A 62,288-nucleotide genomic window follows, 5' to 3' on the forward strand; every position below is an offset into this window, starting at 1 on the left:
ATCTTTACCGTCGGCATCATCCGAATGTTGCTTTTCCACATTTACCACATCTCTCCTTATTGTCGCAATGGCAAGCTGTACGACTCAACTGTTTGCATTTGATGCAATTCATCACCCGCGGTACAAACAGCCCAAGTAACAATCAAAATGCTTCAAGGACTTAAGCTTGGTTTATTTTTGGTTTATGTTGGCTTGCATTAATGTCTTTACTTATATGTTGGTTTCATTTGATAGCCATAAAATATGTTCCGCGAATATTCTTTACAACCATCCTATGTCAATCTTCATATGCATGAAGTTGCGTGATACTTAGTCCCTCTGATGACTAAATGAAACTAAAAACCTGCAGGCTATAATTGTGGCTAACATAAAACTTGATGTTCGTAGCTTAGGCAAACGAATACCTTAATACGCTTGTTCGGTTCATGATATGCTATGTTCTGATCAAATTTAGAAAATCAGTTACGATGAAGGATTTTGATCATTCTGTGCCGAACACGCATCAGTACTGGACGTGTTTGGTGATCGGTCCGATAGAGTATAAAACAAAAGACGTGTGAACAAGTGTTGGCATTGTTTGCCTGGTCGAGTGAAATAAATCCGGGTTCAAGGTCGTTCCTTTGTGCAACTGTTTCGCATCGTGACTGCCAGCTGGTGCGTAAGCCGATTTGGCTGCTGGCTGGATTGTGCTACAGCAGTGGACGAGACACAAACGAGGAAAAAGAAGAAGCCATCAGTGTCAGCGAGTCGTATCGCTGTGTGGAGTGATCTCACACCTGGCTCGCTGCTGGTGGCTGTTTGGTGCTGCTGTATTGGTGCTGCTGGCTGTAACGGCTGCTACTTCGAACGATCGGACAACCAACCTTACTGGAAGGGAGAAATAAAAAGGTACGTGTTCTTGTCAGCGCTAGTGCGCTAAACATAGCGCGATGGATGTAGATCCCTCGCCTCCCGCGCCACCATCCCCGAACCCCTCTGACCCTGACCCTTCTGTTACCCCCTCCCCTGTTCATTCTTCAGTCCCCCCTCGCCCCAGGCTTTACCCAGACGGAGCCCAGGGCAGCTATACTGTCTATTTTCGGCCAAAGGCGGGACCGAAATCGAAACAGTTGAACCTCTTGCAGATTTCTAAAGACCTGACGAAGGAGTACAAGGGCGTGACCGAAATTTCCAAGGTCCGGCCTAACAAGCTCCGTGTCGTGGTCGGTAACCTGAAAGAGGCCAACGATATAGCTTGCTCTGAGCTCTTCACACGCGAGTATCGCGTTTACATACCCGCACGAGACGTGGAGATCGACGGTGTCATAACCGATTCGAGTCTGTCCGTCGAGTGTATACTGCAAAGTGCCAAAGGGTGCTTTAAGAACAAAACGTGTCCCGAAGTAAAGGTGCTCGACTGCAAGCAATTGCGGTCAGCATCGATCATCGGTGGCAAAACAGTATACACTCCGTCAGACTCGTTTCGAGTTACGTTCGCCGGGTCTGCACTACCAAGCCACGTCTCGATCCACCGGGTTCGTCTCCCTGTGAGGCTCTACGTGCCCCGCGTCATGAACTGCCTGAATTGCAAGCAGTTAGGCCATACAGCCGCCTACTGCTGCAATAAGGCACGTTGTGGCAAGTGTGGGGAGTCTCATGCGGAAGATTCTTGCAGTGTTAACGCTGAAAAGTGTATTCACTGCGGAGAAAATCTGCATGAGCTCTCGACATGTGCGGTGTACATGCAGCGCAGGGATAAAATAAAACGGTCTCTCAAAGAGCGTTCAAAGCGTTCCTACGCTGACATGCTGAAGAAGACCGTTACCACTTCTCCCGTTACTTCGAACCCCTTCGATCTGTTGCCCTCTGAGGAAACCGATTCTGACGATTCACCAGCGGGAACATCCTATGCCAATCCTGGGGAGTCTAGAAAGAGGAAAAATATTTCCTCTCCTAAACTTCCCAGAAAAGGTCCTAAGATTTCTCAAAGTGAAATGAAAGTTACAAACAAACCAAACAGTGCTGCGGAAAAACCGAAGCAAACTCCTCCTGGGCTGGCAAATTTAAAGTCCCAGAAGGAGTTCCCAGCACTGCCAGGAACATCTAAAACCCCAGTTGCTCCTTTTACACTCCCAGTTGATGAAACAAACTCTGGATTAGTGAAATTTTCTGACATTGTGGACTGGATTTTTGAAACTTTCAATGTACCCGATCCAATTAAAATTTTTCTTACAGCATTCCTCCCAACAGTTAGATCATTTTTGAAGCAGTTGACTGCCCAATGGCCTCTCCTTGCAGCGATTGTATCATTCGATGCCTAATTCAACTGCGTATATGAAGGATTCTATCTCTGTCTTACAGTGGAATTGTAGAAGTATTTTACCAAAAATTGATTCGTTTAAAGTTTTGATAAATAAAAACAAATGCGATGCATTTTCCCTTTGTGAAACTTGGCTTACTTCAAATATTGATCTCAACTTCCATGATTTTAATATTATTCGCCTTGATCGAGACACCCCATATGGAGGAGTACTTTTAGGGATTAAAAAGTGCTATTCTTTCTATCGTATTAACCTCCCCTCGATTCCAGGCATCGAAGTTGTCGCATGTCAAATGACAATACAAGGTAAAGAGCTTTGTATTGCCTCAATATATATTCCTCCCAGAGCACAGGTTGGGCAACGGCTGCTCTTTGATTTAATAGAACTTCTTCCCTCGCCACGTTTGATTTTGGGAGACTTCAACTCTCATGGCGTGGCTTGGGGTTCCCCATACAATGATAACCGCTCCTCTTTAATCTATAACCTTTGCGATGACTTCGACATGACTATTTTAAACAACGGTGAAATGACACGTATCCCGAAACCTCCAGCGCGCCCAAGCGCTTTGGATCTATCCTTATGTTCGACGTCGCTACGGTTGGATTGCACATGGAAGGTAATCCTCGATCCTCACGGTAGCGACCATCTGCCTATTCTTATTTCAATTACTAACGGGTCAACTCGCATGCGACCAATTGACATTCCGTATGACCTCACACGAAATGTCGATTGGAAGTTATACGAGGAAATGATTTCAAAAGCGGTCGAGTCGATTCAACATCATTCACCACTTGAAGAATACAACCTCCTCGCGGGCTTGATTCTCGACGCCGCGTTGCAAGCCCAAATGAAGAAATATCCCGGCGTAACGATCAAAGAACGGCCTCCCACTCCGTGGTGGGACCAAGAGTGCTCCGATGTCTACACGCAAAGATCCGACGCGTTTAAGGCCTACCAGACGGGAGGTATACCTGGCGACTATTTACGGTATTCGGAGCTTGATACCAAGCTTAAAAGCTTGGCTAAAGCAAAGAAACGTGGATATTGGCGTCGGTTCGTGAACGAGACGTCGAGGGAGACATCGATGAGCACTCTTTGGAACACAGCCCGAAGAATGCGGAATCGCGTAACGGTCAACGAAAGCGAGGAGTCTTCAAGTAGGTGGATATTTGATTTTGCCAGGAAAGTATGTCCGGACTCTGTTCCTGAGCAAAATATTGTTCGCGATGCGTCTCCGGGCCACGACGCGATAGAATCACCTTTTACGATGGCAGAACTTTCAGTTGCCCTCCTGTCCTGTAACAATAACGCGCCTGGATTAGATAGAATCAAATTCAACTTGTTGAAGAATCTACCCGGCAATGCCAAGAGGCGCTTGTTGAACTTGTTCAATAAGTTCCTGGAGCAAAACATTGTACCGCAGGATTGGAGGCAAGTGAAGGTGATCGCCATCCAAAAACCAGGGAAACCAGCTTCTAATCACAACTCTTATAGGCCGATCACAACTCTTATAGGCCGATTGCAATGCTATCCTGTATCCGGAAATTGATGGAAAAAATGATACTCCGTCGTTTAGACCACTGGGTCGAATCAAATGGTCTACTATCAGAAACTCAATTTGGCTTCCGCCGTGCCAAAGGGACGAATGATTGTCTTGCGTTGCTTTCAACAGATATTCAGCTGGCGTATGCTCGTAAAGAACAAATGGCGTCTGCGTTCTTGGACATTAAGGGGGCTTTTGATTCCGTTTCTATTGACATTCTTTCGGGTAAACTTCACCGACAAGGATTTTCTCCAATTTTGAACAATTTTTTGCACAATTTGTTGTCCGAAAAGCACATGCATTTTACGCATGGCGATTTGGCAACTTTTCGCATTAGCTACATGGGTCTTCCCCAGGGCTCATGTTTAAGCCCCCTTCTTTACAACTTTTATGTAAATGACATCGACGAATGTCTGGCAAATTCATGCACGATAAGACAACTTGCAGACGACAGTGTAATCTCTGTTACAGGAGCCAAAGCTGCCGATTTGCAAGGACCATTGCAAGATACCTTGGACAATTTGTCTGCTTGGGCTTTACAGCTAGGTATCGAATTCTCTCCGGAGAAGACTGAGATAGTAGTTTTTTCTAGGAAGCATGAACCTGCTCAGCTTCAAACACAATTAATGGGTAAAACGATTTCTCAGGTTTTGGTACACAAATATCTTGGTGTCTGGTTCGACTCTAAAGGCACCTGGGGTTGTCACGTGAGGTATCTGATGAAAAAATGTCAACAAAGAGTGAATTTTCTTCGTACAATAACCGGACAATGGTGGGGAGCCCATCCAGGAGACCTTATAAGGCTTTACCAAACAACGATATTGTCTGTTATTGAATACGGGTGTTTCTGCTTCCGCTCCGCAGCAAACACACATTTGATCAAACTGGAGCGAATACAATATCGTTGTTTGCGTATCGCCTTAGGTTGCATGCAGTCGACCCATACGATGAGTTTGGAGGTTTTAGCTGGAGTACTACCATTGAAAAACCGCTTCTGGAGCCTGTCTTCTCGTATTCTAATCAAATGTGAGGTCTTGAACCGTCCCGTGATTGAAAATTTTGAAAGGTTAATCGAACTTCATTCTCAAACCCGTTTTATGACATTGTATTTCAATCACATGTCCCAAAATATTAACCCTTCTTCGAATATTCCAAATCGTGTCGACTTATCAAATACTTCTGATTCTACTGTGTTTTTCGATACATCCATGATAGAAGAAACTCGTGGAATCCCGGATCATTTACGCGTGCAGCAGATCCCTAAAATTTTTTCCAATAAATATCGAAACATCAACTGCGACAATATGTACTACACTGACGGATCACTTCTTGATGGGTCCACTGGCTTCGGTATCTTCAATAACAATTTAACCGTCTCCCATAAGCTCGATAATCCTGCTTCTGTTTACGTCGCAGAATTAGCTGCAATTCAGTACACCCTAGGGATTATCGAAAAAATGCCCACGGACCATTATTTCATCTTTACGGACAGTCTCAGTTCCATTGAGGCTCTCCGATCGATGAAAGATGTTAAGCACTCTCCGTATTTCCTGGGGAAAATACGGGAACATCTGAGTGCTTTATCCGAAAAATCTACTCAGATTACCTTAGCGTGGGTCCCTTCTCACTGCTCGATACCGGGTAATGAGAAAGCGGACTCTTTGGCTAAGGTGGGCGCAACAAACGGTGATATTTATGAAAGACCAATTGCCTTTAATGAATTTTTCGCACTTGTACGTCAGAATACGATCATCAGTTGGCAAAATGCTTGGACCAGAGGGGAATTGGGAAGGTGGTTACATTCCATAATCCCCAAAGTATCGACGAACCCGTGGTTCAAGGGGTTGGATGTAGGTCGGGATTTCATTTGCGTGATGTCCCGGCTTATGTCCAATCACTATAGATTTGACGCGCTCCTCCGTCGTGTTGGGCTCGGGGAAAGTGGTATCTGTGCCTGTGGTGAAGGTTATCACGACATAGAGCATGTGGTTTGGTCATGCCCTGTACACCGTGACGCCAGGTCTAAATTAATAGCTTCCCTGCAGGCCGAGGGTAGACAGCCGGCTGTTCCTGTTCGTGATGTCTTGGCGAGCCGTGACCTATCCTACATGTCCCTTATATACGTTTTCCTGAAATCCATCCACGCCCCAGTCTAGTCCCGTTCCCCTCCGTCTACACCCAACAAAACGACAAGAACACGTTTGAACCTTAAGCACAAAACCAGCAACCAGACCCCGCACAACAGAACCAGGACCCAAGGACTACGAGCCTCTGTCCCAACTCACGACATCGTGGCTCAGCAGAACGAATCCATACATGCCATTCGACGATTATCAGACGACCATTGAACAACAAAACACTGATTGGAAATCCCATGCTAGTTTTAAGTTAGACTTAATTTCAGCTCGTAGTCGGCAGCGAGGATAAAAAATTTGCTTTAGTTTTTAAGTCATCAGATATAATTGGCGCCGTTAAACATTAAATTGTATTTGTGCCGTGTCAAATAAATGTTATGTGAAGAAAAAAAAAAAAAGAAGGATTTTGAATGCAGTCGAAGGTTTTCGAAAACAACATGTCGTCTCGAATGGAAAAAATGCAAAATTATGAAATTGAATTCTAAATCAGCATTTTATTTTACGATATTACCGATACCACAAGGAAGTCTTAGAAATTCTAATAATAGACTAAGCATAGGTACAATAAAACAAATCATGGCACCTTAGTTCAGAGGAATTAAATTTTGATCAAATATTCATTTTCTACAGAATTTCGGCGGCGCACAGTATTTACGATAACTTTCAGGGCAGATTTCACCATAAATATTTCACGGCATGTGTTTCTACATGTACGAAAACGATTAAAAATAAAACAATAATGTATTCAACAATCAATCAATATGGACAAAATTCTGTTTTCACGACACTGTCGGAAGAAAACATTGTCATTGAGAAATGAAACCAAGATAACATTTAAAGCGTCACTCTAAATTTGGAGAATATATCTCAGTTGAAATTTCGAAGCCATTCTTTAGCAAATAAAAAGAGTTATTGAAAACCTCTGGCCCTATGATGAAGCACATATGAAGTTTTGATGGCAATAAAGCTCGGCCAACTAGCCATGACACATGTGTAAAGCTGTTGTTAGTAGGTTATTATAATCGCGTGGTCGGCATTGAGGGTTTTATGTTTTGGTTGTATTCAGGCACAACAAAACTTCAATATAACTATTTTTGTTACTTGAGAGACGCATCTTGTCTACACACTTGATTTATCTTGGCAAAGTTCCCAACAGCTGATCGAACTCGGCGATTTTTTTATGGATGTCAGCAATATATTTCGACGAACATTCGGAAAATATATCGATCTACCGTAAACCAGCAAGCATTGACATTTTATTTACCGATGTTCTTTAAAATTTTGCCGAAAACTTGTGGAATATTTCGCTGAATTTATCAGCTGTTGAGTTCTCGACAATAAAATCTAAGTGTGTACGAGTACAAAGCTCGGCAGAGCAGACTCGGTGAAAATCACCCGAAACTAGTCTGATTGGGTGTAAGTGTTTCACCCTTATCGAGCGATACTGAATGCAATTGCTTGCAGTCAAGTATATTTACCGGCTTAAGGCTGAAATCCTTGAAACGGTCGGTTCCAGCCTTCGCCAGGTCCTCGACAGTCAAACTCGAGTCGGTGACAATGCCGTCGATCTCCACTACGCGAGCCGGAATAAATACGTGGTATTCCTGCGTGAAAAGCTTTAAAGCAGCGATCTCGTTTGCTTGATTCAGGCTTGACACCGGATCACGTAGTTTATTCGAGCGGACATTGGCGTTTTCTGTCACGATTAAACAATATTCAGCCAGATTCCTCGAGATTTGCATTGTGTTTAATGCTTTCGCTTTGGGCCGAAGAAATACAACCCATGGCCTTCCGATTCGTCCGGGTACAGCTTCACTCAGTGCAGCGCTCCTCTAGCGATTCTCGGTGCCTTAGGTCTGGAAGCTTCAGGCTGGGGAACGAGCGAGTTTGCACCCTCGCAATCGGTCTGGTAAAAGAACGAAAGAGCGATTCTTTATTTTAAAATCGAAGGACAACGTTAATTTTTCTAGTAACCATTTACTAGTCTTTCGAATCTGAGCCAACTCCACTCTGCCACCATAATCGAGGTAGAGTATGATCAAACCCGGAATATTGATTGAGAAAAAAGCACAAGGGTTGTATGCAAAGCCACGACCATAAGGTTGACGTAGAACAACATAGAGTTGTTTTTTACATTACTTGTTTTGTTCATCAAAATTTACATTACTTGTTTTGAATATGTTTAAAATTTTGTGCCAAAGGGGAGTTATGATGTTACCAAATTTCGGTTTGCGCATGCATCAGTGGACAGGAATAGGAAAAACACTATACAACGCAAACAAGTTTCAATAATCAGAGTGCATGCAAATTGAAATAACATTTAGTCAGTGGACTCGTCTAGAACAGATCTGTCAGTATAAAACATTTTATCACAACTCACATGTTTAAATTTATTTGAAAAAATCTTAGGGATCTCTTGCGGTCGCAATTGATCCGAGATACCAATATATCTTCTTTCATGGTGGTGTCGAAGAATATAGCATTATTAGAAGTATCTAAAAGTGCGACATTGGAGGAAACGTATGAAGAAAGATTAATATCTTGAACCATATAGTCAAAATATAAAGTCATAAATCTGTATTAAGATTGAAGATCGACCAACCTCTCGAAATTTTCAATTACTAAGATAGATTCCAAAAGCGACGTTTCCACGGAAGAATACCCGCTAGCACTTCAAGACTCATCGTATGGGTCGACTGCATGCAACCTAAGGCAACACGCAAACAACGATATTGTATTCGCTCCAGTTTGATCAAATGTGTGTTTGCTGCGCAGCGGAAGCAGAAACACCCGTACTTAATTACAGACAATATCGTGGGTGGGCTCCCCACCAGGATCCGGTAATCGTACGAAGAAAATTGAGCCGCTGTTGGCATTATATATCTAATTGATATCTAATATGGCAAGCCCAGGTGCATTTAGAGTCGAACCAGACCCCGAGATATTTAGCGAATAAAATCTGAGTAATCGTTTTACCTGTTAGTAGGAGCTGCAGCTGAGCTGGGTTATGCTTCCTAGAAAAAACGACCAGCTCAGTTTTCTCCGGAGAAAATTCGATACCCAGCTTAAGAACCCATTCAGACAAATTGTGTAAAGTATCATGCAATGGTCCTTGCAGATCGTTAGCCTCGCTACCAGTAATGGATACAACGCTATCGTTTGCAAGTTGCCTTAGTGTGCATGAATTTGCAAGACATTCATCGATGTCATTGACATAAAAATCATATAAGGGGGGGCTTAGACATGAGCCCTGGGGAAGACCCATGTAACTAATGCGGGAAGTTGTCGAATCGCCATGTGAGAAATACATATACGTTTCTAACAACAAATTGAGCAAAAAATTATTCAAACTTGGTGAAAGTCCCTGCGAATGAAGTTCTTGGTTAAAACTTCGACAAAGACGCAAGACGCAATGTCCAAGAATGCAGACGCCCTTCGCTCTTTCCGAGCAAAGGCGAGTTGAATTTCAGTAGAAAGCAACGCTAGGCAATCGTTCGTTCCTTTGAAGTCAAATTGAGTATTTGAGAGTAAACCAATTGTTTCGACCCATTTATCTAATCGTGAGAGGATCATTTTCTCCATTAATTTCCTAAGGCAGGAGAGCATAGCTATCGGCCTATAAGAATTGTGATCAGAGGCAGGTTTTCCGGGTTTTCGAATAGCAATGACTTTTAATTCCCTCAAGTCGTGCGGACCAATGTTTAGCTCAAGTTCAACAAGCATCTTTTCGCAGAATCGGGTAGATTCTTCAACAAGTTGAAATTAATTCTATCCAACCCTGGAGCTTTATTTAACAGAGTCCGGACAAACCTTTTTGGCGAAATCGAGTATCCAGCGATCTGAATGCTCTTCCCTCGCGCTCGAAACGTTACGATTTCACATGCGCCAAGCGGTATCTCAAAGAGTGCTAATCACTGTTTCCCTCGACTGTTTCCGCCGCCAGTATCCGCGTTTTTTTCACTTCCATTAAGCTCTTCATCTGCCTGTTCAGTACCTCGTGCCTTCGAAGCAGATCAATTGAGCCGTACTTTCGGTAGTCCTTATACGCCGAGGACCACTTGGAATGTAAGGACTCTACCCTAACCGGCACGTGCAGGTATCCTGGATAGAGAGCTGCAACGGGAGAACGCGAATTCCGGGCAGTAGATCCTATTGCGGTCACTTCATTACGGTTACGGTTCGATCGGTTACGTGCTCATAGGGAAACAGATAAGGCGTGTCATTAGAAGGAGGCCGATATGCGTTGAGAATTAAGGGCAAATTTTTCAACTACAGCCTGATAAATGTGTACGCACCGACCAACGGTAAACCCGATAAAGAGTAGGAGGAGTTATGAGCTCCTGGAAAAAACGTATAATGAGTGCCCAGGGCGACACGACATCAAAATCGTCATCGAGGATGCAAATGCGCAGGTCGGGCAGGAGATCTTCTTCCGGCCTGTAATTGGTACACGCAAAAGTTCAAGTTTTAATCATCCAATGTGTCCTTTCAATTCACACAGAATTTGCTCTGACTTCGCACAACCAATGCGTGATACGCATAACGCAAAAGTTGTACAAGGAATACATTGACAGAGATCAAAATCAGAATATGTATCATATACACGAAAATCGTAATGTCTCGGTAAACTTCGGCTTCGGGTGAACGATCAGTTTCGAGGCGCTCAAAAAACCGTTCTTTTCTTTCGCGAGCCGGTGCGTATCAACGGCTCGTGCATCCTTAAAAATCGTCAGCAACCGAAACAGCCAATAGCGAGCCTTGTTGCCGCGGAAGTTATTGACGCTGGTGCCAGTAACGTAGAACCGAATGCTTGTGAATGAAACCAAAGTCCTAATTAAATGCAAAATGTTTTGGATTAATCTCATGTTTTTGTTTATTGTTAATTGAAAGTGAATCGATCAGGCAATAATTTTTTCAATGGAGTCAGTACCCAACTTATCAGTATTGATTGCTGGTTGCACTGTTTTAACGATGCCAACCTTCTGAACATCGGCTGATGCTTTATAAGTGTAGTGGTTTGGAGCTGCGCAATACATTCAAAATACGCAAGAGCATCAAATGCGTTATGCCCAACGCACATGCGTTGTACTGGTTCCAATTCTAATCAGTAAATGCGCTAATTTCGCTCATAAATGATCTGGTTACGCACACTCCCCGTGGTTCCCGTGGTTCTGTGGTTAGCGATGTCGGTCGGCTAGCTCTCCCACACGGTTGTGATATCGGGTTCGATTCCCGATCAGGTCGAGGATCTTTTCGAGCTGGAAATTTTCTCGACTCAGCACTGGGGCACGGCGTATCGTTGTACTTATCCTACACATGCAAAATGTGCCAAAAACAATATCGATAACGAATTCTCTCAACTAATCTAGTTGATCGAGACCGCATAAGCCCCCAGGCTTGCGTAGAGAAAGCTTCCACTCTACTACGAACGACAACGGCCTGAGGCTTGTCAATTTCGCTGATTAGGTGCAGATTGTGGATTCTTGATCATAAAACAAGCTAACACATCCTCCTAAACCATGGTATAAGGAAATTACCGTAATTATTGTTGTTTCATTTTCATTTTCTCGCCGTGTCAAATTGTAAATGGAAGCTACGATGGCCACTTTACAAGAACATCTTGCCCAGAGATATAATATAGACATTACCCAAAAGAGCTAGTATATTTCTTCACCGTAACCACAAAAAAAAAAACATCAAGTTGTTCTATAACATTTCAATGATTTGTTTATTTTGTTTGTTGCAATTCACAGCATCCGATCGAGTTTACTGGTTCTTGTGACAATATCAGCGAATTATTGCTTTTGAAATTGATAAGTTGTACAGAATTGCCGTCAACCCAAAAAAAAAAGCCTTAAAATTTTCCTAGGCAAAAAATAATTTAAAAATGACCGTCAAAAACTTTTATTCAGCTGTTACGCTAAATTTCTAAATTATGAGAGAATAGAAAATTAGGTTCGTTTGAATTGGAAACGAATCGTTCAAATAGGTTACTGTTTTTCGTTCACGTTTTGGTTTATGCCGTTTCCAGGTTGCAGGTTGAAAATAATTTCGCTGGTGTGGAGAAAATTCGCTTCTCCCGAAATTCCGTAAACTACCTCCTAAACCAGGAAACTTCAGCGAAACCCCGAAGAAGTGGCCCACCTTAAATTCTTCTATATACTTTTGCGAATAAACACACAGCCGCTTGCAATTGGTTCATATTACCTATCGCTATCATAAGCTTTTACAACGCTAAATGATAATGACAGGCATGCTATGATGAAAAGAAAAATCATTGACTAATTCGCTGTATTACGATGCATGTATCTTAGTTCAAATGAAACACTACAAAACAGCATGCTTTGCATCGCGCACAGGCAAGAAGCATTACAGTAGTATAATCACTGAAGTCCATGGCGAACGCAACGGCAACGCTGCAAGTCGCACAATTCTGTTTCCATGGACTGTTACGTTTTTGCTGGTGTTACTACTGTTGCTCAGGAAGAAGCCCTCCTGTCGTCTAAAAGCTGTCGTAGTACTTTACATTTTCTAAGGCTGGTTCAGAGCACTCTTTGTCCCACCACTCGGTAGGAGGACGCTGTCTAACCGTTACCCCGGGTATCGGTTTCGTCCGAGCTCGAGTCGCGGCGTCGATGATCAATCCAGAAAAAACGCGTATTCTTCCTCCGGAGGAAGTTCTTCGTGAGACTCGATGGATTCCGCAATAATCGTCTCATAAGACTTTCAATCAATGTTACGTGTAAGGTCGTTTTAAATATTGATTGGATCCGGGGGAGTTAAACCATTAGCAATTGAGATAACGATTGGGAGATGATCACTGCCGTTGGGATCATTAATTACTTTCCACTGGCAATCTGAGGCTAGTGATGTCGAGGAAAGAAATAGGTCAAGTACGCTTTCGCGTGCTGAAGGATTAGGTACACGTGTCGCTTTCCCAGTATTCAAAAGTGTCATATTGAAGTCGTCGATCAAGTTACAGATTAAAGAAGATCGGTTGTCGTCGTACAGTGACCTTCCTAGCGAACAGTGAGAGTCAAAATCTCCCAATATCAAAAAAGGTGCGGGAAGCAACTCTGCTATATCAATAAGTTGCCTCTGTTCAATCCGCGCGGATGGAGGGATATATAACGAAGCAAGGTTCATATTCGTTTGAATGGCAACGACTTCAATATTCGAGATCGAGGGGAGGTCGATTCTGAAAAAAGAATAGCACTTTTGATCCCTAAAAGTACCTCTCCACCGTGTGAGTCTCGATCTCGACGAATAATGTTAAAATCGTAAAAATTGAGTTAATCGTGTGAATTGAGAAAAGTCTCACAGAGCGCAAATGCATCACAATTGTATGTATTTATTAAATGAGAAAATAGATCGAATTTGGGGATGATACTTCTGCAGATAAAAATCCTAACCTCTTTCGACGTTTAAGTCATCGAAAGATATGATAGCTAAAAAAAAAAAAAAAAAGAAAAAAAAAGCTTTCACTGTAGGAAGAAGGGCAAGAAGAATATTTTAAAGGGGATCTGGTATGTTGAATGTTTTAAATATCCAATCCACAATATCAGAGAACTTTATGAACCCTGTTTCTTTTTTATCTTCTGATCGAGAAATGGGTGCACGAGGGGTTTTTTGGTGCCCCATAAGTGGTGGGTACTCCTGGATGGATTTGAAATTAAAACCGAGAGGTACTTGTGCTTCCTTTTTTTGTTGGCTTATTGGTCATTCCGCTAGAGGTTATTTTACGACCTTTGCGTGAAAGATTAGGAGAGTTCGTAATTTTTCTCTTCCTAGATTCTTCTGGCATGGCATGAGAACACCTTTCGATGGGATCGTCAGATGTACCCTTATCGGTTGGCAAAAAGGAAAAGATAAGAGTTTCTGCAAAAGAGCGCTTTGATCGTTCCTTGAGAGAACACATAATTTTTTCCTCGCGCTGTTTGTACGCGGGACATGCCGAAAGGTCATGTTGAGTTCCCTTGCAAAGTATGTATTGAATAAGAAAACCAGACAATCGTACTGAAAAAAAAATTATAAATGTGAATACTTCACCAGACTTTTTGTATATTTGCCTACGCGCTGTCCTGGCTGATAGTTGGGTTAATCCAGTGGTCAGTCTCTTTCGGTCAGCTGGAGCAGCATTAGGGGCTAACCAGCAGTTGGTGGTGCGGGAAGTTTCCTTTGGCAGCTGTACAGTTTATATAGTTTATACAACAATGGTACCGAAAGCACAAACCACATGGGTACCGGCTGCACACAATACACATGTCTTCTATAGCACTAGACGTTAACCGGCACCCGGTGGCGCGGGGAGTTCGCTCCGGCTGCTGGATAGCTCTTGTTATCACAGCATACGCGTACCGTATGCGAACAATGCAGTATTGTTTTTTTTTCGCTAAAAATTCGTCCTAATAAATCTTGGTGGGATAAAGAAAGCACAGAAATAAAATAAAATTTTGAACAATTTATGCAGAAATTTTTAAATAGAAACAATTTTTTTTGCATAGATTAAAAAAATCATTTGGGAGGAAGAGGCGAAATATTCTGTATTCTATTTTAAATAATTTGAAACTATTAGTAACAATGATTCTTTTCTTTGTGCCTGTGTGCCTGGACATTGCTGACCAAACCAAACTCCTATATTCCGCCCCTACCACTCATCTCAAAACTACATTAGTGTCCCGCGTTGGAGCTCTAACCATCTAGTCACTTGAATATATTTCGAAAGTTAAGACAAACTGCAATTACAACAACTTTCGTTTAAATGAGTGAAACTCAGTTACACCACATAATAACGCGTAAATATGCACGTACATAAACATAAATCAAGATTTTGTCGATTTGCATTTACATATGAATTTACTCGAATTATTTTAGGTTTCTTACACCTAATAATAACTAATTGCATATTTGTACAAATGCATAGTTTTCCATCACCGCAAAACGCCAATATCTCAGCCCCCCGATAAGATATCAAAAATCTTTTTTCATGTGAATTTTCGTCATAAATCCCGCTTTGCAGTATAAATTTCAGTTCTTGATCAAAATTTTTTTATTTGTATTTTGAAGGGTTTTACCTAAAAATTATGAGAAAAAATTTTTTTTTCTATGATGTTTAATGGGCTCTGTGAGTCAAATAACTGAATACAACGCTGAACTAAGCCATGTAAAATACTTTAAAAAACCCACAAAAATAAAAAAAAATATATATAAAGGGGGAATCGGACAGAACTGAAAAAAGTGCAAAAAAGTGGTTTTGTAGCTTGAAAAAGTCATTTTTTCATAAATCACGTTTGGACATTCTGAAAACGATTTTTTAAAAAGTCGAAATGTTCTACAAAAATGATGTTATTTATATCATTCAATCTTTCAATTTAGGGCCGAGCACAAGGTGTTACATATCCGGTTTAAATTAGCAAGACACTAAATGCAAAGTTTAAATATGTTTTGTGAATTAATTTACTTTGATACGGTGTGTTATTATTTATTCCGCAATCGTGTCTCTAATACTACTTACAGGTGGAATCAATCAGTGGCTCTATGAAGTGTACATTCCTTTGGTCTTTTCGTTCCCATCGGAGCGTTATAATTTGTGACAGTTTACAGTTGAAGAATAACGCTGACCATAACAACAACCTCAAACGAGGAATATTATGTGTATATCTATCGTGCATAAGCCGCATTTATTCTTTGCTCAATAAACGCTCTGATACACTTTCATTATGGTACAATTAAAATCATCAAAGAATCGCAAACCGGTTCAGTGCATAATAATGAAAGAGACCCTTTTTGTCACATATTTATGGCAAAAATGATCATTGGTTATCGTTCCATTACAGGTTATGCATGACGGGGTACTTTCGCAAGTATCGCATGAAATAACAATTTTACAGCTCATTGATTGTCCTGGTTAGTAGCCTGGATTTGCAACAGAAGATAATCGCACCCTGTTGCTTCTTTTATATGCATTTGACACGTGCTTAGTTACACGCATACGTGGTATGCTTGGCTTGGTTTGTTCTGTGTAAAACTATGTGGAAGGGTTCATTTGCGACCGATGCAGTATATTGGTTTTTATCCAACCTTCAAGGGACAAATGTTTTAAGTTTATCTCAGTTGAATTGCAACTTTTTGTTATAACTTATAAGATTCCACAACAATCTCAAAAATATGATATTATAAAGATACTTTGTGGAAACACGAATTGGTCCAACTAGCGATCTTTCTCAACAATACAGATCGGACTCGATTATATATAGTCTTCTCTTTTCTTGAATAAGTAAACTGTTTGAGAGAATTATTCTTAACAGAATGATGTCACACATCAACGAAAATTCAATTTTTGCAAATGAACAGTTTGGATTTCGCCATGGGCATTCCACAACTCATCAATTGCTCAGAGTTACTAATATGATATGAGCTAACAAATCTGAAGGTTATTCCACTGGAGCTGCTCTTTTAGACATAGAAAAAGCATTCGACAGTGTTTGGCATAAAGGTTTGATTGCGAAATTGCAAACTTTTATTTTTCCAATTTTCCTAATCAAAATTTTTAAAAATTATCTTACTGATCGAACTCTGCAGGTTGTCTATCATAATTCAAAATCTGATAGATTTCCTGTCAGAGCAGGTGTACCTCAAGGTTCAGTCTTGGGTCCAGTCCTGTACAACATATTCACTTCAGATCTTCCTGATTTGCCTCTAGGATGCACAAAGTCATTGTTCTGCGATGACACAAGCATTTCCGTAAAAGGAAAAAGTCTTCGTGTCATATGCAGTCGATTGCAGAAAAGTTTAGATATTTTTTCTTCCTACTTGCAAAAGTGGAAAATCTCTCCCAATGCTTCTAAAACTCAAATGATAATTTTCCCGCATAAGCCTAGGGCTTCTTTCCTCAAGCCAAACAATAATCACGTTGTCAAGATGAATGGGGTTATTTTAAGTTGGTCCGACGAGGTTAAGTACTTGGGACTAATCTACTATATAAAAATGGAATTCCGTAACGCTTGATCTTATTGATATTATTCACTCAGTCTCTGAGGTGTACAGTAATCATCATTTTGAATCGTTCTGAATCAAAAATATTTAGCGGTGACATGTAGGTTTTTCAACATGAAAATGTTCGCTGATGTTTAGGAAAGACATTCGAGAAAAAGTAATAGGTATCTAATTACTAAAACTTGAGATATTATTCACAAAACTACGTAAAACATGCAAAATTATGACTTTCTGTGCTAAATTTTCCTCTAAATCAAAATTCAAAGCGATGACATATGATTCTTTTTTCACTAAAATGTTTGTTAATGTTCAGGAAAGACATTTGAGGAAGAATAATTAGTACCTGATCACTAAAACTTGAGATATAATTCACAAAACTACGTAAAACATGCAAATTTATGACTAATTATACCTTATTCGTCTCCAAATCAAAATTCAAAGCGATGACCTGTGATTCATTTTTCATTAAAATGTTCTTTGATGTTTAAGAAAGACATTTGAGAAAAAATAATAGGTATCTAATTACTAAAACTTGACATGTTATTCACGAAGCTGCGTAAAACATGCAAAATTATGACTTTCTGTGCTAAATTTGCCTCTAAATCAAAACTTAAAGCGATGACATGTGATTCTTTTTTTAATAAAATGTTGGTTAATGTTCAGGAAAGACATTTGAGGAAAAATAATTAGTATATGATCACTAAAACTTGAGATATTATTCACATAACTACGTAAAACATGCAAAATTATGACTTTTTCTACTTAATTCGTCTCCAAATCAAAATTCAAAGCGATGACATGTGATTCTTTTTTCATTAAAATGTTCGTTGGTGCTTAAGAAAGACATTTGAGAAAAAATAACAGGTATCTGATTACTAAAACTCGAGATATTATTCACAAAACTATGTGAAACATGTAAAATCATGACTTTTATGCTGAATTTGCCTCTAAATCAAAACTCGAAGCAGTGATCTGTGATTTTTACTATAATAAAATGTTAGTTGTGTTTAGGAAAGATATTTGAGGGAAAAATAATAGGTATCTGATTATTCGAAATTTAAATATTTTCCACCAAACCACATGAAAAATACAAAACCATAACTTTTTAGGCTCATTTGTCTCTAAAATTCTGATTTAAAGCGATGACACGTGATTTTTTCAATAAAATGTTCGTTGATATTCAGTAACGACATTCGAGAAGAAATAATAGTTATCTGATAACTGAAAATAGAGATATTATTCACAAAACTAAGTAAAACATGCAATATCATGAATATTTTGGCTCAATTAGCTCTAAATCTTAATTCAAAGCTATGTGTTTGTTTATGTTCAGGAAAGACTTTTGAGTAAAAATAATAGGTTTTTGATTACTGAAAACAGAGATATTATTCACAACACTACGTTAAACAAGTAAAATCATGAATATTTGATCACAATTTGCCTTTAAATCGAAATTCAAGGCTATGATATGTAATTGTTCTTCATTGAAATGTTTGTTAATGTTCGGGAAAGACATTTGAGGAAAAATAATAGGTATCTTATTGCTAAAAGTTGAGATATTACTTAAAAAACTACGTATGTTTGAAGATGATTTTCTGCATACAGAAAAACACATTAAAATATTCTTTTTGAAATTTATTATATTATTCATATAAAACATGCAAAATTTTGACTTTTTGAGCATAAGCTCGATTCGCCTGTAAATTAAATTTTTGTTTCAATAAAATGTTCGTTGTTTCTTCAACATCTGCAAATATTTTTATGCAGAAGAATTTATGTTGTAATCTGGTGCGAGCCGAGCAGATAAAAATTACATTTCTGATGTTTTCGTAGTTTCGTGAATAGTAACACATTACGGGATTCGAAATACTTTTTTACTTTTACCAAAACTAGATCTTGAGACATTTGCCTGGAGGAAAGGCTGCATTTCATTGGTTTAATTTTTTTTAATTTCTACGTAGTTATGTGGATTAAAACGTTACGTAAACGTTGCTTTCTTCTAAAAGTTACATAAAAAGAGGTTTTACTGTGAACGATTGACGAATATCCGGTTATCACCCGAGTGTGATATATTCGGAACTGGGATGACCCCACATAACATTTTCCAAAATAACGACTTCTGGTTTCAGGAAAATAATTTGAAGTGGTATTTGGCCAACCATTTCAATACTTCCGAAACTTCCGAACTCCATACGTCATTTTGAAATCCGAAATGGCGACTTCCAGTTTCTGTAAAACATCCCCAAATCACAAAATGCAATTCAATATGGGTATTTCCGTTCTGTGCGTTCTCAGAATGTTAAAGTACTTAAAGTGATAATGGACGTATAAGATGTGAAATATTTTTGAAGTGAGTTGTGCTAATAATGCAATGAATTTTAAAAAATGATTTTGAAACTTTTGATCCCGAGCATCGCCGGGAACGTTCAACTAGTTTATGATAAAAAAAACTTATTTTCAAAGAGCACATTGAGAGTATACAAGCCAAGTGCATCAAATATACGAGATGTTTATATCCTATCATTAACAGGAATTCTAAACTTTGTTCAAAGAACAAACTTTTGATATACAAACAAATTTTTAGACCAGCAATGCTTTATGCTGTACCGATCTGGTCAAGTTGCTGTTCAACAAGGAAGAAAACGCTCCAAAGGATTCAGAATAAAATTCTGAAAATGATTTTGAAGCGTCCTCCTTGGTTTGGTACACTCGAATTACATAGACTTACTGGTGTTGAACCATTAGAAACTATGTCAAATAAAATTATTAACAATTTTCGACAAAAATCGTTGCAATCCTCAATTGCTTCGATAAGCTCTCTTTATAGCCAATAAGTTAGCAATTAAGTTAGTTGTAAGTTTACTTCCCCTTTTCTGACAAGTAGGTTTAAATCCCTACGAATGATAAGTCCTAATTGCGAAAGCAAACAAATTAAACAAACTAACAATTAAAATTACAAATTTCTAACAGTGTTGAGAAGTCACCATTTGTGATTGGACACACATACTCATTTTTTACTAATATTTATCATAAATACTTAAGCTACTAGATTGACCCATATCATCATAATATATACATACATAATATATATCATAATATATATATATATATATATATATATATATATATATATATATATATATATATATATATATATATATATATATATATATATATATATATATATATATATATATATATATATATATATATATATATATATATACATAGTCTCCTCTTTTTATTATATAGATTCGAATCCTATATATAACGAGTCAGAAAAAAAAAGGTTTCTTATAAAGCACAATAGTATCTTGTAGTTATTTCTCATGTTAATGCAGTCAAAACGAAAAAAAAAATTGATCTGTATATTGAGTTGTTAACTTTTAACTAAAGATGACTAAAACAAGATACCTGACTTTCAGATTTTTAATACATTTTGCCCACGACACCTTTACAATGGTTAGTACTGCTATCTTATGAGTTAAATGCGCATAAAACTGGTTATTAACAAAATCGATTTATCGTGCATGATCCGCCAGAAAACTAGATGGCAGTAACGGTTTGGACTCCGGATCTGAACCAGAACGAGCACGTTCCGATTTTCGACCGGACCAGAACCCGGATCCAACTGTTTGTTTCGATGTCGAACACATGCCATATTCAAACATACTTTTTATACAATTTGCGCACGAAGAGCATTTTTTAGTAACAGAACTGAAATTTTCAATTGTTTAGAACTTGCATTTTATAGGAAAATGCAAACTCCTATAACTATTACGGATTGATTTAGAACACACTGTTCATACCTATTTTTCATTGACAAAATGGAAGCAATATTATAGAGTCGAATTTCTGAGCATCATTTGCGACTCAAGGATACTGGACAAGCTATCATTAGCGTGGTGAGTGAAGACATCTAACCATTGGATTTCATTATTTCCGCCCCATCGACAAATTAAGCATTCATTTGCAACACATACCGTGCTCCAGTGATTGACACCTTTGATCAATACAGTGTGATGTTACGCTCATTTACGCTTTTCCTATTAATAACCTGTGTTAATATATGTAACAACAGTCTCAAGCATTTATTTGTGTTGCTATTTAAAATCTTTTTTCAGTTGTTGATCATTTTCTGGATCAATCAAGTAACTCTATGAAAACCCATTTCGCTATACAACAGTAGTTTAACAGTCAGTAATCCTATTTGAAAATGCACTCAAATGTGAATTGAATTAGTTGACATGTCAAGTAAATAAATCCTAATAAATATTCTAGTTTCTGTTTTCATTGCTCGTAGTATGAAACCAAACCATCAGTTCAAGGCTTGACAAGCACGGGCAAAAAGCATCCTTCTTCCTCCTTTATACAGTTGAACTTATTATTTTGGCAGCCTTCACGTGAATGTTGATAAGAAAAGCCAAACAAGACGTGTGCGTATATTTTACCTCTATTTATTTTTTTTTAATTTTAAAATGATATATTTTAGTTTAGTTTTTTAGATTATAACTTTTCAAAAACTGTAAGATTGAATAATTTATTGAAGATTAATTTTTCGCGAAAATAAAAAAAGAAACGGAAACAACAGTTATCTTAATGAATAAACTCTGTAAAACAATTTTTTTTCCGTGTTGGGTATTTTCTTCACTGCGACTTTTTATTCATTTATTTTTTTATTTATTTATTTATTTCGTTAATCAATATAGACTACAAGATATACATATTTAAAAAAAACAAATGCACAAGCGCCGCTCCATCCCGTGTCATATTTTCAAAATTCAACTATATTATTTAGAAATGGCATTTTAGCACCGTTATATTCTGAAAAAATCAACTATATTGAAAGGTAAGTTAAGGGGTTATATACCTTTTTAGTTTTCAAAAAACCGAGAAAAATTTTACTGCATTATCTTCAAGTACAACATCTTGAGAACATTTTCACAAATTGTCATAAAGATCTGAGCAATAGGAAGAAAGTTAGAGCGATTGAAAAGTAAGTTAAGGGGTTATATACCTTTTTAGTTTTCAAAAAACCGAGAAAAATGTTATTGCATTATCTTCAAGTACAACATCTTGAGAACATTTTCACAAATTTTCATAAAGATCTGAGCAATAGGAAGAAAGTTAGAGCGATTTGCAGCGCGCCTTGCCACGGCCGCATAAGCTAAACTTGAAACTTTACACGCGATTATCTCGGAATAGTATTTTTCGAGAAATGACTTTGCCGTGATCCTGATTGCGGGAAAACTACTGAACCGATTTTCTTCATCTTTTTTTTTTGAATTTGCGTTATTAAATTCACCGGTCATTGAACGTTTGCTTTTTGAAACATACAGCTACATTTTTCCGCAAAAAATTTTTAATGCAATTTTTGGCGCTCAAAACGTGCATTTTTTGGGAAAAACGTTCTCGTTTGCACTGAAAACAAAATACTCATAAAAGCGATCGTTCAAGGACCCGGCACAGTTCTAAACTAATGAAATAATATGAGTTTTTTTATTTCGGTTGACCCGCTGAGTCTCTATCAGGATCACCGCAGGCCTCTGCAAAAAATAGCGTTTCGGGGAAATGGCCATTACTCCAGTCATAATTGGTATACCTCAAAATCAAACATATTTTTTTGTTGTTGATTAACTGCACTTTCAGAAAAATATCACTTTGATGCAATGAAAATGGTGCTATGCACTTAAAAATGAATTCAAACTTCCCTCATTTTTCTCGACCAAAAAGGTATATAACCCCTTAACACACAACCTAAATGCCGCGTGCTCAATAAAAAATCGCGTAAATTCACTTTTTTTCACATGCACATAAGAGTAGCATTTGAAACCATGAAATATTTCGTGTTGCATTTCTTTTTCACATGAAATATAAATGAATATATTGTAAAGTTGAATGCATGTATATATTTATAGCTTTGAGTTTATATCACTCACCATGCTAATTCACATGGTTAAAAACGATCCTATAAAGTGCATTATTCACGATGTAAAATTGTGTATGTTTTGCACTTCATGAAACCATTATGTATTTTCATTTGTATTAGTTGTAAATTTCATTTTTTGGAACTGTGTAAAACAATCGTATTATATATGTTTTGATATGTTTTAAGTTTCCCACGCTTTGATATGTCATAGGGTAACGAACCCATAAATTGACCACTTTATTCAAGACCAACAAGTTGAACGTGATACATTTTAATGTGTTACTTGGACGACGTTCAGTATCTACTGTATAGTGCACAATATACATTGTGTTACACATTCGGGTTGCATTACAGAAAGAATAACTTATCTAGTCATGTTAAATAGAAATTTCCTGATGGATGTCCATGCCCCTACATTCGTGCCCCAAAATTCTAATTTCGCCCACCCAAAAACCCATATCTCGCCCACTCCTGAAATACAACGGAAATGCAAATAACACTTGATCGTTAAGCTATTCAAAAAAAAATTCAGTTGCTTCCTAAATGTAATGGAACAAATGAAACAAATCAAGATATGAAAAAAAAAAACAAAAAAATTTTGTTACGCAACTGGCTGGTGAAGAGTGAAAGGAATTCATCGACACTTTCCCCGCGGAAGTACACCAATGAACCAATTTTTGAGATGCATATTCCTGTAATGTAATTATTTTTTCTAGATTATATAGTAATTGACTTACAGTGCTTAAGAAACTATGAAAAACTTATTACAAAATTCAAGTAAAATTAACAAAAAAACAAGCGTTTTTTCATACATATTTTTCAAATGATTCCAGAACAGGAGTATACACTTATAATATTTTTTTAGGTTATATGACTATGGAATAAATGCTTCTTTCAATGTTGATTTTGAGCTTTTATGAAAGCAGGAATATTTAAGCGTTGGAACGTCACGAAAAACATATAGTTTTTTACTTCATGAGAATCCTTCACATTTAATGAAACTAATATTTCAATTTTTCTTCATACTCAAAAACACGTTTAATCTGACTCTAAAAGATCTCAGTCTGGTCAAATACAGTCTAGGCTACAACCGGGATAGGTCTGCGTTGTAACGTCACGAAATTTTTGTTCTGTCTATAAAATATTCGTCTGTGTCTGCTAACATACTTGATGCGTCATAATTAGTTTACGTCACATCTGTCAAATAATTGTGAATAAATTTGATAAAATGGGTTAATGTTATAATTCATTAAACTATGGGTCATTTAGGAGTGACGTTACAATCTAAAAACTCAATATTATCATATTCAAAGGAATAGTCCAATCTGTATTGAAAATATCAGTATCATTCAGTAATTACGGGTCATCGGGAAATTTTTACACGGTCCTAAAAGCAACCATTGTACAAATTTGTCATGATGGAATAGCTCATAGTCTTTATGTTATACCTTCTGTTATACTTTATACTGTTATGTTACCCAGTTTTATCTCCCTTCTGAACTATAACGTTATACTTTTGAGTCACAGATGTCATAGAGAACTACACTAAGGTCGCTTTTTACGCGGGGGATGCGTTCCAAATTTGTATGGGCTCGCGTAAAAAACGACTTTTTTGAGTTGCAAATATAACAAAGAAAACCGTCCTAAAACGTTCAAATCTCGTTTGAATATGATAGTGGTCAATCTAGAGACCAAAATGCAATATTTCAAATTTTGAGTATTTACACCAAAAATTGTGAATTTTTTTGAAAACTGATATATGATCACTCGTGGCCTAAAACGAAAAACGTGATTGAAATAAGGTCGATATCTTGTACCGTTTTTGAGTAATGGAGAAAAGCAACCCGCGTAAAAAAAAAACCGCGTAAAAAGCGACCTTACTGTATACCGTAACTTTCGTTCTTTGCAATTCATTCTCAGACATTTTTTTAACCAATGCGTTGAAATGAAAATCTATGTATACGCTCTTCTAGAAAATTACTCATGTGTCTAAAGAATGTTTCCTCCACGGGAAAAAACTCAGTTTGCTAAGTCAGTGCAAAATTTCAAATCAATTTTAAAAATTGCAAAATTGATCAGTTAAGTTTTTCGTAATTTCAGATCATTGGGAAATTGAGTTTAACCATCCACCTAAATCATTAAATCTTATCTGCTTACCACGTGCTTTGAGGACAGCGGCAGAAATCTTAGCCTAGGAGTAATCACTCCGATATTTTATAGTTCGATACAGCAAATACAACGAAGAAAACCTATAAAATCTATGCTTTTCAAGAACTTTAGTAGATTCATCACGGAGTCGAAAATTGGTTTTACTGTTGGAATCAAAACACTTTATGACAGCTCGTTCAGGGCGAATTCATTATAATTGAAAGAACTTTTACAAAACTTAATATGAATTAAACGATATATGTCAACTTTTCCACTGCAATTTTTTGCCATCCAAGCAAGTGAATATAGATAGTTTGTAGTTATAAAATATTAGCATAGCACACAAAACATTATAAATTTTAAGAGTGTTATATATAATCATTAACCGTAACTAAAGTAAGTTTAAATTTACCATGATCTACTGTGTGGGCGCAAAATGGGGAGGCGATTTTTGGGGTTGTTACCCTTTATGTTTGTTGTCGACACGAAGGCGAACACATGTGTAAAATAACCACGAGGAAATCTGAATGGAATATGTAAACCTGTGTCAATTGAGTGTTTGGTTCCGAACACTCAATCGATTGCGCCCAACGCCCTTTCTCACCCCATACGTCAACTGGGTAACTCCCTTCCGTTTACCGTAATTGAATGCGCGCGCAGGTACGCCCGAAAGAATCGTTCGGATGTTATTCTAGAACAACGGGAGAAAATTCACAAAAAAGTGATTATATTTTATATTTATACTAACTACATTATGTTATTATTAGCTAATCGAATGACGGTAAAAACACAAATCGGAACATTATTCGCGAAAAATGTATCTTAGTATACCGTATATAAATAAACAGTAGAATGTCGTAATATTAATTATTCTGAAAAGTACTCGTATGGATAACACCGTGCGGAGGTACTAAATGAGAAATGAATAATTTTCTCCAGGCTTCCGAAGTTTTTCCGAATGGTGATAAGAAGGGATGTCGTCTACAAAAGTCACTGGCAGAAGATATAAATGCTCATTTCACACGTGGCAATCATAGAGCAATTACAAACTTTGTAAACGCGTCGGTTTATAAAAGGAAGATTATAGTAGAAAAGACAATGATATAGGCATCATCTTATCAGGGTAGCAAACATAGCAATTTGTAGGACAAGTTTAAAAAATATATCTTCATGCTGCAAATGAATGTTTGCTGAAACACAAACATAGTGTGATTTTCGTAGGGATCTGGATGAACCCTTAATATTGTTATAGTGTTGGTGAGTGAAACACGAAGCTGATCCACATCCGAGTATAAACGATGGTCCAAAGAGAGAATTTCACGGAATTTTCACTTCACAGTTCTTTCTTTGTCGTTATTGGGAACGGAGGCAACCTGTCTGTCTAACCGTCGATCAGGGCGTGAAAAACTAATCTGAATTCTTGTGGAATCTTCACAAGGGCAAATTAAAGCTTGTAAATGTTTTCTCAAACTTGTTTTAATTCAGGGCTTCAAATAAACTGTTTTAGATCCGGTTATCGTGTGAACAAAGAAGTCGACAGTCGCTTGACCTTTAAGTGAAAAAGAACTTTTTTATTGTGAGCGCAAAGGCAGAGTTAATTTGGTAATGGAAATTTTCCGTTCGCCCATTGTCTGTACTTTTCTCAATACCTTTAACTATGCGAAGTAAAAATATTTTCTGAAAGATCTAATGGACATTTTATTTCAATGTGACTCCGTAATAAACGATTTAATATATACAAAACAACTACTATGATGTATAATTGATTGAAAAGCTAAATTTTTTATGCAAGTGCGGTTAATGATGGTGTACTGACTTTCTCTTTTGCTCTGAATAACAGAAGTTAGTTGGCTGGATGATGTAAACCAAGAGAGGAGAGCGGGAAGGTTTTCACTTCCAGAAAACATTGAAAGGATAAGACCGACAACAGTACGTGAAAAGTGAATGGATGAGAAGAAACCTCGACGAAAAAACTTTGGGTTCTTTGTATGTTTATGCAAGAATAATAAAAACGTAAATTTTTAAACTACATAATCTAAAGATCAGAGGCGTTCAGCTCCGTTAGAACAACCAACGACAAAGTAAAACTCCTCCCGAACTATGTTCTCATTTCAATGGAAATTAGCTACGTAGGCGCGGCTTTCAAATCTGAGAGTAAGTATGATGAGCAATATTTCAACTAAAAGTGCAAATAATACAATTAACAATATAGTTGTTTTGAATTATACTGAAAAGGAAGAGAGGCTTACAGTCAACTATATAACTAAAATAAAATATTAACTTGAAGAAAAACAGGTTGAAGGTTGAACAACCATCAAAAATGGTTACCCACTGCTTTGTCAACCCTGGAAAGATATTTTGCGTCAATTTGACCCTTCGCTTTCAGCAATATTGCTCATTTTTTGCTAATAGTGCGCTGGTTTTTTCTCATTTTTTCTTAATATCAAAACTTGATTCTGGTGGCTGTTATTTACCAACACCGTAATGACCATTCATTGATATAAAGAATACATTATTTTAAATTATTCAATTGTCGGGAGTTAATTTGATGCATTATTATCGTTTTACACGTATCAAAATGTAATTATCCTTCCAGGGTTAAAGGGCGTAGATGCATTTTGTTTGAAAATTTTCAATGTTTCATATATTTGTTTTCAGCCTTTTTTTTGCGAATTGTACGTTTTAAACAGATCTACGAAGATATTAATTTTATTTTTACGAACTTGATTTTTACGAATTTTGAGTTGAGCCTATTATCATAAAAAAAACTGTTCTGAGAGTAAGTGTGATGAGAAATATTTCAACTATCAGTGCATAGAATACGATTTAAAACATAGTTCGTTCGAGAAAAGAAACGTACAAAAACTTGAGCCATGTGTGTGGTCTGACAGAAGTTAATTTTTTTTGTATGCCTGGTTTATAAACAAATGTTTTGTATTTCGCTGAGATTGTTAATTTACTATTAAATTTGTTTATTTTTTGTCAGTAATCATGTTTTTAGAAAATTCTCTTTTTTATTTTTCTAAACAATATAATCATATAAGTTTTTTAGAAATTTTGCAATTTGATCTCCTTGAGCAGAATTGTAGTTATTTATTCTATAAATAAAATCTAAAAATATCTCTGAATTATCGTACTACAACAGAAATTATGATTGTGTTCCTGTGGTTACTGCAGAACTCATACCAGGAACGTTGTAAACAAAATGGGGTGATAAATGAAAATATTGCGTAACAGTAAAAATCTTCTGTTGCTTGAAAGGAAAAGAGATTACTAGGGTTCAGTCATTGATCGCTGTCAAGGAAAATATCATTAAATATTAACATAAAAATATTAGATAGCGTGATAATGAGATATGAAAGCAGTACATTATTCATTGTCTTATCTCATTTTATTATTATTTCATTGTTTTATTCTTCCTTCATAGCTACAAAACAGTTGAAGAGTATTATTGTTCAATATTTTTTTCTGCTCTATAGAAATAGGTTTAATAAATTCAAATATTATTTATTTGTATATTTGGTTTGACTGTAACTAATGTTGTGGCATAAATTCATCAATTTAGAACAATAATGGGCGTATGTCATAAATACCTTTTCTTATTTAAACGCTTAAAATGATTTATATTATTTACTATTCGCACACAAATCATAGAACACGATACCCATTCAAAATATTTCTTTCTCAGCATACAGTTGCTACTTACCAGATAACAAACCTAAGTATCCTTGCCAGACCGCGTGACACGATATTCTTGAAGTATGTTTTCCGTCCCATCATCACACCATGCAGATAGATACGCGGACAATCCCGTGTATCCATACAAAAAGGATTTTCAGAATTTAAGCAAGACCAAGAAAAGAGACACGACACAGCAACTAAACGAGTTGACTAGCTTTCAACAATTCGTACCCGTAACCCAGCTCATTACTACAAGTATCATTCACAACTTATAGTGTTTTTACGTGTTCGAGACAAGTTCGTCGTATGTAATTATCCAGCAAGCGACTTGGGAAGACTGACGGCTTACTACTCAAAGAAGAGTGTGCACGTAATAATACACATATACATATACAAGTGTCGGACGGGTCAGTTAGAAAATGATATGAAATATGGCAGCAATGATAGAATATGTGGGTTTCTCCTTCCGCAACTAATTTTGTTATAATAGTGACATGGTGACAACCATTCTAAAGTGCGACGATATCTATTAAATAGGGCATAATCAAACTACTACTACCTGCTAACAGCATTCGAGCGACTTCCAAATTATTATTGGAAGAAAAAACAAATATGCCCAAAAATATGAAATGATGATGTTTTAAGAGAACAATTATCCAACTGATTTTTTTTGGTGAGAAATAGTGTTAACGAAAATTTTATATAAGATGTGTATCATGGCTGTACACCAATTTTTTCAAACCTATTTTTTATAAATTTTTTTCTAAGATATTTTTTCTTTTTTATGTGTGTTTTTCTAGAAAAAAGTCTACAATTGAATAATAGAATTTTCAACGACATATGGGTCGTTCCATACGAAGTGTCCATGCAACTTGGACACGACCATCACGGATTTGGCTCAAAGTTAGGGGAAATTTTCATCTAGGTTCACCTTGTAACATGTCCAAATTTAATTTTTCTATGATGCCTACCGGACTTAAGGTAAAATCCAATAGCCAATTATATAACTAATCCGAATTTGAATTGAATATGTCATTGAATTGAATATGTCATCGGTAAAGCTACGAGTGCCCTCTGGGCATGTAGCAAAGCTATTGGCAGAACATGGGGTCTAAGGCCAAGTATGATCTATTGGTTGTACCAGGCAATAATAAGACCAAGAATAACGTATGCCTCGCTAGTGTGGTGGCCTAAAACAAAAAAAAAGGTCAACGCAGAACAAGCCTGGCAAGTTGCAAAGGCTAATTTGTAATGCAATTACAGGAGTAATAAAAAGTGCTCCGTCGAAAGCCTTAGATGCAATTCTGCATCTATTACCACTCCACCAGGTAGTACAACTAGAGGCGGAAAAAAGTGCATTGAGACTAACACGCCTTAAAAAAGTACCTGATGGAGATCAGACAGGCCAGCTGGCAATCCTCAAACATTTTCAGCTGAGCAAACATATACCAGGTATCGAAGATTGGATGAATACAGAAGCAAACTTCGAAATACCTTTCAAAATCATAGAGACCGAACGGGAAGTTTGGTCGTCTTTTACACAGATGGCTCAAAAATGAATGATTCAACCGGAGCAGGTATAAATGGTCCTGGGATAAGTATCTCGATACCAATGGGCCGTTGGCCTACAGTGTTCCAGGCCGAAATATTTGCAATTTATGAATGTGCACAAGTCTGTTTGGCTAGGAAATACAGGCATGCTAACATATGCATTTTTTCTGATAGCCAAGCAGCACTTAAAGCACTAAAAGCCTTCACATGTACCTCTAAGATAGTATGGGAGTGCATCCTTCCACTGAAACAACTGGCAGAAAGGAACCAAGTATGGTTATACTGGGTTCCTGGTCACTGCGGAGTGGAAGGCAATGAAAAAGCCGATACGTTAGCTAGACAGGGGTCATGTACCGACTTCATTGGCCCAGAACCGTTCTGTGGGGTGTCATCAAGCACCTTGAAAGCAGAATTGAAAACCTGGGAACATAGGACAATACAAGAGAACTGGATATGCTCAGTAGGGCTACGCCAGTCTAAACGCTTTATAAAACCAAGCGTCAAGAAAAGCCAGCATTTGCTTAGTTTGAATAAAAAGGGACTAAGGACAATTACCGGACTGTTTACAGGACACTGTCCAAGTAAGCATCACCTGAAACAAATTGGTCAGTCAGATGACGAAATTTGTCGTCTCTGCGGGTTCGAATGTGAAACCGCAGAACATTTGCTCTGCCACTGCAGTGCACTAATACAGCGCAGAATAGGAGCCTTTGTAAAAGGAACTTTGGAGCCTTTTGAGGTCTGGTCTGCGAATCCTAATGAGGTAATACATTTCATACGAAATTCAGTGCCTAATTGGGAGAAAGGGTGCGATAGGACAACGACGATCACTTCCATCAATAGTGATATGTCTGCCACGAGTACCTAGACTAAAGAAGAGGTATACCACAAAAGATCAAAATAATGGTCGCAGTGGTCCAAATGTTGCAAAAAAAAACTAATCCGAACAGTGTTGTCCAATGCCTACCGGACTGAAGCGAAAATTCAATTCAACGCTTGGTGGCAACACCAAAATTGAACCGTGCCAAAAACGAAACGTGCCAAAAGCGAACGAGGTCTGTAAATGGTTTTCAATGAAAATAAACCAGAGAATCCAGGAAAAATATAAGTTATGATAGGAAGTGTTGCCTGTTGTTGTTTTTTTATACACTGTGCTACAGCGATTTAGAACTTCTGAAGTGATCTAGTATAGGTTGTAGATCTGTTGGTTGTAGGTTGTAGGCTGGGGGTAACATTCGCTCATAGTAGAAATTCTCCAAACACCACTAAAATCTGAAGTTATGGTCAAAATACGTTTGTTTACCTAAGCGCCTTTATTTTTTTTTAATTCAGTAATTTATCAACCGATTTTCAAAATTTTAGCAGTTTTACAAAGAGGACAAATAGAGCTTTCAAAATATATACTGGTTTGTACTAATATCAATGAAATATGTTGAGTTATTGGAGTATAAATCTAATTTTTTAGACCTTTTCACGCATTTTTTCAACTCAATACGAAATTTGCCGTCTATTTTTGTAAGAAAAATATTACAAATAAACTAAAACTTTGAAAATATAATTAACGACGAAAGAAATCGGTTGATATTTGGCTGAATTATATATTTTTTACGAAAACCAGAATCTTTGGCTTCTATCGCACAATTGTTTTACGTTGCTGCGTTTTTGATTCGGAAAAGTGTATTCATCTTTGAAATTTTTTTTCATTAATTTTTTTTCGTTTTTTTTTCAAATATGTTTTAATATTTTTTATTTATTTCAAATTGTTTTAAATTTTTAAATTTGTGAATCAATTAGGGACCGTCTTTCAATTACGTAGCACAAAATAACTATTTTCGACTTCCTCTCCTTCTATATAGATCTTCAAAATTTTTCGTATGGGTTGTATAAGTTGTAGGGAATTAATAATTTCTCATTAAAAATATGCACCCCAAAACAAACTTTTTTACGAAAACCAGAATCTTTGGATTCTATCGCACAATTGTTTTACGTTGCTGCGTTTTTGATTCGGAAAAGTGTATTCATCTTTGATATTTTTTTCCATTAATTTTTTTTCGTTTTTTTTTTTCAAATATGTTTTGATATTTTTTATTTATTTCAAATTGTTTTAAATTTTTAAATTTGTGAATCAATTAGGGACCGTCTTTCAATTACGTAGCACAAAATAACTATTTTCGACTTTCTCTCCTTCTATATAGATCTCCAAAATTTTTCGTATGGGTTGTATAAGTTGTAGGGAATTAATAATTTCTCATTAAAAATATGCACCCCAAAACAAACTTCATTGACTAAAAACATTTAAAATAACAGTAATCAACTCTGTTTTTATTTAAATTAGTTAAAAAAAAGTTTTTTATTATTAATTTTCAAAGAAATTTGAAGTTGTTATACAACTTTTGATACAAAGTCCAGTATGAAGAAATTAAAATCATTTCTATGGAAGATTTTTTTTTCGAATTCTTGTTAAGCCTTTTTTCAAAATAGTACAACTATTCCTAGGTATTAGATAGAGATAGTTATTTTAAATCAAAAAGCTGTTGATAGTTAACATTCTAAATGCATCAGTTTTCGAGTTATTTTGAATTTAGCTTCGAAAATTTTTTGATATTTAGGAAAATAAACCATTTTCTTAATTTGTCCGTGGTTCACCAGCAAAAACCATAAGTACATTGAAATGTTTGATCAATGTTGTACAATTCACTCTTCGACAACAAGGCTATTGGGTCAACGGTTCTCAAGAATCAAATATTAGATATATTAAACACTCATTTTCGGTTTTTATTATCCTAATAACATTTTTTTTTATGACATGGATGCTAACTTTATCTTATATCTATATACATCATGAGTGATTGCTACCTCATCATTTGAAAACAGCTTCGCTTGTGTCTTATTTTCTGAAATCAGAACAAAAGAGTAGTACTTTTACTTAGTACCGCATATTTCTTTTGATTGTTTGAAAATTTTGCTCCATTACGTTACTCCTGGTTCGTATTCTTTATATGATATCCAACAAAATGACATTTTTTTTTGTAATGGGATTTTCATGTTTTTTAGTCAAACTTGCCTTTCCTGCCATTCGTTTTAATATGCCACCAATTGCATCGCATTCACATGGGCCATTGCCAGGAGAAGTCGCAAAAAATGCCACTCTGCATCTACGTTATCTTTTGTTTTGAACTTACAAAGACTTGCAAAGTGTCTTTTTTTTGTTGTATTGTGTTGCAGCTCTATCGGACATAAATTTCGCTTTTATCAACTGTATTTTTGGTTAAAAAAAAATTAATTCGGCAATAAACATCTGAACTGCAACAGTATCATGATGAAGTACTTCAGATATTACAAATTATTTTTTGAAAATAATAACAAATTATTTTTTGAAAAACGTGTGTTCGAGTTACGGTTCGGGAAAGACTGTTAGTGTCAGTAGGATCGTAGTGCTAGCCCCGCAATTGTTCTGTACACTAAACAGTTGGCTGCGAAGTCTGTGTATAAATAAAACAGAAGTTTTGAATCGGAATTTAGCACCAAGGATTTGCTTTGCTAATAGTTGTTTAAAGTGAAATTTAAACTGTGTTCTTTGTTGGTTCCAAGAGTTTGGCAGAACCGAAAGTATTCTTACTTTATCTTCTATTGAACATTCGGGCGTGGTAATTTTTTCTTTTAATTGCGAAATCATCTCGTTAAAGTCTTTCGCCTTAAGTTTCAATAATTCCAGGTCATCTTCCGCATCAAAACGAAAAATGAGTCAGTAATGTTCAGATACTTTTTTCTGGGATATTTTTCCTGATTGAGCTTTGCCAATGATATCGGTAAAACGTTGATTCCAGCTATACCTTTGTTAGATAACTCAATTTTATGTGCTCTAGAACATTCTTTTTGATTGCTTTCCTGAGCATATAGTGATGTAATTTTTGTAGTAGATGGTATCTCCTCCATTTCGTATACAGATGCAGGTGGTTGCAACTCCGTCGTCAGAATGTTTCTTCCACATCCTGATGTTGATGTTTTCATGAATGATTTATGTGGATGCTCTTCGAGATCATACTCATTTTTCACTTTGATATAATAATATAATCTAAACGAGACACAAAATGATAAAGACGTAGTAAACTGAACTTAACTGTTTAATATTTCTAACTTTGCAATAACATTTTCGTTCAATTTGTTTAAGCTAGATGAGCACCGATGATCAGGAAAGCGTTTAAAGCACTTAGGCTTGGTGTATTCCATTTTCACTTTATTCATCTTCACTAGAAAGAATTCTGTTACTAACAATTCTGGAGAAGCGCAATCGAATTTATATACGAAAACAGTTATTAAATGTAACCCAGCAGGTTCGGGTAAAGTACTCTACAACAGTTATTATTAGTAAACAAGTAGGTACCCGATCAGAAAGGCAAAACAAAATTGTAACAGAAGCTGTTAGTGTGTTATGAAAAAAACCTTTTAGGCTGTGTTTTCAATTTAACCCCGTTAGGTGTTATAATACCAGAAATTGTAACAAAAATGATTTCACTAGTATCAAACCCATATCAAGCTTTGTTACTAACGTATCAGCTTTCTAACAAAATAAGTAGCATATAGAACAGTATAATAACAACTATTGTTAGAAATAACAGGTTTCGATAGAGATGAAAAATCTGTTAGACTTGTTTCAGAACAACTTCATTTCAGAATTTGTTATCATAACTCATTCGGATTCAATTTCCTCATCAAAAGCTTATGGGAAAATACAAATTCGTATCAAAATTTGTTATTTGTATCTCGTGTTGATAGAATTTTGTAATTTGCTAGTTCTGCTCTTCTGATCGGGAAGGGATACAAGGCAAACATATTTTTGTTAATCCATTAGGTAAGGAAAGCGTATAGGTAGTATGAGGTACGGTGTCTGAATTATTAATCCAATCGTTTTCCTGTCAAAGAATGAGCTGAATATTATCAATCAAACATATTACTGAAGAGCCACGGACAACTAAGAAAAGGTGTAGGTATTTTCTTGAATGTTAAAAAATTTTGGAACTAAAATTCGAAATAACTCGAAAACCGATGCATTTAGAATTTTAACTATCAAAAACTTTTTGATTTAAAATGATTAACTGAATCTTTTAAAATCATTTGAATATGAGTAATAAAAAAAATGTTGATATAATGGCTCTAGTAAAAAAATCAACGTTTTTTTTTAATTCAAATTGAGTTTTTATCTTCATTTTTTGTTAGTCAAACATGTTTTATTATGAGGTATTATTAATCCCCATAAACTTCTCAATCAGTTTTTCAATACAACCAATGGTTTCTGAGCTACAATTCTTCGAATAAACCTATGCTAGGGTGCCCTTTTAGAAAATAATTCATGGGTCTAAAAAATCTCTCCATCTGCGAAAAATGCTCAGTTCGCTGAGCCAAAAACGTGCTCAAAGTTTCGCTAAAATCAAAAAGCGTTGATATTCGACCAAAGGTCATTTGGCGCGGTTTTGCTCTACTATATATAATCGAGTCTAAATTTATATATAATCGAGTCTGACCAGTAGCTACAGTTTTGAAGAAAAACCGATTTTAAAAACTTTTGTGAGAAAATGTACGTACGTCATTTTACCAGGATTTTTTTTTCTTTTCATATTTATAGATTGGATTGCAATAAAATTCCAGCAAAAAGTTTCAACAAGAATCGGAGTAACTAAGTGATCGTCATATACCTTAAAAGTAAGCCAGCAAGTTTTTGAGTCGTGGTACGGTTCTGAAGGTGGAGGAGATTGCCAACTTTACAAATGTCAAATTAACTTCTACGTCTATTAGCGTAACATGCATGAAGCTTTTCCAAGTCTTCCATTTGAGAGTACCATTGCAAAAAATATATTGTTCACGCTAGAGCAAGCATCACCATTACTAGCACTAACGTTGTACACTTCTGAACGAATAAAGCAGCTAAACACAACTTCAAAACCAAATTTTGAAGCAATTTCATTGGTGATTAAATCTATTCCTGTAACCAAAACAAAAGAAACTTTACTTTTCCCGACATCATCAAGCAACTCAGAATCAATAATAATTATCACTGAAAGGATAACAATTAGTAGTGAGTGCACGACAATTAAAGAAACGTTGGTGGATAACCATCCGGAGAAGGATGTTGTATCTGATACTGACAGCTCACAAAGCCACGTTGGCAATTTGCCATCAACAGTCGTCCCAACAGCAACATCAGGGACAGCAACGGCTAATCCGGTGGTATTAGCAGTGTCAACTACATCGACATCTGGCGGGCCCAGCGGATTTGGGAGCGGAAATGTAATTTCTACATCAGTTGCAGCGACAATATCTAAAACACCTTGCTTCAGTGAGTTAGAGGAATTACAAAACATCCTGCACTTTCCTGAAGAGGTTGCACTTAGGATCACTGATACTGAGTATCAATTATTTTATCAGGTAAATATATATATATATTTTTTTGTTCATCTATAATTTATTTGACACGGCACAAATACAATTTAATGTTTAATGGCGCCAATTATATCTGGTAGCTTACTTTCTAAAGTATCTTAATAACTAAAAGCAAATTTTTTATCCTCGCTGCCAACTACGAGCAAATATATTTTTTGTTAACTATTGAAATTGTAACGTAATACATCCAGAAATTGCAACTTATGCATTATTATATTTACATGGGCTCATTTTTTTAGCGCTATGACTGTAATATTTGCATTTTGATGATAAATAAAGCTATTCATGGTAATTCGATTTCAGGTATCTTCGAACGATTTCATCGATGAAGCGATCTGTGACCTGCAGCAAGAGTTCTCTCCGAATACTTCTATTGAGGAAACTCTCATCCTTACTGCCTCAGATACAACGAGTACTAGTTGTAGTCGTAGTAGTATTGCTGGTGACACGCGAGAGCAGATAGGAACAATTGGAACTGCATCCGCCTCTACCATAAACGACAGGTGTAGCTCTACTACTCACAATAAATCCGAATTGTTTACATCAAAGCTGAATCATATTCGTAAAAGGTTTTGTGAGGTATTGTGTCGTTATTGCCGAAATGCATTCTTTTAATTATCATATCAGATGGTTGTAATAAGTTTTATAATATATTTAAAACTTTTTTTTTTCATCTTGATGGCGGGACGGCATTTTATTACGGAACCCAGACGAGTGCGTGGACCAATTATTTTATTCTGTCACAAGGTACAAATGACGAACGTAAGGCGGCCTTTGCGTGTCTTTTGCGTGTTGCTATTTCATGCTGGAATATTGGGAATTTTAATGGGGCTAAAGAAATAGTGGATGGTCTGAAGTAAGTTCTAACATTTGCCAATATATCTCTGCAAACGCATCATAAACAATTTATAAAAACATGTTCAATGTTATATGTGTTATATCTCAAATTCATTCTAACTTTTCATTATTCTCGTTTTCAAATATGCTGCTAGTGATTAAGAAAGTTTGAAGAAGGGGTTTCTTTCGGCCTCCAGCAGTATTAGAAAGTTGTAGGCCGGCGGAAACTACTTGCTTCCGATTTTTTTCAACCCACATTTTTGTGAGAAGCAGATCGTTTTTATATGTGATCAACAAATAAAAAAATAAAACAAATTATTAAATTCAATTAATTCATTAAACTCAATAAATCATAAAAAAATAATAATTGACACGGCTGGTCTGATATTTAATTCCGATATTTTTTATGTCAACTAATTGTCTACTGTTTTTTATTTTTACTTTCAGATCAATCAAGAAAGAGTTATATCTAACACCGGCTACAGAACGCGGACGAAACACTGTCTATGAATTTCTTTCTACAGTTTTTGACTCCAGCGAGTATAACAGTGCACTTTCGAGAGCATTGGTAAGTAAGTTATGGTATTGTTGAAAATTATCACGAATGTTTTCTATATGAAAAACTTTTTCAACAAGAATCTTTTTGTTTTATGTTAATTTATGTAAACAATGAATTTTCATATATCAAAATTATCACAAACTTAGATACTATAAGAAATTTAAAAAAGAATATTCATTTGAAATTTCACGGATATTAAACTATAACTGAATGTTTAATTACTAATTGTGTTCGTAATACTCTAGCGATGTCATACTTATTGAAGTAATTTTTGTTATAGGCTATATCGACATGTCGGCCAATCCCCTATTTCAAAAACCATATCGATGAAATCAAATTCTTACTTAGAACTGCTTCTGAACCAACATCACGAGATTTGCAGCGAGTGGAAAAGTACTATTTAGGTGATTCAAAACCAACGCCATCAAACGTTGATGATGAAGAATTTATCCAAAAATTGATTAAGGCCGCAATACCATTGAATTATCCGGCTCAATTCAGTACATCGACTATACCATTACCTTCAGATGAACCAACAGAACTATTGTTGATATCGGATTCGCTGGACGAACCGAAAATCGATCCACTAACTGAAGAAATTTATACCAAAATACTACCAGCATTGCAAAAAGTTAACGCATTTTTGAGCCATCATAGGAATTTATGTCGTGAGTCCCCTCATAGCTTACTGGATTTTCTCAGATCTGCTGCCAACAATCCTAGACAAACAAAAATCCCCATTTATCAACCATCGAATGTACAAGAACTAGAAGAGGACTATGAAGTTGAAATAGGAAGCTACAATCCTGTACAGCCTCTGTTTTTCGATCACGGTGTCAGCATTGTACCTCTGTTAGTTCGTAAAAACAATGCTGTAGATCATCATATATTACAGGTACACGCATAAAAATATTTATCTACATATTATTAATTTTTCTCAAACGAGTTCTGCACTTTCAGCGTAATAAACCATATCTTTCATTGAAATCGAATGAATGTTTCATCTATGCTACTGTTTCAAATGCAATATGCGTATATTTCTAAGCACTAACTTACCTACTTTCTTATTTATTGTAAAAACTTGAAAATGCCCAAGATAGGGAAACAATTTTTTTTTTAATTATGTTTACGAGCAGTTTTTCAATTTCAACGTTTTGAGAATAATTGTATTTCATTCTAAAGGATTTGGGTAACCATTAACCATCAAAAAATATTGCAATGAACTTTATAAGTGCGGCCGTTTTCAAATTATTTTGAAATAAATTTAAAAAACTTTGATTTTTTCTTAGCAAAATCAATTTTTTGTTAGTTATTTATTAGTCGCAATTTCATTCAGAACCCTAACTATCGATCGCTGAGCCGACGCGAAAATTTGCATTTATTTATAATTATCAGCTATATTGCCAAAATGAGCCCACAGAAATACCATTCATGATTTTTGTTAAGTATTAACTACGAACTATCGAAAACAACACTTTATAAAATAAACATAACGTATTGTTTTTTAAAAGATTTCTTTGATATTATGGCATGTGACATATGAAGTAATATTGCATCATTTCTTCTATTTGTTTAATATAAAATTTAATAGGCACAGCATGTCATAGCAAAACGTAACTAATGATTTTTTTTTCTCATTTTCCATTTACTTTTTGTATGATACACAGATTCTTCATCATGGCACAACAGCCGTACTTTGGGAACCGGAAGTTCCGGCGGATCGTTCCACTTATGTATTTATTCGTCTGGAACGATCTTGCTCCAATATCTCATGGCAACGAACGGCATGGCGTAGAATCAAATCACAACAAGGTGATACTCTGTTCTGTATTTTTTTTTTTTCATTTTGCTGTTAAATTAAAAAGCATTTTTTTTACATACCACAGAGTATGAATTCAACCATAATCCAGAAGAAAGTGTTGCATGGCGGTTCACGTCCAGATATTTTTCTAACACAGGAGATTTGGAAATGCAGTGTCAAAACTTAGAAGAAGGGACATTAGACCTAGGAACAATCAAAGATATCACAATGGGTTCTCGCAATCACGAATACGATTCGGAAATCCTGGCTGCAGGAAGGCGATTTGGGTTAACACACGTAGAATGTTGTGTATCATTGTTATATGGCAGCTCCGCTAGTGAAAATCGAGTGTTGTGTATCTTATGTCCCCCAATGTTATGTCGAACATGGTACATTGGATTGCACTGGATGCTTCGGGGACTTCGACGCCAACAGAGTTTAATTGATCGATCTATGCTTTGGCTGAAAGAACTTTACATTCAGTTGTATTTTGAAGAGGGTTCATGCAATGAACCAACAGTGGGTGATGCGATTAAAGCGTTTGGTGGTCAACTATACTTATCTTCCATCAGATCAATTTCTGGTGCATACATCAATGAATCCGCTCCAGAATTAGCAACATCCGCTTTCACGGCATTATCAAATAAAAAAGACTCTACCGTAAAAATTAAGAAGAAACGATCTGTTGCCAATTTGCTGAATCAAAATAACATTAACAGTAACAGCAGTCCTTCAATAGATCATAGCTCAAGCGAAGTAGACAAAAATCGAGCAACAGAACGACGGAAAGATCGTAATGGTCCACATGATCAACTCAGGCAGAATATGAAAAACTTACGCATAGGAACGGTAACCCACGAAACACAGCTTGACTTTTTAAGTTTCGTCTCCCTGTACAGATCTTTTAGGTTAGTAAATAATATCCAAGTCCTCTAAATAACACTTGAAACACCAAACATATTTTTAGTATATTGACGAGGCCTGATTTACGCGATATTTTCAACCAGTTGGCAGTGATATCTGTATGCAGAACGACGCTCAATGGCGAGAAAAGTAGGAGTGCTCCTGAGCTTTCTGATGCTGCAGTGAAGCGGAAAATAGGTATGCAAACTATTTATCACATACAAACTTAACAAACTTCCTCAATAGATATTATTTTGTGGCAAACTTTTTGTTTGGGTTATGTAGATGAGCAAAAACTTAACTGCATTTTGTTATTGTGCTATTTTTTAATTAAGTTGAGTTGATTATTGACAAATTTAAGGTGTCTTGCAAATAGATATGATAATCACAAAAACATTACCCTTGAAAGATAATCTTATTTTGGCGTTAAATTGACGCACGAATTTTAAATCAATAAAAATGCAAGTTTTTGTTTAAAATTTAATAATAAGCGGTCATTACGGTGTTAACACATCGATACATAACAAACTATTTGAAAAAGAAGAAGGGGCAATGTCAGTGAAAGCGACGAATCAAAATTAACAAAGAATATATTTCTAGGGTTAAGAATAAGAGTAGATTGATGATCATACTAGAAAGTATGTAATTTCTGAACCTTGCCGATTGTTTGCATTGGAAACAGATGATTTTAAGTTATATTTCTATTTTATAACGTTCTGTTAACGCGATAGTTACTGGAAAATCAGCGTTTATTTCAACAATTGCTCATATTCAGTTCCCCATTTAGAACGAATAATAAGATAAGGTATGCAGCTGCTATCCGTTCCCGGGCTGAAAAGTAGAGATTGAAGTTTTCAATGGAAACAACAAGCATTTCGAAACATTCTGATTTAATTCACTGAGCTCAAAAACTAAAAAAAGTCCGAACAGTGAATATCATGATATTATGTCAGGTTGAGATTACTTACTCAATTTTATTAAAAAAATTAAAGACGTTTTTAATGTATTGATATACTGTGCGATTAAAATACTTACACAATATTAAAATAACCTCTCAAATCATTCACCCGGTGCAGTCTGTTAGCACCCTCCGCCCTTTCCAGTCGACGCCACTGGACCAGTGGCGTAGCGTGACCGGGTAACACCCAGGGTGGAAAATCTGGGTGTCACCTCGTTCCTCCTGAGTGTCACGTTCACCAGGTTGCAATGAAATCATTTTGTTATAAAAAAAAATCGTGAGAGTTACCACGTTCGTTTTCAATTGCACTAAAACTACCTATTTTTGAAAAATTGGTTAAGATTATACTCTTAAAAGCCAATTTATATAATTTTCGAGGGTTTCACCGCGACATCCACCTAATTGATAGTTAATCTCACTGGTATCCCCCTTATGAAGGTGACACGTAATAAAATTTTCCTCATGAGTGTCACTCTCTAGACCGCCCCCACCACGCTACGCCAGTGCACTGGACAGTACTAATATCTACGCCATAACTGAATCCAGTATTTTTTCCGGTATTTATTATATGAAATTTCAATAACTCTTATAAGATTTTAATGTAACTTTCATGTGCCAACAAAATGATATGTTAATGCACACCGGAAGTTCATTCTGCGACGTTTATCGTCAACACATGAATTATATGTTTCGAAATCTTCCTTCATAAACACGATTTTATTTACATACTTGATAACCGGCTTAACAACGTCGCCTTCACAGTTTCAATTTGTGGTCTACCACATGTATTTTAATATCACTATTGATTCAATGGCATTTTTCGTGCATGAACGGGAAGAAAAGTTAAATTCGTTTTCAAGGGTTTTTTTACCTCTCCAGTTGATTTTCGTTACACAAATGGTCGATTTGCGATTAGACTGAACCAAGCGCCATTTTTTTTAAATCAGTTATTAACTCCAGTAGATATGATAACTGATTCTCTATTTTTCATGAAAAAACGAAATCATTTGAGCAGTTCATAATGATATTATGACAAAAATGATCTTTAACAGCTTGCAGCGAACATACCTGTTGGCACTTTAAACGCCGGTTACTCGAAATAATGGTTCTGGCGTTTGGTTCAACTTGGCTGCGCACCGATCTAATCTGCCATAAACCAAACAAAACGAACACAAAAAGAATAAAATTGGTCAATAAAAGCGAAAAAAATTTGCACCTGGGCTTAAAAAAGGTGCCCTAAAAACAAACAACATTCCTGTGAATGTTGGTGCCCCTAGTGAATGCAGAAGTGCGTCAAAGGGCCGCAAAGTAATTGCTCACCGGGTTTGTCGCTTCTACGTTTGCTTACGGGAAAACTCATTTAAGTCTCTGAAAAGTTATCTGCTAGGGGTACCAAAATTCACTTATGTGTAAAACTTATTTTTTTCCAGTGTAATAAAAATTCGTTGATCCGATATGATACCGTGATATACGGACACCAATTTATTGTTATTTAATATGATCTCATTCATGTATGAATCGATAATTGATAGATAAAAATCACTTCAATAACAGAATGTTTATTTGCCAGGATTGCTAACACGTAATTGTTCATTGGATTTGGATCTTTCGGACACCAAATACGCACGGAAAAAACATTTCGACGCTATAGCTGCTTCAAGCATCGCCGCAAGCAATGATTTTCAGTCGTGCAACAATAAAGTGATTACAATGTCAACGTTTAAAAAATTTCTAGAGACTAGACAGATGGAAATGCTGAGTGATGAGGATGTGAAAGCGATCATACAAGTATTTATATGCTCACCGTTCATTGTTGTGCTTAATTCACAAGCTTTGAACTTTTATTTTTTTATTTAGCGTCACGAGCCGGAAGCAGCGAATCGCATAGAAAATTGCATGAGTTTCGAAGGATTTGCTCGGTACATGATAGACAAGGACAACTATGCATTCCTCAGCGAGCTAATGCCGGAAAGTTCATACATGAATTTACCTCTTTCCCAATATTATATTGCGTCGTCACATAACACGTACTTAACTGGTCATCAGTTGAAGGGCGAAAGTTCGGTAGAACTGTACAGCCAAGTGTTACTAACTGGTAAGTTTTATCGAGAACAGTTGAAGTTAGTTGTTTTTATTTACACTGTCTGTATATCCAGTAGATTTAAAGTATTTCGTGTTGTGTCCTCAATTCTCTATTATTTTTTTTGAAAAGTCAGTTATTTCATATCTAAGAACTAAAACCAAAGATCAAGGACATTTTTTCACTTTTTGAATAATTAGTACTCAACTTTCTGACTCATATGTATATTACTGACATTTTTTGCAAAGAAAGCAGCTCAGGAGTAATACAACAGACATACTACTCGATGATGATTTCTTTGTCCAGAAATATATGGTTATAATTTAATGATTTCTCGCGTAATTTTTCAAAGCGACCTATCTAACATTGAGAGACTCTCTTTGTTTACTTTCTCTTTGATCAATAATAATGTTTTTTTTTTATATTTCATAAAACTCAATGCATAGTAAGCAAGACAGTATTACTATCTCTCGATTAAGGGGAAGAAAGCTTAGAAAATATATATAATGACGACGAAATTAACGAAACAAAGTGAGAGATGAGAGAATCTTTCATTGTTACTTAGGTCCCTTTGAAATGAAAATGAAAAAAAGTGCGAATTACCACTGTCTCTAGACATGGGGTAAAGCACTGCGATTTTTAATTTGACCATATGTTTATTTGATACAAACTTCACAGCCAACTGTGTTACGAAACACAGTTCTACGACAATTAGTTAGTAGGCAGTACGCTCATATGGTGGCGCATTGTTATAACATTTCGAACAACCTTGTCGTTGTTTCCAAGATTTTTTTTTCTCAGAATACACAAAAGCTGATCTATAAAACGTGAATTTGCTTTATTTACACGGATAAAGAAAATTACAGGCACCCCCTCTAGGGGGTGACACTCATGAGAAATTGTTTTATATGCGTCACCTTCAAATAATGACATCCGTGAGATTAATTATCAATTAGGTGAGGTCAAGGTGAACCCCCGCGAATAATATAAATTTGCTTTAAGAGTATAATTTCAACCAATTTTCCAAAAGTGGGTAGATTTAGTGCAATTGAAAACGAGCGTGCTAACTCGCACAGCTTTTGATAATAAGATGATTTCGCTGCAACCTGGTGGGGTGACACCAAGGGGGAACGGGGTGACACCCAAATTTTCCGCCCCGGGTGTAATCCGGTCACGCAACGCCACTGAGATGGGATGTTTACGTTTGTATGTTTTTCCGAAGTTTATCAGAACAAAGTTGTTGAGTTCATCGATTGTTACGAAACTATGCATAGTTAATTACCATTTCTGCTTATCAATGGTTAAAAAGCAAATAGAACGGACTTGCTATGCGTTATACTGCCGATGGTAAAAAACGACAAGAATTTATTCCAACTCCTAAAAACATACCACGTGCTATTTATTTTGTTTGAAGAAATAACATAACTATAGGAGAGATGTACCTGTCAGAACAATATTTGGAAATGTGCTAGGTATGACGTAAACCAGTTGCGGCCTATATAATTTGAATAGCGTAGTGCTACAACTGGTACCATTATCATTGTTTTTGCGATATAGTCATAACTCGTGCACTTACCATAACTGGCTCACCTACCCTAGTAGTATTTTGAAATAGCAAAATGTTTCCTAGTATTAATCTAATAAATTATTCAACAGGTGCTCGTTGTGTTGAACTCGACTGTTGGGATGGAGAGGATGGTACTCCTGTTATTTACCATGGTCATACATTTACCACCAAAATTCCTTTTCGTGCAGTTGTTGAAGCAATTAATAAGTCGGCCTTCATACAGTCAGTCTATCCAGTAATTCTGTCAATAGAAAATCACTGTTCAGTTGTTCAGCAACAAAGAATGGCCAACATATTTCAGGTAAAATAATAATGAATTTGAACACGAATATAAATTGATTTTGTTTTTTTTAATAGTCTATATTTGGTGAAAAATTGGTAACTAATTTCATGTTTGATCAAGATTACACTGATGATCCACTACTGCCATCTCCACTTTCTTTGAAGTACAAGATACTTATAAAAAACAAAAAACTACTTGTAGAAGTACCAGCAACCTTATCGACTGGTCTGACGTAAGTGTTAAATCATTCTTTTTTTTATAGTTTTGAAATACTAACTTTGCAATATTCTAGACGTCAAAATACCTACAAACAGTCGAACATTACAAGTCGGACAAGTTCTATTATATCAAACACTAGTGGTAGCTCTGTAAATGAAGAATTTAGCGATGATGAATACGAAGATGACGACGATTTTGACAATATTGACGGTAAATAATCATATGAAAGTTTTTGATAAAGCCTGCTGAAAAAAATCTTTTTATTCGCCAGATAAAACATATCATACAAATTGGGGATCAATAGAGGATAAGTCTAGGCACAGTGTATTGCATGCTAGTATCCCGGTGCCTGCGAAGCAACGGTTCGAGCAACAACATATCCAGTTGCAGCAACAACTTTTTCAACAGCAACATCATCAAGATGACCGGTCTCGTAAACGCAGCAATCAGATAGCTCGGGAGTTGTCGGATTTAGTGATCTATATTCAAGCAATAAAATATCGCGGCCTCAATCCGTATAGTCCGCAAAACTCTATACGTGCCAATCAAAAACAACAACTGAAGACTAGCGGGAGTGTAGTTACCGTTGGAAGCATACTAAAGAATAGTTCAGGTGATACGCTAAGTCTACCATCTTCTGGACACTTATCGGACAGCCTATCCTTGAACTATGACTCGGCAAGCATCAGTGGTAGTGAAGGACATTTACCTCCCGCAACGAGAACTCGCAGCATGCCGAATGCTAACCATCCATGCTATCAATGTTCTTCGCTGAATGAAGCCAGTGCTAAGAAACTTTGTCGGAAGGATCCTCTGAGTCTGATTGCACATACGGAAACGCAGCTGATACGGACCTATCCTGCAGGATTACGAATAGACTCATCCAATTTTAATCCAGTTTTTTTCTGGTCCTTTGGGTTCCAAATGGTCGCCCTTAATTACCAAACAGAGGACATGCCCATGCATATCAATAAGGCGATGTTTGAAGAAAATAACAGCTGCGGCTATGTTAGAAAACCTGATGTTCTTTGGAACAGATCCCACTTGATGTACAGAAGGTTTAATCCTTTGGAAAAAGAGTTTGATGGATTGCATGTAACGCAATTAGTGATTAATATAGTGTCAGGACAATATCTGAACCATGTTACAAGTAGTATGAATATACACGTCGAAATCGAATTGTTAGGTATACCGATTGACTATGGAAGACGGAAAACAAAAGCGGTTAGGCATAATCTTTTTAATCCAGTGTGGAATGAAACTTTTTTTTTCAAAATAATGTTTCATGATTTAGCTTTTCTTAAATTTACCATCTATGAATCTGATTCTATTGTTGTGGCTCAACGTGTAATATCCCTCAAGTGTTTTCGTCCTGGCTACCGACACGTACGCCTTCGATCTCCAACGAACCAACCGCTTAATATGGCATCACTATTCGTATATACTAGAGTAGAAGAGGAAGGTCTCGATAGATCATATGGTGAAATAGACGAACAATATCTACAGCAAACTCGATTGGCGAATAGAAAAGATGCATCCGACGATGTGGAACCGCTAATGGAAAATAAAGTTCCACTCTTGAAACGGAAAACATTTTTCTGTACTGTGTACGATGCCGTACCGAATAATCCGTTCACTATTTTAAAGATTACGCAAGAGTGTACAACGAAAGACGTACTCATGATGGTGTTGCAGAAAATGAGTAAATCGAGAACGGATATTTCAAACTATATTCTAATAGAAGAGGTGTATACAGGATGGGAAAAGAAAGATAAAAGGCATCCACCAACCCAAAGAGTATTGGATATGACAGAAAAGCCGTTACAATCGCAAGCCAGCTGGAAAGGAGACGGTCGCTTTATACTGAAGCGAATAGGAAATGACCCCAGCAGTCGAGCATGGGTTACATCTATTCGGCGAACTACAGATGCCAGAAGAGCGTCGATAGCAACAACACCATGCGGCGAAGCCGTAACCGGGCAAGAATGTGGAACTTCGACCGATGATCCTCTTGGTCTGGAAAACGTTGATAATTTTCTCGTCTGTGTATTTAACGTATCGCACGACATACCATACGCAATACTGCGGGTGCCTATGAAATCGACGGCACAAGATGTGCTTGCTCAGGCTTTACTAAAGGCACGCCGCTTAGACAACCCCAACAATTTTGTACTAGTAGAAGAGTTAAATTACAGCAACAAAAGCAATGACACGATGCAGCGAATTCTGTTGGATGATGAAAACGTCTACATGACCCAGGCAAACTGGAAGTCCATCGGCCGCTTTGTTATCCACGAGCGGAGCCAACTGACACCTTCAACAATCCGCAAAACAATTCTACCAATTGAGAAGATTAGTCGTGGTTTCAGTATTAGCCGTGGTTCATCTTCCTCATCCACGTCTGTCCACTCGTTGGTATCAAAATCGCCTATTCAGGTTGCACTGAGTGACCCAACAACATCGAGAATCAAATGTCGATCCTCGGATGCGACAACTCACGGAGTTAAAACAAGACATTCACATTCCGGTTTGGGATCTACTGGCTCTGGCTCTAGCACTGGAGGACGGCATAAGTACAACTCGGAGAAAAATACTTCATTTTCCAGTACAAGCAGTAGCAGTAATGCCACATCAAAATCAGGTAATCGTCGTGAAGTGCACTCTGAAGGGGAAACCCTTAGCGATGAAGAAGCAAAGGAATCCGATATCCTCTCGACTATGTCGCGTTTTAAGCGCATGTCAATAAAGAAATTAAAATCGTGGAAATCGTAATTTTCACAGACGACTAATCCAAATCTGGATTCATACAAAAGCTCAGAGCTCTTGATTTGTTGGGTTGCCATCATACTTCGAAGCCATGGACCAATTGGTTATGCACGTAAAAAAACGTATAGAGCATCATGTCTCTTAGTTTTAGTCTAATTAGACTCGTGAAAAATATTATTATCTTTAAGCGCAATTTTTTCGCTTTGTTTCCTTCCACAGCATTTATTCTAGCTTAAATTTTCGGTGTGACAAACGATATAATGTAGGTACTATCCCGTTTCGTTGTTTCCGGTGGCAAAAATTAAAAGTTTTCTTTTCGTCGTCTGGTTATGTGGAGATATTTGTTTCCCTCAACAGCGTTACCTGAATATGCCAAGGAACATACAATATATTTTCTTGCCTTAATCATTCTTCTGTTCGACAAAATTCGGATCGTGAATGATTAGAAACGTGTATTTGGGCTTCTACTTAGCCTATAGCCAGTTCATAATTTTTTTCTGCCTTTAAGTGTGTTGGCAAATTGACAGTGCTAAGACACTAGATTGAGGGACGATAATCCGCCGAAACTCCACCGTAGCACCAAAGTTGTTTTCTCGAATCTCTCAGTCGAGCAACACCGATAAATTAATACGCCGTGAACCCACGTGTAAAGATATTTCAAATGTTTAGGAATCAGATTAAAGCTGATTTGGTAGTTTTCGGAATAAATCTTGTTTCGATTCAATATGCGAAATCTCGAAGCCGACTTTAGGGTACAAAAATAGTTGCATATAAGCACTTCTGATAGAAGCAAAAATCTCATTTCCAAATATGACTGACGAATTCGATATAATCAAAGAAAAGTAAACTTTTTTAATATTTTGTTGATAATAAAGACTGCAACTACTATTCAACTGTGCTGGTTTCGATCCATGCAAATTCTCTTATTCAACGGACCTTCTTAAATTTTCATGAAACTATGCTGCTAGGTTGACTACCACACATAATACAGTCTTTCATTAGCTGTTATTATTCCGCAGGACGTGTTCGAATTCCGAATAGTTAATTGTTGAAAAAAAAACACCATTAATTGTTGAAAACTGGAAATACAATCAAAATGATAAATTGAATACACTTTACTTTTCGACTGAAAAAAAGAAAATGTATCCTAACTTTCGATGAAATTTTGGCCACAGTTGGAATAAAAAACTGTGGTGATTTTGTCACTTTTTCAGGCATTATTGAATATTTTTTTACCGTTAGATTTACACACAAAGTTCAAAAATTTGTTATAGTCGGTAATTTTTACAGTAAACACCGATTATGGAATAATTCTTCAAGTGATTCCGGTGGAAAAAATTTGTGTAATAATTGTTTGTCAGGGTATTGTTTTTTAACTCCGAATAGTCCTACATGTTTTCCTTCTCTTGGAAAACCATCTACAATCAATTTGGCGATAACAGACCAAAGTCATGAATGTAGCGAATTGATCCATGATCACACATGCTAATTTTTACTTTCCTCATATGACATTAATCAATTTTAAGCCCTATTAGCTCTGTGTTCAGTCATCAATAATTTCAATAATGATAAAGATTCATGAAATAAAGTTACTCTTGATTCCGCTTCGGAAGCATTGAAGTGCGCATTTTTTATGCCCGCAATTGTTATATCCCAAAAGGTCAGAAGACACTTGATTAACCAATTAAGGACGATTAGTGTTCAGTTTCTTATACGTTTGAAAAATGTACGCAGGTGCCGCCCATGTGACCCGGTTTTTAAAAATATTGATCAAGATTTTAATTACTTTCAGATTAAACGTAGTCTGGCTCTTTCAAGAAATCAAATTTTAGGACTGAAGTCGAAAAATTGAAATATTTAAATTCTAAGCCTGTTCCAGTAATTAAGGACGGTGATTATATCATTAATAAAATGTGAATACAGCTCAAAGAATTGTTCAGCAAAAGTGTTACAATTCAAACTTGATTGTTTTAGATCAAATTTAAAGGGAGTCCCTCGTCAATATTATTAAATTTCTACCCAGGATTCTATGGTTGAAGTAGAAATTGAAACTTATTTAAACAGGATTGATCTTAAAAACCTTAATAAAATTTTCAGAAATATGAAAGCACCTGGTGATTACTGGAACTTTCGTTTCAAAATACTTCTGATAGCACAATGCAATTATTAGTAAAAATTATTAATAATTGTTTCAAAAATGGATATTTTTTTTAAATTGCAGAATATTCCAAAAAATACACCATATTTACAGCCATAATAAAATCCAGCTGAGGTTTGAATTTATCGACCAAAACACATACACAGTCAGGTTTTTTTACGCGGTTTTTATACGCGGTTTTTTACGAGGTTTTTTCACGCGGATTTTTGAATTAACGCGGTTTTTTTTACGCGGATTTTTTAATTAACGCGGTTTTTTTACGCAGCTTTTTGAATTAACGCGGTTTTTTTACGCGATACCGCGCTAATTCAAAAAAAAAAATTCACGAATTTCCAAATTAACGTGGGTTTGGAACCAGAAACGTTTAAGTGTTTATCTAGTAAAAGACTTAATCCATAAAATACTCTCCGCCCACCGAAAGATCCGGAATGACCGTCAAAGAGGACAATTAAATACTGTATTAAATACTGTTTCTAGAGTGTCTCGGGTTTTTTTCTAAAGCCCTTCTTGCTGGACTACTTTACGCGGTTTTTAAAAAAAACGTGGTTTTTTTTACGCGGATTTTTGAATTAACGCGTTTTTTTTACGCGGATTTTTGAATTAGCGCGGTTTTTTTACGCGGATTTTTGAATTAACGCGTTTTTTTTACGCGGTTTTTTTTTACGAGGTACGTATCCCCCGCGTAAAAAAAACCTGACTGTATATCTATAACTGATCGAGCTCTGCAGATTGTCTACCAGAATTCAAAATCTAGTAGATTTGTAAGGGCAAGTGTCATCAATTTTTCTTCGAGCTGTTGACATAATCTACCCACAATTACATTACACTTTCATTTCCCATCACTTTTTAATTCTATCACTTTTCATATATCACTTGTAAATATCGCATTAGTCCATCTAAGCACTGATGAAGGCGCTAAGTCAGCGTTGAAATGCGTATTTGCATGTGATAAGTGAAAAGTGATAGGATTAAAAAGTGAAGTGAAATAAAAGTGTAATGTAAAAAAAGGACAAGTGTGCCTAGAGTTCAATTCTAGATCCAGTGCTGTATAACATATTCACTTCATATCTTCCTGATTTACCTCCAGGAAACGTGAAATTATTGTTCTGAGATGAAAAAAGCATTTCAGTAAAAGAAAAGGTTTTCGTGCCATGTACAGTTGATTACAAAAATGCTTAGATATTTCCTTCAGCTACTTGAAATAGTTAAAGTTTTATTACACTTCTTTTAAAACTCAATCGGTTAGTAGGTCACATAAACCTAGAGCTTCTTCTCTTTAACAAAATAATAATAATCACGTTTTCAAAATGAATAAAAATTATTTTGAGAAATATTTAAAATTGGTTTGACGAAGTTGAATACTTGGAACTTATTTAAGACAAATGACTTATTCTCAAAGAGTAAAGGGTGTTACGGTGAAAAATTGGTCAAACAAGAATGTGTGTGATTCGATCATCTTTTTATTAAAAAATCAAATCATGTTTGTTTGTCATGTCCAAATCGTACAGAATAAAAGAAAAATATTGACTCAAGCTACCTTTTCAGCGAATGCGGATTGCTGGCCCTCTCTCTTGACTGCTTCCATCAGCTAAACAAAACTCAGCCTTTTTGGTCACTTTGTTCGCTGCAGAACGCCAGTTAACCTTGAATGGCATCTCGTTGAACAGTCTTTCGTATCTTCTTGAGGTTCCGCTCGACAATAGCCCAGTATTTTTTTAACAAGGCGGAGCTCTGGTGTGTTGGGAGGGATCATGTCCTTTGGCACCACCTGGACGTTATTCGCGGCACACTACTCCATGGCCTTTTCTCCGTAATGAAAAGATGCCAAATTCGACAAAACAAACCGGAACAAATGTGTTGCTTGAGGAAAGGGAAACAAACGTTTTCTTCAGGCACTTCTGCACATAAATTTGCTGGTTGACGAAACCTTTCCCGATGAAAATGTTGCTCTCCAAATTACATGAACAGATGGTGTCCTACTGGTGTCGAAATATTAGAAAATATAATAATATAATAATAAGTTTTTTACCAACGATAAGTTCTCTTTGTAATCAACAAGTGAGCAATTAAGTTATTCGTATTGCAAGAAAATTTTCTCATTTTTGGCAAGTAAGTTTTAGCCCCTGCGAATGATTAGCCTAAACTGCGAAAGCAATTATATTTCAACAATTCCCAGTACACATCTTTGCTGATGTCCCCATAGGTGATTAGCCACGCAAAATAATTTACTGATAATTGATAATTTATTATAAAAAAATTTAACTTTCTCAAACCTTCATAATGCTCCCTCTCTCACCCTCTCTCTTGACTGCTTCCATCAGCTAAACAAAACTCAGCCTTTTTGGTCACTTTGTTCGCTGCAGAACGCCAGTTAACCTTGAATGGCATCTCGTTGAACAGTCTTTCGTATCTTCTTGAGGTTCCGCTCGACAATAGCCCAGTATTTTTTAAACAAGGCGGAGCTCTGGTGTGTTGGAAGGGATCATGTCCTTTGGCACCACCTGGACGTTATTCGCGGCACACCACTCCATGGCCTTTTCTCCGTAATGAAAAGATGCCAAATTCGACAAAACAAACCGGAACAAATGTGTTGCTTGAGGAAAGGGAAACAAACGTTTTCTTCTGGCACTTCTGCACATAAATTTGCTGGTTGACGAAACCTTTCCCGATGAAAATGTTGCTCTCCAAATTACATGAACAGATGGTGTCCTACTGGTGTCGAAATATTAGAAAATATAATAATATAATAATAATTTTTTTACCAACGATAAGTTCTCTTTGCAATCAACAAGTGAGCAATTAAGTTATTCGTATTGCAAGAAAATTTTCTCATTTTTGGCAAGTAAGTTTTAGCCCCTGCGAATGATTAGCCTAAACTGCGAAAGCAATTATATTTCAACAATTCCCAGTACACATCTTTGCTGATGTCCCCATAGGTGATTAGCCACGCAAAATAATTTACTGATAATTGATAATTTAAAAAAAAAATTAATTTTTTCAAACCTTCATAATGAAAATGTAATTCGGAGTTGTGTGAGTAAAATTTTCTCTTGACATAATTTTAAACGGATTATTAGTTTTCAAGACATGATGTTCTAGGACTACTGTTTCAACATATGCCATTTTATTTGAATTTTGTATTCGATTGTATAGTAACTCCACAGGCTAACAGACGTAACACTAAAATCCGGTTCCATCGCCACAAAAAACGATCATTTCAGATTTACAATCAAATAAGGGGCCATCCACATACCACGTGGACAGATGCCCATATAAATTATGAAAAAATTGTATGGACCGTGGACATTAGCAACCCCCCCCCCCCCCCCTAAAGCTGTCCACGTGGTATGTGGATGGCCCCTAACAGCAATTGCGCGACAACACCATCTTGGGCGTAGTCATGCAATCTAATACAAATTTTGTGGTTTCCAATTTGACACATGCACGTACGGTAGTGCTGATGTCGAAACATAGCGCGATGGTTCTAGTGTTACTAACGTAGAGTACAGGTATTATCCGAACTATGGTTTTATTGAAAATTTGTTCAAAATGTTATGTCTATTAGTCTGTGGTAACTTTACATTTAAAATCCGGACTACCTCGTGTTCAGGGTGAAACTAGATAGGAGAACAAGGCAACGATCACCCTTAAGGCCTAAACACAACGGGTACGTTGCGGCTGCGTTTGCGGCAATTTGAGAGTTAGCCCATACATTTTCTGTCAAATTAACGTCAACGCAACGCAAACGTATCCATTGTGTTTAAGCCTTTGTTACGAAGTAGTCCGGATATGCTCATAGTTAGAATGCTAAAAGGGTAGCGAAATAACCCCGTACCTGAAATTCATTGGTGCATTTGCATTGCTAACAACAACAGAACTCTGAAACATAACTCTCAAACGATTTATTTTTGAAATGAGCTTGGCATCCTAAAAATTTACTAAGTTAAATGTTATCGCTTTTAAACAAACACAAATCCGGGAAAACCAGAATTTATTTATTTGAATTATAAGAAATCATAATTCGACAATAAGAATGAACGTAAGCTACTTGTGTTAAGAAAGCAATTTTGAGTATTTATTTTATGTTACTTAGAAAATCACCTGCAATATGGTTAACTAACAACTCTGTCAGCTTCGAGTGAAAAATATTCAAATGTTTGATATGCAAATCTCGTTTGAAAATCGTGATACGAACAATTCCGAAAGCGAAAAAATGATGATTTTTATAATATTGTGTTGAACTTTTGAAAATTCTACAATGTAACCTGCCTTGCATAGTAATTACTGTTTCAATTTCAAAGCGCTACCCAACAAACAATTTTGTTGTATAACAACTTGTTAAGCTTTAGTTGAGCCGAAATCTGCGTAATAGCAGCTTAACAAGCTTTAAATCAACAAAATTGTTTGATGGGTATTTCATATTGAAGCGAATATAATAGTAATTGAGTTACCTTATTTATAGTTGATTTAAGATTGAATACATAAACATGAGAATAATGAAATTAGTCTGGTACCCAAAGCTAGTAGATACTAAGCGCTTAAATCCAAAAAAAAAATTAGAGATAAATAATTGCTAATAAATTACAAAGGAAAACTATGTGATAACAATAAATTAACACTTTTAAAGAGGAAATATCAGATTGACATTTTTTCATTATTCATTTGTTTCATGATGAATGTAAATATTGCATTGATAATAAAAGATATACTTCATATACACCATATTTGAATCTTCCAACTGATTATCTTGTTGTGTACAAGCTCGCGACCTCTCAGTATCTACTGAACTATGCTGATTTGCTTTCAGATAATAACGATAAATGCAATTCGTTGCTAAATAGCAACATCCAACGACTTTTCTATGAATTAGTTAATGAATTCATTAGAATTATATGGTAATGAAGATTAGAATCACACTTTCTTATGATTTTTTTAAAAATTGGTTGAAGCACAGATTAAGAGATGTAACACTTCTAACGCATTTCTCATGAAACCAGTTGCTTCTAGTATAATCTCTTTTTTGCTCTCTTAGAAACGAAAATATACATATATTCACTAGCATTTTTTCCTGTGAGAAACCGAACCAGAGCCACCATTGATAGTAGATCGTGATACATTACACTAATACATACGTGCATAGCCGAATTTAGGGGAGTCCAGGGGAGGCATGGTCCCCGGGTTCCCACACTTTGAAGGCCCCCACAAAAATTCACTTCTCATACAAAAAAAAAAATTAAAAAAATTCGTGACACTTTGAAATAAGTGAAATTTTAATAAAAATCAACAAAATCCTGCTATAATCTTTCTTTAACCTAGCTTTTTGTATGACACATCTCTCTATTGAAATTGCGACGACTGAAAAGTACTTGGCCCCCCTAAACTCGGCCCTGCATACGTGAGAGTGTAAAATTCACGACTTTACTTTTTACTGTCGGTATTCTTTATTTTTGATCACAGCCGTATCCGATATTCGTACAAAATGATAAATTCAAATGAACTGGAAAATGCTATTCTAATTTTCGAAGAAGCAAAACGAAGGGACATTCGAACGTTCGCAATTATTCAATAAAAATAGGAATGCGAACAAGAATAAGGCATATTTCTCCTCACGACACGTTCGCTGAAAAACGGTCAAATTCTTGGAAGCACATACTTAGAAATTTATATTTCTGTGATAGCTCATAAGCTACAATTTGCACAGTAGAAATTTAGTATAACAAAGCATATAGCAAACATAAACCTTTCAACTGTGGTCTATGTTAATATTTCTCATGAAAAAAAAACTATTTATTTGAACAATTTTTTATTACAGCTGATGAATAAATGATAAAAATTATTGATTATTTAAAAGAATTTTTGTTGCATTCACCATTTAATTATCTTAAATAATATTCATTTTGTTATACAAAAAAGAGCAAGTACACAAAGAATTGTTATCAAGATTATTCTAGGTGTTTATACGTGTCAATCTGAAATTTATACAAATGTTTATGAAACGAAATAGCATGCAAACCAAAACTGTAGTTCACATATAATTCAATAAACACGCGTGAGAGAGATAGTCACCTTGAAATATATTAGTAATTAAACCACAATACATAGAATTTTTATAAACTATCACCTTTTATAAAAAGAATATAAATCTACAATGATAAAACATTAGCATACATTGTAGTATCTAAAACATGTGAATCGTGTAACCAGGAACAAAAAAACTATTAAAAATTTGTTTTTAATAACAATCATCCACATTTACAGTCTTAGAAATAAAACAATAATGAATTAGTGATTTGAAGTATTGTTTAGTTATACTACTTGGAAGAGTTTGTTGACAAAAATATAAAAAGGACAACATTGAAATGTGGTCACAAGCCGAAAATACAAAACTACTGTGTTTCGGTTGCTAAGTATATCACAATATCAATAGATTACTCACTGAGATTTTTCTCCAATAACGAAAGAGGGTCGTCATCAACTAAAGAAGATTAATGATGCTGATTACTCGATATACCTCAAGAAAGCAAAAAAACACAAGGCTACACTTCGTTTCAGAATTCAACCTTCTGTTTATTCGACTCAGCCTCCGCAGTTAACCGTACACTCAGGACATTTTTTGGCTGCAACGGATTTTTCCAACTTAAATTCGACCAGGATCCTATACTGAGACCAGCTAGAAGGTCGATATGCCTAGTTAGTTCAATAAACTGAACAACTGATCTGCTATTTTTCTAATATCTTCAGATCTCTCACAATGTTTTAGTAGGTTTTCCACCACAGCAGCATCTCCAAAATAAGCTCCACTTAGGGCACACGCCATACTAGCAATAGTATCGGTATCTCCTCCCAATGATATAGCATATTCCAAAGTATCACGAAATGAACGTTGATCTTTCTGTAAATGGGAAACAAAATCCATTGAAAAAATTATTGTTACGGTCAGTATTTACATATGCGCATGAGAATAATATTTGTGACAATACAAACTGAGGCCCAGAACTATACCATACCTATATGTTTGCAACAACTGCAGTTTAGATTCTGCTCAAACATTAGTTTCCAGTCCATTATAAAAGAAAATATGCATTTTTATAGACAAAATATATGTATACAGTACACAGGTAATTTTTTGTTCTTACGTGTACCCATATTAATGTGTTTTGTGTTAATTTGGCAAATACTATTGAAGTACAAATGCAATAGCATCAACAGTTCAAACATTTTTCTTATCATGCTCATTTTTCTTTGGCCTCATTCTCACGATATTATGACCATCACAGTCACCTCGGGAGACAATTACATCCAGAGTAATAACTACCCGTCAAGCAATGGATCGGTACCAACGTCTTGACTATCTCGTTCGATGAAATTCGTATTTCGAGATTTTACGGCACTGAAAATCACCCGGTTTCTGCTAGAATTAAAACTAACCCAGTTGGATAGATGGTGAGGAGTTAGCACTATCACTAGCCTGGTTGATTAAGACATTATCAACTACGCTTGTTCGATTCCCAACTAGGTTTGTCACAGATCAAATTATAAATTATCGTTATCACAATGAAACCTATTGTGGCATCATACTCACGTCTTTGAGCGAGCCAGACGTACACCTCAAAAAGCAAAAAAGTGCCGTTGGAACTGAATATAACGCCTCAGTGCTGTGACCAAGCATGTTTAAAACGTTTTCATCACTAGGCTCAACATCTCCCTCCAACAATAACTGAACAGCATTTAGTTGCTTTTCATAAGCATTGTAATTACTATCTAGGTCAGCGTCGTTATTTTTCTCAAGTATGACAATATCTTCCTTCAGTTCTGAAAGATATTTTTTTCTGTCAAGAGTTTCATTTGGATCTAATTGGAGGCATTGACGAATAGCCAGAGCTTGCAGTATAGCTCCGTTAATTCCCAATACATTTGTATGAGTTACTAAAGATGCCTCCTGCACTAGTTTCATCAAATGGGCTTTGTTGCTATTTGCACAAAACAATGCTATAGGAGTCACTCTCATCGCAGCTCCATTTCCATAAGATCCATTTCCGCCAAACTGAGCATACGCTGGCCCGGTAGGATCTGCCATTTTAGTTGCACGAAGTTTTGCAAATACATCAACTACTGCAGATCCATAACCACGTCTTGTGTCTTTGTAATATTCCAAAACAAAGTTTTTTGCCAGTTGTTTTTGAGAAAAACCTTTTGAATCCAATAGAGCATCGGCAACACATATTGTAAGGGCTGTGTCGTCAGTAAACTTCTTATATGGAGCTAGAAAAAAAAATTGACTTAAAAATTGATAATCCTGCCAGATAGACACAACCTTTGAAAAAGGGACCTTCCAATTTATTTAAATAATTTTTCAGTACAAGCTTTGAACCGCTATCCATCAATTGCCCTTCAAATGGAGCTCCACAGCAGTCGCCAATCAGTACCCCTATCAGGCTGCCGTAGAACTTAGATTTCAACAAAACTTTTTCAATCATAACGAAATATAGAAATAAAAATGAAATAATAGAATTTGTCAATATATGTCACTGCTTCTGAATCCGTTTTTGTTCTCGTAATACACCAGGGAAATACTTTCGTTCTAAAAATATTCGTTTTTGAGATTTGAACTATACCAAAACTAGATTTTTTGTTCACAACTAAAAAATGTTTAGCACGTGAGTGAATAAAACATATGTCAAATTCGTTTTAGCGGTGTAGCCAGAGATGCCAGATGTTTTTGAAAAATGACACAACTGCTCGAAAACCGAAAAAATCTGCTCCAAATCTGAAAACTATAGAAACTATTGAAAATCTGCAAATATCAGCGAATTAATAAAAAATCTGCACACGGACTTTACAAATCTGTGTTTCTCGTTAATATCGATAATCGTTTTTTATCGATAATATCCTTGAGCTTTAGCGCTAACGATAATAATCGATAGATCGCAGGTGGTACACTAAGTGCATGCGAATTATTTCTTGCACTTGCAAAATATCATATAATTATTATCCAAAGTACCCAATTACTAATCCTTATTCTCTAATAGCTAAATAGACTTCAGAAAAAATCACAGGGTAATAAAAATTATCCCTGCTGATGCGACCTCGAACTCCGTTCGTGTTCTACTACGACGTTGTACGAACCAAAACGCAGTACGCGGCTTTTTTTACGCGGATTCCGAAATTTACGCGGTTTTTTACGCGGATTCCGGAATTTACGCGGTTTTTTTTACGTGGATTCCGGAATCGGGTTGTTTAGCTATATCAGTTTATTTATATCATCTGAAAGATCTGCATTTTCTTAGTAAAACGTTATTTAAAAAAAATTCTATCGTTGTCCTTTGCTTCTTAAATCACGATATAAAACTGCTCGAAATCTGCCCGAAATCGCTACAATGACAGTTCGCCTATATACCAACTGTCATTGTAGCGATTTACAGCAAATATTTATTCTTCATTTAAAAATCGAAGTATAATGATATAAAGTTTCAAAAAATCACGTTTTGCTGAGAAAATTGCACTCTTTCAGATGGCATATAAAAATCGGAAATCCATGAATAGCTAAACAACCCAATTTACGCGGTATTTTTTTTGCGCGGATTTCGGTTTCTCTTCACTCGGATTGCATAATTAACGCAGGTTTTTTTTTTACGCGGATTCCGGAGTCTACACGGTTTTTTACGCGGATTCCGGAATTTACGCGTTTTTTTACGCGGCACGTATCCCCCGCGTAAAAAGCGACTTTAGTGTATAGTCATACATAAGATACATGCAGGGCGGCGAAAGTGCACTGCATTCATAAACTACTCAAACAGACGTTTTATCAGAAGCTGGGACTTTCCAGTAGTTCATTTTGGACCAACTTTTTGGAAGTTTTCTTCCCGAGTGTTACGTATGTCTTATGTATGTCGGTATAGTGTTAATAAAAAACATCAAATTGAGTACCGTAAACCGGGGAAAACTTTGATCATCGGGGTGACTTTGATCACCCTGCCTGCCTGGGATTTGCCGTAATCTTTACTGATTGTGTTGAGATATGTCTGCATTGATACTGTTCATGCATTTCCTGATGTTTAATGAGTGTTTCGCATGCTAAAATATGAATTGAAAATAAACTGGAATTTGAGCGATTTTTTGCATACAAACAATCGGCTCAAGCAGATACAAAACAATACGTAGTTTTTTTATTTTGTTTCCAGAATAGTTAAAAAATAAAAATATTATGACAACGATTTTCATTATTATTTTTGCATTTTTTTCTTCAAAGGCAAAGTTGAGTCCTTATAATCTCAACAATTTACTACATGTTTTCTTTTTAACGACAACCCAAGAGGTCCCGTAACATGCAACTTTGGACTGTTGAGTGATCCTCGTGGACTAGTCTTCTGGTGATTTTAGACCTTTTTCTCTCTCCGTGGACAATCGTACATATGTATTCTGAAAATATTGTATGCATCTTGGACATTTGCCAACATGAACTCCGGAATAATGATTTCATATAGTACTGTTAAAAGCTTGAAATCATATGAACCTGAAAATCGTTTATAATGTCGCCTATTGTCTTCAATGTTGACCAAAATCTTTATATACACAATGATGTCAACATGTAACTCGAAATTACCTCATATACGAACACCTCATATACGAACACCTCATATACGAACACCTCATATCGAATACGAACACACAATTGTTTGAATATTACAGCAACTATATTCTAAAAACTGGAGTTACCGGATGGAAAAGATTGCGATCAAATTTTACATGAAATGGTAACATTCTTTACCATCCATCGATTTCATGTATCATTATAGATGATTTTAACTTTCATGAAAAAGTAAATTGTATAAAATTCATTATGCAATCCTCTTACAACTGTTATAGAAGTTTCAAGGAACATCAATGTTATCGTAGATCACACAAAACAGAAATCCTACAATTTTGCACTGCAATTAATTTTTCTGCGGTTTTATACGAGTTACAGTATGCAGTTATATATCACAGACCGTACGAACAATCTATGATAAAAATAAATAACTTGAACGAGAAATAACATGAGCATTGTACAACTTCAATTGAAACGAGATGTTTTATATACTGGATACGATTTTATATTTCCATTGGCGGAGACACTAAAATAGTTGTTCATATCGGTTGATAGGTGGCGACACCAAAATAGTTGTTCATATCGGTTAATAGATGGCGCCACGTCTAGTTAATTTAGTGGATACAATCACCCGAATCTTTGACGACGGTAGGTGGCGTTGTTGTTGTTCATATCGGTTAATAGGTGGCGCCATGTCTAGTTCATTTAGTGGATACAATCACCCGAATCTTTGGCGACGGTAGGTGGCGCTAACGACGATAGGTGGCAACACTGTGAAAACTTTTTTCGATTGCCTTCGTGCTTATCCAGATGGCGCACCGAAGACGCTTTTTAAACTTGTAAATGAAC

General features: G+C 36.1%; 2 protein-coding genes across 4 annotated transcripts; one reads left to right on the plus strand and one right to left on the minus strand.

Moving 5' to 3' along the window:
- The first annotated feature begins 26,065 nt into the window (after window positions 1–26,065).
- Window positions 26,066–57,237, plus strand: LOC129732750 (1-phosphatidylinositol 4,5-bisphosphate phosphodiesterase epsilon-1-like). 2 transcript variants are annotated; one of them, XM_055693938.1, is made up of 16 exons: window positions 26,066–26,652; window positions 26,891–27,204; window positions 35,906–36,705; window positions 37,024–37,299; window positions 37,431–37,576; window positions 38,005–38,125; window positions 38,397–39,011; window positions 39,784–39,928; window positions 40,003–40,825; window positions 40,885–41,018; window positions 43,349–43,566; window positions 43,636–43,873; window positions 45,515–45,726; window positions 45,783–45,940; window positions 46,001–46,137; window positions 46,199–57,237. In XM_055693938.1, the coding sequence occupies exons 3-16, from the start codon at window positions 36,082–36,084 to the stop codon at window positions 48,697–48,699; spliced, it is 6,348 nt and encodes a 2,115-aa protein (XP_055549913.1). In that variant the 5' UTR covers window positions 26,066–26,652; window positions 26,891–27,204; window positions 35,906–36,081; the 3' UTR covers window positions 48,700–57,237. The 2 variants fall into 2 exon arrangements, with proteins under 2 accessions (XP_055549913.1, XP_055549912.1); XM_055693937.1 differs by having other exon boundaries at window positions 26,066–26,307.
- A 156-nt stretch (window positions 57,238–57,393) lies between these two features.
- Window positions 57,394–59,548, minus strand: LOC129732751 (ADP-ribosylhydrolase ARH3-like). Of its 2 annotated transcripts, none has more exons than XM_055693939.1 (3): window positions 59,166–59,547; window positions 58,434–59,113; window positions 57,394–57,743 (listed from the first exon to the last, which is right to left on the minus strand). In XM_055693939.1, exons 1-3 carry the CDS (start codon window positions 59,326–59,328, stop codon window positions 57,543–57,545), a joined length of 1,044 nt encoding a protein of 347 aa, XP_055549914.1. In that variant the 5' UTR covers window positions 59,329–59,547; the 3' UTR covers window positions 57,394–57,542. The 2 variants fall into 2 exon arrangements, 1 of the variants encoding a protein (XP_055549914.1); XR_008729346.1 differs by having other exon boundaries at window positions 57,605–57,743; window positions 57,859–59,113; window positions 59,166–59,548.
- Between the last annotated feature and the right edge of the window lie 2,740 nt (window positions 59,549–62,288).

The sequence above is a fragment of the Wyeomyia smithii genome, chromosome 3, assembly GCF_029784165.1.
Source record: "Wyeomyia smithii strain HCP4-BCI-WySm-NY-G18 chromosome 3, ASM2978416v1, whole genome shotgun sequence".
Lineage (NCBI taxonomy): Eukaryota > Metazoa > Arthropoda > Insecta > Diptera > Culicidae > Wyeomyia > Wyeomyia smithii.

What these genes read in the sequence shown, in the direction of transcription:
- LOC129732750 (XM_055693938.1), top strand. Translation starts at nt 36,082, where the DNA reads ATGCATGAAGCTTTTCCAAGTCTTCCATTTGAGAGTACCATTGCAAAA. An exon ending in ATGTGAAAGCGATCATACAA is followed by an intron (nt 43,567 to 43,635) that starts GTATTTATATGC and finishes TTTTTTATTTAG; the next exon opens with CGTCACGAGCCGGAAGCAGC. An exon ending in CGATTTTGACAATATTGACG is followed by an intron (nt 46,138 to 46,198) that starts GTAAATAATCAT and finishes TTTATTCGCCAG; the next exon opens with ATAAAACATATCATACAAAT.
- LOC129732751 (XM_055693939.1), bottom strand. Translation starts at nt 59,328, where the DNA reads ATGATTGAAAAAGTTTTGTTGAAATCTAAGTTCTACGGCAGCCTGATA. An exon ending in GGAAGGTCCCTTTTTCAAAG is followed by an intron (nt 59,114 to 59,165) that starts GTTGTGTCTATC and finishes TTTTTTTTCTAG; the next exon opens with CTCCATATAAGAAGTTTACT. An exon ending in CGTCTGGCTCGCTCAAAGAC is followed by an intron (nt 57,744 to 58,433) that starts GTGAGTATGATG and finishes TCCCATTTACAG; the next exon opens with AAAGATCAACGTTCATTTCG.